The sequence below is a fragment of the Lipophrys pholis genome (assembly GCF_963383615.2).
Source record: "Lipophrys pholis genome assembly, chromosome: 1".
NCBI classification, from domain to species: Eukaryota; Metazoa; Chordata; class Actinopteri; order Blenniiformes; family Blenniidae; genus Lipophrys; species Lipophrys pholis.
The window spans coordinates 30,037,119-30,108,663 of record NC_137635.1 but is presented as its reverse complement, the minus strand read 5'-3'; the positions used below and the strand labels follow the sequence as shown (position 1 = coordinate 30,108,663).

At 42.8% G+C, this 71,545-nt stretch overlaps 4 protein-coding genes across 6 annotated transcripts in view; 3 read left to right on the top strand and 1 right to left on the bottom strand.

The window, feature by feature from the left end:
• The window catches only part of tyw3 (tRNA-yW synthesizing protein 3 homolog), a 9,394-nt gene extending 1,785 nt beyond the window's left edge, over positions 1–7,609 (top strand). Inside the window, exons 2-6 of one of the 3 annotated variants that reach the window (XM_080479931.1) lie at positions 1–66; positions 143–241; positions 2,537–2,608; positions 6,310–6,443; positions 6,523–7,609. The exon at positions 1–66 is cut by the window's left edge and continues 15 nt beyond it. In XM_080479931.1, coding sequence (XP_080336057.1) covers positions 1–66; positions 143–241; positions 2,537–2,608; positions 6,310–6,443; positions 6,523–6,679 — 528 coding nt within the window. In that variant the 3' untranslated portion in view covers positions 6,680–7,609. Of the gene's footprint in view, positions 67–142; positions 242–2,467; positions 2,609–6,309; positions 6,444–6,522 lie in introns of all 3 variants that reach the window. The other 2 variants (XM_080479930.1, XM_080479932.1) reach the window with 2 other exon arrangements.
• LOC308119752 (phospholipid phosphatase-related protein type 5-like) lies at positions 7,573–12,595 on the top strand. The gene is made up of 5 exons (XM_080479918.1): positions 7,573–8,013; positions 8,908–9,040; positions 9,958–10,208; positions 10,282–10,458; positions 12,117–12,595. The coding sequence occupies exons 1-5, from the start codon at positions 7,810–7,812 to the stop codon at positions 12,405–12,407; spliced, it is 1,056 nt and encodes a 351-aa protein (XP_080336044.1). The 5' UTR covers positions 7,573–7,809; the 3' UTR covers positions 12,408–12,595.
• Positions 12,596–21,845: 9,250 nt separating this feature from the next.
• LOC308109923 (E3 ubiquitin-protein ligase RNF31-like) lies at positions 21,846–45,568 on the bottom strand (the record flags this gene model as incomplete). Its single annotated transcript, XM_080463794.1, has 23 exons — positions 45,335–45,568; positions 44,021–44,167; positions 42,563–42,718; positions 41,578–41,634; positions 39,466–39,667; positions 37,606–37,789; positions 35,514–35,647; positions 35,252–35,424; positions 33,288–33,521; positions 32,775–32,960; positions 32,535–32,690; positions 31,683–31,868; positions 31,371–31,577; positions 31,116–31,289; positions 29,220–29,318; positions 29,054–29,143; positions 28,625–28,739; positions 26,775–26,887; positions 25,644–25,754; positions 24,942–24,990; positions 23,862–23,958; positions 22,890–23,055; positions 21,846–21,896 (listed from the first exon to the last, which is right to left on the bottom strand). Exons 1-23 carry the CDS (start codon positions 45,530–45,532, stop codon positions 21,846–21,848), a joined length of 3,285 nt encoding a protein of 1,094 aa, XP_080319920.1. The 5' UTR covers positions 45,533–45,568.
• A 3,817-nt stretch (positions 45,569–49,385) lies between these two features.
• LOC308116255 (palmdelphin-like) lies at positions 49,386–61,304 on the top strand. The gene is made up of 9 exons (XM_080474330.1): positions 49,386–49,414; positions 53,884–53,954; positions 55,106–55,186; positions 55,263–55,390; positions 55,479–55,593; positions 56,866–56,890; positions 56,981–57,067; positions 59,094–59,254; positions 59,392–61,304. The coding sequence occupies exons 2-9, from the start codon at positions 53,910–53,912 to the stop codon at positions 60,379–60,381; spliced, it is 1,632 nt and encodes a 543-aa protein (XP_080330456.1). The 5' UTR covers positions 49,386–49,414; positions 53,884–53,909; the 3' UTR covers positions 60,382–61,304.
• Positions 61,305–71,545: the final 10,241 nt, after the last annotated feature.

Genomic DNA, 71,545 nt, shown 5'->3' with positions numbered 1-71,545 from the left:
GATGTGCAGAAGCAGAACTGTTCGTGGCTCTTCGTCTCACACCAGAAGTGCACGGCGGACGAGCTGGTGAGACGCCGTCCTCCTTCTGCTGCTGGATGCTGACCGTGGGACCCGCCGCTTCACTCTCCTCTGTGTGTTTTAGACGTCCAGTCTGGCCCGGTCCGAGGGCGACGCGCTCCTGAAGTTCGAGCCGTTTGTTCTGCATGTGCAGTGCAGGAAGCTGGAAGACGCGCAGCTGGTGGTGAGTGTGACACTCAAACCCACAATAAACTACAGAGAACAGCGTTCTTCACGTGTGTGACAGAATCATGAAGAAATCAACGTTTGATGAATTGTTATTGTACAAAACTTTAGAAAAACTTCCAAACCCCTTTTTAACGCACCGTGCATTGAAATATACAAAAACCATGTCATCTACGTACATATACATTTCTTCTTTTGTTTGTACACAACAAATGATAAACCTGCAGCTTTAATGCTGCTTTGCTTGTAGTAATGTAACTAGTTTTCACAACTTCTGGGCTTTTTTAAAACAGTGTAAACCTCAGTGAAAGAATAGACTATATATAAGATAACGTTACGGAATTCCGCCGCGGCGCATTATGGGATACCCTGTGGTACACGCCGCCATGCATGTGTGTATAAATACCATCTCACAAAAGTGACATGCGACTCCTATAGATATAGATATATAGGAGTCGTCGCTCCTCATAACTGGTGTCTTTTATCACAGCAAAACCTCAGTTAGTCTCGGTGTTGTGGCAATGTGTGCTCCCATCTCAAGCAACACCTGATTCCACAAAGGTTCCTACCTACATTTGTTCCCATTCAGTGCAATTATTCCCCCTTGTGGATCAGTCAGTGCATTACACCCACACAGGCACATAAACTCACCGAAATGGCCATTACATTCGGTTTATGAGAAAACTGCCCCACAAATCAGCATATTTTGTTTCTAATAATTGGAAAAGCCGTCTTGTTTCCTCTACGATAAATACATTGAATTTGGACAATTTTTGAGTGCGGATCTGTGCGAGTTGTTTGCACACCCAGCTGGCTGAGGGTTGTTAGTGTGAATGGATGACAGTTACAACAGTAAGCTGTGAAAAACTCAAGAGTCTGAGTCAAAGAAACTGGCTGCAAGTGTGAATCGGTGACATTTCGATACGGACACAAAAGAGCACCGACCATCCAAACAGGAGTCTCCTGAGTCTTCAGTCAGTTTCTCCTCAGCAGTGTAAATGTTAACATGTCCACTGCATCCTGGTTAATGCTGCCCTATTCCTGGAACTTGTGGTTCTGTGTATCTTTGCTCTTTTAATGACGCCCCTCCTAACTTATCGACATTTCGTCTGCGCTGCTCGATCGTTAAGGTTAACACGCTAATGCTTCCATTCAGTTTCAAACTTCCCACTTTGATGTAACGTGAGCTTCACTTCATAAAATGTAAAACACACTGGCTTCTCTCAACAGCTACAACGAGCCTCAGAATGATTTTGAAGAAACACAAAGGGATCACAGGGCACGAAACGGAAACACAGGGTTATAAAACAACTACAAAGAGTTTCAGAACAACTATATGATGAGACAAAACACCCTTAAAGGTTTCTGAAACAACCTCACAGATATGCAAAACATCCACAAGGAGACAGAAAACAAGTATGAAGAGACTGTAAACAACCACAAAAGACAAAAAACAACCACAAAGAGATGCAAAACAACCGCAAAGAAACTGAAAACAACCACAAAGAGACGCAAAACAACCGCAAAGAAACTGAAAACAACCACAAAGAGACGCAAAACAACCACAAAGAGACGCAAAACAACTGCAAAGAAACTGAAAACAACCACAAAGAGACGCAAAACAACCACAAAGAGACGCAAAACAACTGCAAAGAAACTGAAAACAACCACAAAGAGACGCAAAACAACCACAAAGAGACGCAAAACAACTGCAAAGAAACTGAAAACAACCACAAAGAGACGCAAAACAACCACAAAGAGACGCAAAACAACTGCAAAGAAACTGAAAACAACCACAAAGAGACACAAAACAGCAATAAAAACACACAAAACAACCACAAGGAGACACGCAGAAAGCAAAGACACTCAAAAAAAATTGAAGTGAAACAATGAAAGAGAAGTAAAACGTCCACAACTGAAGTAAACCACCCTCCCAACCTGCAGGATACACAACAAACATGTACTTTGAGCATTTCACTTCACATTATACTATGGATAATTGTTTTGTGGGATAAATAAAGGACTTCACTTGAACAGGAGACAGGAAACTAGGAAGGAGGTTTGCAAATAGTCTGAAAATTGAGCAGAAAGATTTTTGAAACAGTTATTAGGTGCTTGATGGTCACTTGCCCGTCGTCAGCAGCCGGTCTGACGTAGTTTAATGTTGGTGTTGGTAAATCTGTCAGTCGTTTTCTAGTAACCACAAATTGTCCAAAATGATCAGACAAAGAAACTCCTGATGTCCTCGGTCACGACTCTGCCGCGTCTCCAACACGTCTCTTCTGACCTGCAGCACTCGGCGGCTGTTAACTCGGGATTCAGGAACTCGGGCCTCACCGTGGGAAAGACGGGAAAGATCATCGCGGTGAGTCTCAAAGCGTTCGGGAAGTAGTCTTGATAATGCGGCGCTGTCGTGAGACATGAATCAGCTGCAGGTGTGAGATCAGACCTAAGCTTTCTCTCCTTCACTGCTGCGTCTCCTCGGCTTCATTCTCTGATGAAGAGTATAAACGGCGTCAGTTAAAGGTTCCTTAAAGGCTCGTCTGCAGGGTGAAGCTCGCCGAGTGAGACGATCGGATGTTCTGCTGGGATCCCCTATTTTATTTTTTTTGTGATCTTTTCAAACGTGACCTGCCGTGTAAACGTGATCAGACCGGATGTTTTCGGGCCCCAGAGCGCAGAAGACGACGCGAAGGCACGTTATTTACACATGGCACACCAGTCAGCGCCAGGGTTGCCAGATGTGACTCACTGTTTTCAGCCAAAACAACGTAAAACCCAAACACCTCAATAGAAATAATCTCAGCCTGTGTAGGAATCATGTTGAGACCGTAAAACTATTGTATATGTAATAATGAACTCTCCATAAATGTACAAAATAAAATTTGGCTTCCCAACTGGGGGATACCAGCCTTATCTGGCAACACGGGTCAGCCTGTGTAGATTCATTTTCTAGTGGTTGTTAAATACGAGCCGACAAAATCTAGACGACATGAGGAGGGAAAGAAGAAGAAGAAAGAGGAAAGAAGGAGAGCACAGCTTCTAACATTCTGGTGGAGCCGCTTCCTCCGGCGTTTATCCATAACGTCAGTCACACGTCAAAGACAAAACATTTGCATGTAGAAAAAAATCTGAATTGGTACCACATGTGATGGAGGCCTGGGTCTGGGTCTGGGTCTGGGGTGAAAAAATCTGAATGAAGTTTTCCCACGACCACAAAACAGGTTGGATCTGAGTCACTGTGAGATAAACATCAGAATTGGGTCTCATTTCCCTGCCGTGTGAACGAAGCCTCAGAATCCACATTACATATGAAGCCTTTGTGACTCACTGGTAAAATCTCATTCGTGTCAACAAACCTTTCAAAATAGGTTCAGTTCCTTATAAAGACACAGTTTTGTTTATTATTTCTTTTTGTATTTAGCCAGTTACCCAACAATGTGCTGTAGTGTTTTTAACTTCTTTCTTTTATTTATTTTTAATGAATTCATTTAAGACATGTCAAAACATGTGTGCAAGCACACACTGATACACACACACATATATATATATATATATATATATATATACAGCTATGTTCAAAAGGATAGCAGTGTTTTTAAAAAAGTGAATAAAGCTCAAAATCCTTATAATATTTTTTATTTTCTTTCATTAGGAACGCTGCACATGGTATTGCACAACAAAAAAGTATCAATATTTAATTACTTTACAGAATATGAAGGAAAAGGTGATATTTCTGTGTTCAAAAAAATAGCATTTCTCATTACAAACTCAAATATTTACTAAATAAACTGAAAAAATATTAACATTTAGCAATCCTGACAATTACTTAACTAATATTTCGTTGAATAACCCCTGTTTTTGATAACTGCTACACATCTGTGCTGCATGGAGTCAACCAACCTCTGACACCTCTGAACAGGTATGCCAGCCCAGGAAGATTGGACAACCTTCCACAATTCCTCTGCATTTTTGGGTTTTGCCTCAGAAACAGCAAATTTTATGTCACACCACAAGTGCTCTATTGGATTAAGGTCCGGGGATTGGGCTGGCCACTCCATAACCTCGATTTTGTTGGTCTGGAACCAAGATTTGGCTCGCTTAGTGGTATGTTTGGGGTCATTGTCCTGTTGAAACACTCATTTCAGGGGCATTTCCCATTCGGCATAAGGCAGCATGACCTCCTCAAGTATTGTGATGTATCCAAATTAATCCATGATCCCTGGTATGCGATATAAAGGCCCGACACCATGGTAAGAGAAACAGCCCCATATCATGATGCTTGCACCACCATGCTTCACGGTCTTCAGAGTGTGCTCTGGCTTGTATTCAGTGTTTGGGGGTCGTCTGACAAACTGTCTGCGGCCCTTGGATCCAAAAAGAACAATCTTACTTTCATCAGTCCACAAAATGTTTCTCCATTTCTCTAGAGGCCAGTCGACATGATGTTTGGCAAATGCAATCCTCTTCAGCACATGTCTTTTTTGCAACAGTGGGACTTTGCGGGGGCTTCTTGCTGGTAGATTAGCCTCACATAAGCGTCTTCTAATTGTCACAGCACTCACAGGTACCTTCAGACCGTCTCTGATCTCCCTGGAGCAGACCCTTGGCTTAGTCTTTGCCATTCTGACTATCCTTCGGTCCATTCCAATGGTAGTCTTCCGTTTTCTTCCACGTCTCTCTGGTTTGTCTTTCCATTTTAAAGCATTGGAGATCATTTTAGCTGAGCAGCCGATAATTTCCTGCACTTTTTTATACGTTTTCCCCTCTCCAATCAACGTTTTAATCAAAGCACGCTTTTCTTCTGAACAATGTTTGGCACGACCCATCTTTCATCAGTTTTCACAGAGAATTGCATGCTCAACATGTGCTGGCTTCATCCTTAAATAAGGGCAACCTGATTGACACCTGTTTCTTTCACATAATGAATGATCTCACTGATTGAACTCCACACTGCTATTTTTTTGAACACGCCCCTTTTACTTAATTAGTCAATTACACAGACCGAGGAGTATTCATATCATCAAAGTTGGGTCTGTTGGTTCCTCTGACTTTGCTACACCTGCTGGTAAATTATTTTCCATTTATTATTATGTTTTATACCAAAAACAGTGATTTATCTGGTTAGTCGTGTTGGACTGCTATTATTCTGAACATAGCTGTATATATAAAGTCTTTTGATGATCTATAGAAATAAACAAGAACATCACTCGATAAAGCGCAGACCTTCGCCAACGCCACATTCGTTAGCCGTTAGCTCATATCAATGCTAACTAGGTGGGTCAGGAATCTACATCGCTGAGCAGGGAGCGTCTCCATGGCAACAGACGCTGAGCTCCTCCGTGAGGTCCTCTCTCTTCATATGGGAAATGTATTTGCAGTATTTGGGGGGATTTATTCGGAAACGTTTAACTGTTAACGTCCCAAAGTCTAATCGAATGGTCCGCGGATGATGACAAATCATCCCTGACAATTTCGTGCAGTTCTGGTGAGTCGTTTATGCGAAAAGTTGGTCAAATAAATAAATAAAACAATAAATACACGCAGATGAAAACATAACCTCAGCCAATTCTTGTTGTCGAAGTTAATTAAATTAGTATTTTATGAAAATATATTTACACAAAATATCTCATCTATATCCAAGTATACTCACGCTGATACGTACTGATATTTCTAGTTGAACATGCCTGGAAAGGGAAACAAAGAAGTGGAGGAGCTGGTGGAGACTCTGCTGGTCTCCTGCTTCCTACTTCATCTCCCACTTGGTCTCCCTCCAACTCATCTCGGACCTTAGTTCAGGACCGTCGTTCCAGGAAGCTCCGGCCCTCAGTCCACTGCCGCGTTTATTCTGCATCCATTGTAAATGTAAAGGAATGAGTGAAAGATGGCAGCTTTCCAGCGGTCTGGATGACTCCGCCCCCTGCCTATAATGTTTCCTCGGTGCTCGCTCAGCACCAGTCTGGAGAAGCTGGAGTCGGCCTGAGGCACCAGAGCTTCAACAAACAAATGGCATGTCTTTGTTGTCCACTCTGTCAAAGGTCACCCCGGTGTGTTTTGTGCCTGCAGGCGGTCCGCAGCACGCACGGCCTGGAGGTTCCTCTGAGCCACAAAGGAAAGCTTCTGGTTGACCACGACTACGTCCGCTTCCTGGTACAGATAGCCAATCAGAAGATGGAGGAGAACCTGAGGCGGATTGACAGGTCAGTCCGACGCTCTCTGAAACCGATCGCTCCCTGAAACCTTCTCACAAGAGGCTCACCTTAGCGTCGTTCTCTGCAGGTTCTACCAGAGCCTCCAGATGGCGCTGCCGGCAGAACAACTCCAGAGGCTGCAGATCGCAGCTCCCCCCAGCTCACAGGAACTACCGCCTCCACCTCCCACACCGCAGACTGTCGAGGGGCGAGAAGGAGGGGACGCATTGAGAATATGCTTATGAACACTGAGAACCTCGTCTCAGACTGACTGTTGCCATGGTGACAGGACTGCAGCATGCTGGTGCTGCAGGCCTCTCTGGACCTGTGTGTACACACACACAGAACTATTAATATAAACCTGCTGCCCTACCTGGATCCATTCAATTCTCCACAGGTACGACTCTACATGCAGCCGTTATTTTTTGGTCAAGACTCTGGATGCTGGATTTGAAGACAATACATTATAAATGTATTAATTTAAGACCAAATTCTTGATTTTGCTGCTGCATTTCACACCGTTGACTGGATTATTGTGAAGGTTTCTCAAGCACTGCAGTACCTGGTTTATAAAAAACAAAAAACAAAAAAAACAGTTTCCTTCAGGTCGCTTCAAGCTTGTAGTAGTAATTCACAAGGGGAGTTCCTCAAGGCTCCATCCTAGGCCCACTGCTGTTTATCAGATTCTGGACTGTGCAGATTTCACATCCAGTGCAAACACATATGGACATTTCCAGAACTTTCAGGCCCAGTTCAGGCCGGGACTTCCTGCTGCTCAGAGAAATAACGCAAAAACACTGCGACTGGCCTTTCGCTGGTTGATGCTCCAAATATTGGAACTAACTCCCTGGAAACGGCACGATTGCTCAAACAATGCTTGTTTTTATAATCTTCCTATTCCCCATTACTTGTAATTGTCAAATTGTTTGTTGTCAAAGTCTCTGAATGGCCTTTTTGCTGAAGTGTTTTGTTGATTTTCTAGTATCTGCTGTTCTACTTCAATCAATAAATCTGAGTTTTTCCAGCTGTGCCTCGAGGTTAAAAACAGGTACGTTCTAGCTGCTTTCAATAGATAGAAAAGGTGGAGTCGAGTTCCTTCCAGAAGCTTTGCCGTCTCGCCTCTTCCCCTGTGCTGAGTGTTTCTTTCGAGTTCAGTCAGACAGAATGATGATTCAATAAAGTCACAGCAGCGGAAGGACGAGGTTTCTCCGTCAGCTCGTCTCCCTCCATCGTGGAGTTTGGTGGTTTCTGGACCAACGCTGTACGTGACCGCACAACCGACGCAGATCTGAAAGCGTCATTAGACTGGATCGCTGAAGAACATCTGGACTAGGTTCCTTTGCTTCCTCTGGCGGCGCCGCAGACTGTCGGGACCATGCTGTACTTCCAGGTGGTGATCCTCGCCGCCACGCTGATGCTGGTTTACTACTGCGAGTTCACCGACACGTTCAGCCCGGCGCAGCAGGGCTTCATGTGCAGAGACCCCGCTCTGACCAGACCCGACCCGGGACCGGAGCAGGACAGCCGGATCCAGCCGGTCATACTGTACTCTGTGGTGGGAGGACTGCCGGTCGTACTGGTGAGCCTGCGCTGCTCCTTCTAATAGCGTTTTAAAATCTATTAGATCATTTTTAAACTGTGTAAAGATGTGCGAGCACACGATGTACCTACATGCTGTTTTTTCTACATACAATATAAGCATATTTAAAGGAATGTACAAAAATATTTGTTTTGTCTATTCTGATAGAATAAATGTGTCTATTTTGTCATATTTTTAATAAAGTCCTTCCATAATCATGATTATTCTTTATTATATAGCACTACATTATTTTAACAAAATATATGTAATTTATATATTTTCAACAGTCTCACTATAATAGTTCTAACATGTTTAAATGAGGTGTTACTGATTCATGTTCATTGTAAAAATAAAACGAGTTGATTGTTCTAATATAAAGGCCTATAACTATCATACCTTTTTATTTCTTTTCCTTTTTAATTATTTTTTAATGTTTTTCTATTTTTCCTTTTTTTTGGCCCATTTTTTGGTTCTTTCTTTTCTTTTCCACAAATCTCTGGCTGACTTAGCAGTTTTACGTAATTTAGCTATTTTTATCCTGGAGATTTGACCATTTTTGAAAATCACTGTGGAATGCAAGTAAAGTAAAAATGACAACAAAATGTTTATTCACTTTATATATTCTGAAAACTTCAGGGAGCCGCTACACACTTGATTGTGCAAAGATAAATTCAGTTGAGGATTGAATACGTCACGCCAGCCTCTCTATCAGCTCACTCTGAGTGTCTTAAGTTACAAGCTACACAAACTCTACAATCTTTTTTTATTTATTTTTTTTTAATGAATAATTTTGCTTGGAATCGGATCTCATTTCTTTGGAGATCTTTGTTTCGGACCTGAAGAAGCAAATTACTGGATATTTTGTACTTTTTTTTTTTTTTTTTTACTCTACAGATCTCTGGCGTTGAGCTTGTTATCTTCCTCCTCCAGTACAACTCCAACCACCTGTATGACCAGGAGAAGGTGGTGGTATTGGGGGACTGCTGCTACGTGAACCCCATGATGCGCAGGACGTTTCGTTTCCTCGGTATTCTAAATAAGTGAGGTGGAATAGGTAGACTGCTGAAAATCTGTACTTAAAAGTGCCCCAGTCCATTTAGCCATGTGATACAAGTTTTTACCACAAGGTGGTGTATTGAGTTACTCAAAGAAGACTTGGCTGGAAGGTATTTAATCAACAGATAAACACAATCGACCCAATTTTAAACAAAGTACGAATAATAAGCAATGGAATGAATATTATTAATATTGAAATTCACCCACAGAGCTCAGCTGGAAGGTGTTTTTATTAGTTCGAGTACTTGGGGTTGCTGTATACAAAAAAAGGTCAATATTGATTAACATCAATGTTATCTGCCGTGACGGTGTTTTCATGACGACGCATCACAACTTCCATCTCTCAAGAAATGAATAGACAAAAACACATAAATAACACTTGTTTGTTCTCAAATGTCCAGATGTGACATTTATCAGTCAAAAACAGTCGTAATGGATGTTTTTCTTGCGACTGTAGCAAGTTTCTGTTTGTCATCCAGTGACACCTAGTGGCCACAGTGAATACTGCTATATTTTGAAATACAGGTCACTTGTTAATACAGGTCGCATGAGCAGGAAACACACTAAAACTAGTGAAAAAATGGTAACGGTCATATTACTAAATAACTTGACATGCACAAATCTATTTGTTCAAAATGAACCACGGACAATATTAAGGAAAAATCATTTGACAGCATACGGTTTTTTTATTGTTACATCCTTAACACGCACAGGCACATTCACACCTCGGGGCAATTTCGGGTCACCAATTAACCCGACATATTTTTGAACTGTCTGAGGAAACCAACACACACACATGGATAACATGCAAACTCCACACAGAAAGGCCCCGCCCAGTATTTAAACCAACGACCTCTAACCTTAAGTTTCTGATGGGTTTGGTTCCAGGCGTCTACGCCTTCGGTCTGTTCACAACAGATATCTTTGTCAATGCGGGGCAGCTGGTGACAGGAAGTCTCACTCCTTACTTCCTGTCAGTCTGCCGGCCCAACTATACGGCTCTGGGCTGCCGGGACACGGCGCAGTTCATCGTCCAATCGGACGCGTGCACCGGCGACCCCGACGACGTGGCGAGAGCCAGGAAGACCTTTCCCTCCAAAGAGGCGACCCTGAGCCTGTACCTGGCCGTTTACCTGGCAGTGAGTTCAAACCGTCGTGACTTCAACCCAAAGCGTGGCGAGGACATCCAGTGATGGTGTGGTCTCTCCTCAGATGTACATCATGACCTGCGTGGGCTCCAGAGGCGGCCGTCTGGCTGGACCCCTGGTCAGCCTCTCGCTGGTCAGCGTGGCCGTGCTGACCGGCATCAACAGAGTGACCGAGTACAGAAACCACTGGAGGGACGTCCTGGCGGGTCAGGTCATCGGCGCTGCCATCGCTGTCTTCCTGGTCAGTCTGGTTCTTTTAACCTTTGGTCAAACACGTCGTCTCCTGCTGTCGGTTCAACGGTCCTGTGTGGCCGAGTGATCCACATGTTTTCAACAGCCCAGGCCTCGGTCTGACGGTCTGAATTCTATCTGCTGTGTGAAAGAGTCCAGATGGAGTTTAGATTCTCCCTCAACAATCTTCAGTCTGTCTTATAGTGAAGAACCTTTGACCTTTAAGAGTTCTGCTCAGGGTTAAATAACTCAGGAGAACTTTGAAGACTTCAGTCTGCTTCTTTAGAAAGTCCAGGTCTGGTTTTAAGAAATAACAACCTTGGCCAACAAACGTTGGCCAAGAAAGTTATGTCTTCGTCTGCGTGTATTTATTTATTGGTTTGTATGTTCGAATTTTACCAACTTTTCACAAAAGCAACACAAAAACTGCCCAATACAAAGCGGATGAGAGAGGCACCTCATGGAGGAGAACAAAAGAGATCTGCATCTGTTGCCATGGAGACGCTTCCTGCTCAGTGATGTTGCTACCTGACCTACCTACTTAGCGTCGATATGAGCTATCATGCTAGTGATGCTAACTCGGTTCTGCAAACAAATGTGGCGATGGCGAAGGTCTGCGCTCTCCCGAGTGACGTTCTACTGAATGCCCGTTAAGGTCACACTTCGGATCTGCTGTGATTTGTTGTTTTCAAACCATCGACGAAAGGAAAAAGAAGGACAAAATCTAACATGAGCAATCTGAAATGTCTTAAAAAAAAAACTAGGGTAGTCATAATTAAGCTATATGTTAATGTAATATTCCAGCGGCTCGTTTTCACTCCTGACACCTGCAGTTTGTCCTCTGTGTCGCTCGTGACCCATATTCTGACCAGAACGCTGACTCATCAGGAAACACTTTTATGAAGAAAAAATGACTCTGCTCATTTTTCAGCTGTTGAAGGAATCCTGTTGAAGGCCGATTTTAACTGGAGCCACGCGTTTCAGTTCAGTCTACTTTCCCCACAAGGGACAATTCATCTGGAGCTTCTCAGTGGACATTTCCATTCATGCATTCAGTCAATGAATAAATAGTCGATAACGGAATCATCGATCTGTCAAGACGACAATTAAGCTTCGGACATAAAGGAATGTCAGAACAGCAAAATAAAAACCAGATGAGATAAAAGACAAAGCACATAAGTTAAAAAACCCATAAAAACAGTAATAAAATAAGACTAGAAATCAATAATGTCTTCTAAATAAAGTAGTTTAAAATGGGTGTGGTCTGTGTTTAGGAGCTTAATAGCAGAGGGAATGGAGGATTTTAAGTAGCGGTAGCAGCACCTGCTACTTCCTAATGACGGGGTTAATATTGTCATTGGTCAAAATACTGTGACTGATCTTCGTGACACTCTAAAGCAGTTCTTCAGTCCGTCGGTCCTGCACATCACGACGGTGCTGGCTCTCATGGATTGAGGCTCTCTGCTCAATAGAGACTCTGCCTTAATGGATTAAAACGCTGCAGGACAAACACGCAGGAACACCACTTGTTTCTGCTCCAGCGCACAAGAATTAGTGTTTGATGTGCTGAATGCTGCAGGGCAGCCTCCGACCGACCGAGAGCGGTGGAGTGCTTTGTCTTTCCTCCACATCCTCACGGACCCTGATGATGTCTTTGTGTCGTCGCAGGTCGTGTTTGTGGCCCAGCGCTTTAAGAAGAGACCGTCCATTCCCCGAAGTCCGTCCGACGAGGACACGGCGAACACCGACGAGGCCTCGACTCACCTCAACCACACGGACGAAAGCAGCCACAAATACGTGGTTTCACAGGTGAAACATCCAGAGAGTCGCACTGCGGCTGAGAACTGTGAAACGCTCAGGTCCACAGAATCTGAGGCGATTCTTCACAAAGGTCCACTTCTACCCAGACGGATCCGTGCGTCCGGGAACGGAACGTTCACCTCTCAGGTTTTCTGCTGATGGAAGGTTTTGTTCACCAGTTCAGATATTTTAGAGTTGGTTATTTTTATATAAGATCTGTAAACTGGACCAAAGCTACACTTATTGCAGAACCCACTTCCGACTCGTACATTAGTTTTGGTGCGTGCAATCAAGTTTCTTGTATTGAAGCGTTTCCATGTTTGAATTAAAGCAACGGGATGAAACTCAACGATATTCGTCTGATTATGAGAAGTTAAAGCACAACTTTACCCGAGCTTTTCCTCTTTCAATGTGAAGCACAAGGATCTGCAACCTTTATGACCAAAAGAGACATTTTTTAAAAAAAAATTCCACCAAATCAAATGTAACTGGAGCCACTAAACATCTTTAACCTTTAAAACGAGGCTGACGGCTTCTAAAGGTTCATATATTACAGACATTTTGAAACAAACTGTGTCTCGTGTTGCATTCATGAAGTTTTAATTCCATTTCAGGATGGTAAACATTAGTAAACATTTCATTATTACCGCTGCTAGGAGGTTATAAAACCATCCTGTCTGTTAAGAAGATACCTCCAAAGCTAATCAGCCGATCTTCATGAAAATGAGTAAAAAGTTACATTTTGATCAAAGGAAGAATCCGTTACATTTGGTGGTGATCAGGATCAAAGTGATTGTTACTATAGAAAATTTCCATTTTGCAATTTATTGTCTGATCTTGGTTTTTTTTCAAATTATGAAATAAAATCACGTGATCACCGAACTAAATAAATGAATAAAGTCAGTTGGTCTGGACATTTCCTGTGTCCATGTCGGGTCTTGGCGGAGGTCAGAACCTCTGATTGGTCTTTCAGCTGTTTTTGTTCATTATTTCAGTGATTTCTCAACCCCCCCCCCCCCCCCCCCCCCCCCCCCCCCCCCCCACATTTTTGACATTTAAAAATATTACAGAATCCTTTTCAAAAAGTGACAAAAGGTCAAAGTTGAAATTACAAAAACAAAAAGACTTGACAAGCAGCAAACGACTGACTGAACATTTTCCTCTCCTGTTCCTCCAGAGCACCGGATCCTTCACTGAAGTCACATGACTGTGACCCCACCCACCCCCTCCACCTCAGGACCGGACAACACCGCCAAGCAAGGGTCGGGCCAGAAGATATCTCACAGGGGGGAGGGTGGGGGCGGGGCACAGGGCTGGGGTGGGACACCACAAACTGAAGACATTACAGGCTGACGCTCTGATTTCAACACTTTATTCAGTGTTTTGGAGGACGTGTGGTCAGACTGAATGAAGGACAGGATATTAGTCTGGAGACGCTTCACGCTGGTCTCGTCTGGCGGTTAGAAGTCATTTAGCTGACGACGGTTCAACACCGGCGCTGCCGACGGCGCCAACATGAAGCTGCAATTCCAGGTTTAAAAACGCAGAAAAGTTTTGTGAAATCTTCTGGAAGACAAAAGAAGATTCTGTCGTCACTTCAGTAAAGTCTGCAGCTCCAATGTCTCCGTGAGCAGACAGACGGTCCTCGTCCATAACGTCTCATTAACTCTTTGTGGGACGTCTTGGTTGTTAATTTCCCTTCTTATATAAAGCAGCTGGAATTCAGTCACTTCAGAGATCTAAGTTCATAATAATTACTTTTTATTTCTATTTGTACTTTTACTGATAATGTTCTGTAAGGATGGGACTTTATCTCCAGGAGCTTTTGGAAGACATTGAAGTGTTTTATTTATAATAATATTAATATTCCGAGTGTTGCACTTCTCCAGGTGCTTCATCCTGAAAAGGCAGAAGACGTCTTGTGGAGCAGCGTCTCACTACGTCTGCTTCACCTCACGGTTTTGAAATCTCAATGTGTGTGAGCAGCGAATGTACTGGAGGGTTTGGAGGCGGGGAGGACCACAGCAGATCATCCACAGCAGATCCACCACAGCAGATCCACCACAGCAGATCCACCACAGCAGATCATCCACAGCAGATCCACCACAGCAGATCCACCACAGCAGATCCACCACAGCAGATCCACCACAGCAGATCCACCACAGCAGGTCCACCACAGCAGGTCCACCACAGCAGATCCACCACAGCAGATCCACCACAGCAGGTCCACCACAGCAGGTCCACCACAGCAGATCCACCACAGCAGATCCACCACAGCAGATCCACCACAGCAGATCCACCACAGCAGGTCCACCACAGCAGATCCACCACAGCAGATCCACCACAGCAGATCCACCACAGCAGATCCATTTCTTTCTGCTCCTTCTCGCCCTCCTTCTCTTCCTGGTCTTTTATCTCCACTTCTGCATGAGCTGCTCCGTTTGCTTCCTGCTGGACAGCCTCCACACTGTTCTGCTCTTCCTGGATGTCTGAGGAGGCGGTGGTGTTCTTCATCCTCTCCTCCTCCAACAGTCTGCTCCTCCTCTTCCTCTCCTCCTCCAATAGTCTGCTCCTCCTCTTCCTCTCCTCCTCCAACAGTCTGCTCCTCCTCTTCCTCTCCTCCTCCAACAGCCTGCTCCTCCTCTTCCTCTCCTCCTCCAACAGTCTGCCCCTCCTCTTCCTCTCCTCCTCCTACAGTCTGCTCATCCTCTTCCTCTCCTCCAACAGTCTGCTCCTCCTCCAACAGTCTGCTCCTCTTCTTCCTCTCCTCCTCCAACAGTCTGCTCCTCTTCGTCCTCCCCCTCCAACAGTCTGCTCCTCCTCTTCCTCTCCTCCTCCAACAGTCTGCTCCTCTTCTTCCTCTCCTCCTCCAACAGTCTGCTCCTCCTCTTCCTCTCCTCCTCCAACAGTCTGCTCCTCTTCTTCCTCTCCTCCTCCAACAGTCTGCTCCTCCTCTTCCTCTCCTCCTCCTCTTCCTCTCCTCCTCCTCTTCCTCTCCTCCTCCTCTTCCCCTCCTCCTCCAACAGTCTGCTCCTCCTCTTCAGTGAGTTCAGGTCCTTCACACTCCTCTTGGTGAACGGTGCAGTGATTTCCTGGTCACGATGGAGACGTTAAAAAGGTGTTCCTTTGAGTTTCCCTCCTTCACTACTGAAGAGGTTCAATAAGACAATAGACACGTTTCTATGGCAAAAGACCTTTTTTTAACAGAACTAAATGATGTGCCACTAAAGAAGATGGAGGTCTGAGTCTGCCAAGGGTGGACTGGTCCCACTATACCTTCTCTCTCAATCAGCAATCCAAAATAAATATTACAGAGGATAAAGCTCCAGGATGGGTTTTAATTGAAAGGGACTCACTAATCTCCTACCAGTTCACACTTTTATTTCACAAACTGGGGCTGAAATCCCATTTAGGAATCCGCTGTTGGAGTTTGCGAGGGGAACTTGGAGAACATCACACCAGATTGTAAAAGAAAAATCCTCCTTCACTAAGAAGTTTTCTCTGTGGCAGAACAAGTTATTGAAAGTGGGTAAAAAAAACTCTTTACTGGAAGACATGGGTCGAGGCGGGGATAATATATATTGAGGATGTTTTTGAGCTTAATAATTTTATGTCTTTTGAGGAGGTGATGGCCAAACAAGACTTTTGGAAATATCTACAACTAAGAAGCTGGATTCTATCCTTACTAAAGAAACTCCCAATAATATCATGCACAGCAATACAGGGGCTTTTTCTGGGCAGTCAGCTGGTGAGGGGAAGAGCATGAGAAGGCGATCTTGGAGGCGAGATAACTGAAGACAAGTGGAAGGAAGTTGCAGGTCCTGGTGTAAGACATCACGGGAGGCCCAGACTAGACTGATAAGCTACAAGATTATTCATAGAAGCTATTGGACTCGCTGTAAGATGGCTCAACTCAAACTGAGGGAATCGGATACGTGTTGGAGATGTGAAAACAACAGAGGTACATTTATACATATGTTATATGAATGCCAACTGACACAGATGTTATGGGGAAACAATTGTGCTTCTAACTGAACAATAGACAAGAAGTATTTTGGAAGATACGAGTACTCAATGGTTAACAGGAAGTGGATATGGTTACCGTAACGTGTGTGTATACGTGCGTGTCTGTCTGTGCGTATGTATATTTGTATGTATTTATATGTGAATGAGTATGTATTGTATGCAACTCAAGATGACTATGATAAAAATTCTGAAGCCAAATGTGATAGGAGGTTAGGATGAAAGTAAATGTGGAGGACACTGCCGATGTGTGAACAGCTGAGATACGATGGACACTGCCAATGCTTACCCTGTTTGTACTGATTAACCTTTTTTTTTTTTTTTTTTTTAACTCTCTAGTCTTGTTGTTGGAACGCTGTCCAGGGCCAGATGCGACGTCGGAAGACTACACGAACATTTATTACTAATTGTTCTAACTATACTGGTACTCAGCTCGTTTGCTAATATAAAACAGACTGGGAGAGAGGAACTGGATGCAAAGTAGAGTTGTATTGCTAAAACCCGGTGCTCAGATCGATCCTCAGACAGACACAAACGATCAGACACATTGCTAGGCACGATCGAACACAAAAATAAGTAGCTGAAGGTCCTCCTTCCTTCACAGGTGCTGCCCATTTTTCTTTTTACCTTACAACACTTGTGCGGAAATAGCCGTGTCTTATTTGGGCATGTCTGGAAAGCCCCTCCTATCATTATTTCATTCCTTAGGCGATCCTAATGGTGTCCTCTCTTTGGTCTATTTTGGGCTTCTTCCAGCGTCTTCCAGCGTCTACAGCGGACACAGTTATAATCGCCCATGGTTGCATTCCAAGTTTTAAAAAACATTTAAGAGTTTAATACATTGCTTTGGTATAACTCGCATGCATAGTATGTTTGCTTACACAGGTTTTCTTAATACAGTCCACGAGATAATAAAGATAATTTTTCAACAATATATATGTTAATATATTGAATTTTTGCTCTTTATTTATATGTTTTGTATGGTTGTTAATGTTCAAAAAAGCAATAAAAACTGAATTACAAAAATTACGGTGCCGCTGGAGCCTTGTAATATACTATACTGGACCATCTGAACCACTGGACTCTGACTGTCCGGCCAAGCAGCCCAGTGAGGTCCGGGACGTCCGTCTCCTGCTGCCGGATCCTTCGTCTCCATATTCCTTCACTCTGCAGGTCAAACCCAGTGACTTTTGCTTCACGAGCTTGCAGCGTGCGCCCAGCGGACAACGTGTTTGTGTTGACGTAAAGTCCCAACAACCTGGGCCGTTAATAAAACGTGTGTGAAATATTCTCACTTTTCTTTTTTTTTTTAAACCTGAGGTAATTGATTAGTCGTGTCTTTCATCTTTCATCCCTCGGTCTTTTTCTTTTTGTGTGTGTGATGGGAATGGTATGGACTAACTGGAACCAGCAGGTGGCGGTAATGCAACTTTATGGATGTAAACTGCTGTTAAATCCAAAAGAAGAAGATTGGTGGCGTCGACTTGTTTTTTTGGAACACGTTTTGTTTTTATGCACAAATAAAATATAAAAACACAAAAACAAAGCCTCCCAACTCCAACCCACCAGACAGCACGTTATCCATTCAAACAAGAAAGGCAAAATCTAGTCCAATTAACCAAAACAGTAATAACAAAATAAATAATTAAAATAGTACTAACACAATAATGTTAACAGAGTTAGAAAAAAAAAATAAAAATAAAAACTAGATTAATAAAACACGATTTAGCAAAGTAAAACTGAAAAGGATTTAAAAAAAAAACAGTTGTAGTTTGTCTCCAATCATGAGTAAAGGGAGACCAGCCATCTAAAGGCCGTTATCCTCGGCGTCTGTCGACAGTCACAGGGGGAGATTTAGTTCCATTCAGAAATGTCAGGGTTGTGTAGGGTGGACCCAAACGCAGACTCAGCCAGCTCCAGAAAAAACTGACTTATTGTCACAAAGTCCAGGGAACACGAGGAAAACACAGGGACGAGAGGGGACGATCGGGACGACGAGGCGAGACATGATGAGGAGATGATCCGACAACAGCGGGAGAGGAGTTTAAATACACAAGGAAGGGGTAGACACAAGCGGAACATTGGTTAATTGGAAACACGAGGTGAGACACACAGAGACCTGACAAGAAAACTGACCTCTCCAACAGCAGAGTTCTCAGCTCTGCAGGTATATAATTGAGGAAAAGGTGTCCAAACTGTTAAAAGTAATGTATCTTTACTCTTTACCGCAGCTTGGAAATAAAACCAGACTCACAACTTATTCAGTTTATTATATCTGAAAAGTAAAGCTGACACACAGGAAACCATTATTCAGTATAGCCGAACCCGAATCCAAAGTTGGTTTTTTTTTCAGCTTTAATTGTTCGCTTTGCTTCTGCATTTAACTGTCCAACTATAAAATGTTAGATTTTTCTTTAAAAAGTCACAATATGGGACATTTCTGCAAATCAGAGAGACAATATTTAACCGTCGTAGCTCAAAATCAGAAAGTTATCCAACTTGGCCCAGAAAGTTTAGTCCTGCAATACAAGTGTTCACCACAAGTTGGTGCATTGAGTCACAGAGAGGAAGAGGAGCAGGAGGAATAGAAAAGACAACAATGGATGAAGCTGTGGGCATTTCCCTATATACAGCTCCTCAATACCCTTCATTGGATAAAATAGCTCTGTAAGATGGACTTCTGGAGAGATCGTCCATCATCCTGAGACTATGAGCACAAAAGATTTGCTTTTGTTTGTGTTGTAGGACGATCGCCAGATCAGCGTAACCGGCCCGAGCTAAACCTTTTTTTAACTGTTTAAAGGCTCTGTGCATGCGCTGTGGAGGGGGTGAAAATAGTTACAAAAGTAAAAATTTTATTTTGTTCGTTCTTTTATTTCCAGTTGCGTTTATTGACGCAGTTCAGTTCCAGTTGAATTGCTGTTGATGTTCCTGTTGCCCGTGTTGTTTGGAGTTCGTCTCTTCACTCAGGAACAAAGTAAGTTTTGACTTTATTATGACGTGAAATAAACTGTTGTCATGCCTCCTACAAATCCATCGGACCTGTCGCATGCATTGAAATAGGTGCTGGCACAATTACTTTTATGTTTCAGGGACCTTTTTCTGGATATTCCCTGGTAATAAGTTAATCTTTGCTTTGTGTATTATTTGATTAGTTTTGAACTAGATTTTAAAGTTTTTGCTTGTAAAAAACATGGATTGGTGCATGTAACAAATCGTCTGTTGGATTTTTGTTTCAGGTTCCCGACGATGTCGACCGAATCGAGCAAAGGACGGCTGGACAGACCTCCAACCTGGAAGGGTGGCGTCAACACAAGGGGAGGATCGCCGGGTCTGTATTTAAGGACTGCACTGGAAAGGGAAACCCGGAGCGACTCGTCAAGAAGGTCCTGAATGTTGGACGACGCCCAAAACCAGCATCCAGAGCCATGGCTGTACATATCCAGTACGGAATAGATAGAGGACCCTGCTTGTGACATGTTTCTGAAAGAGATAATTAAGCACCTTTCACATATTTAACATTCAATAAGACGAGGCCAAAACAGGATCAAATGGGCGCACACTTTCTAAATGTCATTCAGGGCATGCCACTCTGTCAGAGTGAGTTTACTCGTCAGAATGTTGAACTGTTTGATCCGACCGACGCAGAGCTCAGCGTGGATCCGGACTCTTGCCACTGCCACAGTCTCAACGAGTTCTGGGAGGTCAAACTGTTCTTTCTACTTCAGGAAGTGGGGCGTGATCAATTCCACACCGTGCTGCGCGAGGGCCTTCTTGTTGGTCCAACCAGAGACATAATAAAGAGTAGACGCCTCATCGACTGCTGCCGCCCACTACAGCGGAGCGTTTACAGGGCGGCCATCTTGGACAGGTAGCAATCGCTCCTGCAGTGCAATACAGATATAGAGGAATGATGTGCTTACACTATTAAAGTTGTCATAAATCACACAATTCTCTCTCATATATATATATATATATATATATATATATATATAGACACACACACATATATATATATATATATATATACTGTATATATATATACAGTGTTGTGCCTGAACGAGTTCAATGAACGTTCGTTCATGAACTCGTTCATATTTTGGGCGAACGTGAACTGAACGTATCATTTATCTGCCTGATGAACGTCACTGTGAGCGGCGCTCGTTCTGGTGTTAGTGAACGGCGCTCTCACAGCCACATTTACGAGCCTTCCAGTTGATAACCCGGCTAAAGCTCACCGTAGGGAAACAGCCAATCTGGCAACAGCAGCCACCAAAGAGTGGCACCGCCGCAAGCATCATCAATATGCGAAGCATCGCGGCAAAAACAAACGGAAGACATCAGCACTACATCCGACTCTGCCTCCACGATTAATACTTCATCTTCGTATGGTTACCGTACTTTCCGCATGCTTTGCACTCTGCAGTGGACGACTCGGCTTTTTAAGGGTTCCCGGGCTTCATGCTGCTGATGCGTTCAGTTTTTTTTTTTATCCTTTTCAAATTTGGTGGCTGCAGCTTATATTCCTGTGCACTCAGTACTCCGGAAATCCTGGTATTTATAAGGATTTTATGAAAAAGTCAGTGATAAGATTTCTATTAAATTGACTATGAATTGAAACAGGTGTGATTTTATGTTACATCTTTATATGCTTTGTTTATATTGAATAAATAAAAAGTTAAAAAAAAAAGACAACCACAACATATTTATTGTATATATATATTTTCTATTTACATTTATTCAGACATGGTACAGAACAAGTCTTCAGGTACCAAAAGGAAACTCATGTTGATGAACTCTCCCAAACTGTCCAGCAAACGTGGCAAAGCAGAAACGTTCCATTGAAAAACACAGCTCAGGTCAAAGGTCAAGACATCCTGATACAATACTCATGTGACATGTGAACATGCACAGTAGTTTATTTTACATGCTGCAAATAATGGAATGTTTGAAAAACAATGAGGGCGGTGCAGGAAAGTCAGGATTCAGAACTCTGAAGCCAAATCTGCCAATTAGAACACGGAGAAGGAAATATGTGGTCAGAAGCTCAAATCTGTGAGCGAATGTGTAAAGAATCACACAGGTCACATGATGAGGTCGTATCAGAGACGTGGGAACAGAAACAATGTTTTGTGTGTTGATCTGCTGGGAAACAGGATTCATTCAATCTGCAGAGAGAGACGTTTACACAAGTCCAGGAATAAATAAAATCCAAACAGTAAACACTTCTGTCGCCTCGTTCCAGTTGTGGAGAGAACGTAGAAGATGCTCCTTCAGGTTCTGGGTTCCTGCTGCATGGATCAGAACCAGAACCAGAACCAGAGTAGGTTCCCCTCAGAGAATTCCACCGAAACAGTCGGCCCTTTGAGGAACACGTCCTTCAGACAGGAGAAGAGCACAAGACCAAGTAAAAGAAAGAAATGAATGTTTCTATGGCCACAGACTTCAAATCTGTGATTGAGAAATGTTTTGCTCGTGTCACTCCAGTCCATCGACGCTCCCTGATCAAAGTCCAGGTCTAGATTTAGTTCCAGCTGCTTCTCTTCTTCTGCAGTTTGCAGGAGCTGCGACGCATCACTTCTTCCGCGGTACTTTGTCTCCCAGAGGAACTTCGTCCCTCAGTTTCTTCAGAGGACACACAGAGGACATGTCATTGGATTAGAATCAATCAATCTGTTGTTTTAGACCACAAGTGTTCAACCTGCGGCTCTGCAGCCGCTCTGCAGCCGCTCTGGAGCCGCTCCACGACGCCTCCACAAACCGTTGCCTGAACAAACCGTAGGTTTTCATTCTACTTTTATTGTTGACGGTTATAACGGCTAAAAGAGCCAGAAAAGATGGGATTATGAATGAATGATGAATTTAACCAAAACACAGAAAACAGTTTGAATTAATGGTTTTTTGTGGGTTATTTTTCTTGATATATATATATATATATATATATATATATCAAGACTCATGTTTTTGGGCTTAGTGTGCAGTTGCACTACAAAATAAAATGTAAAGTGAAAAAACAAAAACTACAGCAAAAACATTATTATCATTATTCATTTTATCATATGCTCTGTGGGATTTCTCTTCTTCTACTCTTATAACTAAAATTGTTGTTTCGGTGTGGAACAAGGACTGACAACATTTCACAGCGTGTGTCGTTATTTTGAATAATTGAGTATAATTGTTTGTGGCAAATAAAAAACTCATTTGCCATGAAAAACAGCTAAAAGGACATTTTAGCAATTTTACCTCTTTTCTAAGCAGATTTTCTATTTTTTTCTTTCATTTTAAAGCTTTTTTTTTTTTTTTTGAAATCCTAGTCATTTTAGAATTTTTCCAATTTTGTGCCTTTTTTCCCTCCAAAAAAGTATTTTTATCTAAGAGATAAAAGTCATTTTGAAAATCATGTATTTTTCTACTTTCTCCATGTACTTGTACTGTATGTCCTTGCTTTATATGGTTGTGTGTCGGCAATCAAGATGAAATAAAAATAACATCAAATGTTTATATAGGTATAATTTTCGGAAAGCTTCATGGAGCCGCCACACACACACACACACACACACACACACACACACACACACACACACACACACACACACACACCCCCCCCCCCCCCCCTACCTGCAGCAGCCTGCTGTAGTAGGTGAAGGCGTCCTCTCCCTCCCTGCGGGCTTCGTCCACCTTGTACCTCCGGCAGGCCAGCAGCAGCTCGTTGGAGCTGTAGAGGGGGGCCGGGTCCACCGAGTGGCTGTTGATCAGGCTGACCAGGTACTCCCGGTAATGTTTCCTGAAACAAGCCAGAGGACAGAGGGTTGCTCACATGTCGGGAGGAGAATCAGGGGTCTTTAGCATCGGGATAGTCCGGGATCGCTTCACTAGGGAGGGAGGGGAGCTGAGAATTTCCACCCCTTCATTTGGTTCAGGAGGCGTTCACGTTCACTTTAGAGAGCGGACCAAACCACCTGGAAAAGGTCACGCAATTACAACAGCTGCTGGTTTGGGGGCGCTGTCACCTGAAACAAACACTGACCAGAGAGGAAGTAAAGAAGAAACACGGCTCATTGATTGGTCCGGACCGAAGTCCTGCCGCTTTAACCCATGGTTGCTAGGCTAGTTAGCTCGTGGCTAATGGGTCGTCACAAACAACTGTGATATATATTCTTCAGACCAGACATCAATGAGAGTCTTCCTCTTTACTTCTTCCTCACTACTCCACGTCTGCCCGCCAGATATTTTCCAACTTTTTCTTTCTGCATCTAATTCTTCTGATTCGCGAGGTTAGCTTTGATTGTTTGCTACCCAGAATGCATTGCGCACTACGTCACCTCCTCTCACCCCGCCCACTAGAAAGATCGTTTCAAAAGGAACCCAGACCGAGGTTTTGAAGAGAACCAGAGATCTCTTGTTTGCTCCGGTTCAGAGTTCCTGGGTGTTTTTACGTCGCTCAAATGAAACAGTTTGTCCCCGAAGAGACTCTGGTCCAGAACAAACAGGGACGTGAACACGCCCTTAGTTTCACCATCAGCACGAGGCGTGTTTGTTTGTTTGTTTGTTTGATCAAAGAAAGAAAGATTCGGAGTAAAGTCAACGTACTCGCATAGTCCAGCGTGTCCAGGCTGAGTCTGAGCTCCGCAGGCGGAATCCGGCTGCTGGCCGCCCTCGTCCTTCTGCTCGATCACTCCACACAGTCCTAAGAGGAGGAAGAGGAGGAGGAGGAGGAAGAGGAGGAGGAGGAGGAAGAGGAGGAGGAGGAGGAGGAGGAAGGACTCAAACACTGAGGAAACAACTGAAACCTGCTCCAGGTCCGACAAGAAGCAGCTTCGTTCACACTGCAGGGAAATGAGACCCAATTCTGATGTTTTGCTCACAGCGACTCGGATCGACCAGTTTTGTGGTCGTGGGAACGCTCCAATCTGATGGTTCTCACCAGACCCAGACCTCCATCATACCTGCTACCAATTCAGATACTTTTCTACATGTGACTGCGCCGGAGGAAACGGCTCCGTCAGAATGTCAGAAGCTGTGCTCTCTTCTTTCCTCTTTCTCTTTCTTCAGAAATCTGAAAACTTTATTGTCATTGCTATAAAACAATGAAACTTTGTCAGTGAAGTCAGACTTCTTCTTCAAGCAGCAGATGAACAGGAAGAAGATCCAATTTGTACAAAACAAATCTTGGATAAATAAATAAAAACAGGTACATTAAACTCCTCGTGTCGTCTAGATTTTGTCGGCTCGTATTTAACAACCACTAGAAAATGAATCTACACGCTGACCTGTGTTGCCAGATATGGCTGGAATCCCCCAAGTGGGCAGCCAAACTCTCTCACCTTTTAACTGTTAATTTTGGGCGTTTATGACGAGTTCTTTATTACACATTTAATAGTTTTATGGTTTTAACATGATTCCTACACAGGCTGAGATTATTTTTATTGCGGTGTTTGGGTTTTACTTTGTTTTGGCTGAAAACAGTGAGTCACATCTGGCAACCCTGGCGCTGAGCGGCGTGTCATGTGTGAATAACGTGCTCGGCGTGAGCTCTCAGCTTTCAACGTAACTTTAATCTCCAAAACAAACTTTTACATTTCACAAAAAACAATCCCTGCTTGTTGACCGACAAGGTCTTTTGCAGGGTAATAATGTGTGTTTGTCAGAATACGGAGGCGTTAGTTCTACCTGTCTGTGTTCCTGGAGGAGGTTCTGTGTTGAAGGCCACACCGTTATTCTGGGAAAAGAGAAGAAGAGGAGAACCCTTCATCAGGGTGACCATGTGACAGGACCACGACGTATTAGAGAGATAAAATAAGCTTTCTCCTTCACGTCACCAGATTCTAACCATTAAATGTTTGGTGACAGAACCTGGAGGTCCAGCGTGCAGATGTATTTAAAAACATTTATTTCCAGTCATTTCCAGGATAATTACTTGCTTAAAGTCGGATTTATACTCTATACGAAAACCATATGTGAAGGCGATGTGGTGGAGGGCAGAGCTCATCTCCTTCTGGGAGGGGAACGTGAGTCTCACTACCAGAGGGAGTGGTTATTTCCCCAGATGATGTCATGAAGGGAAAATCTCTGAATCGCCTTTATGAGCAAACATCGACTCCAAAGTGGAGCAAATGAGGAGGAGAGGACAGACGTTCTTCACTTCTGGGGCTACAGGGACACATTACTGTTAGGAAACCTTTAGAAAGAGAATTTTGCATAATATGGGACCTTTAAGTAGTTTTGAAGTTTTACAGTTGAGTAAAAAGCTTCAGTTGATAATTTAACTACAAGTCTTTTCAAACCCGGCTCCCGATACTTTAACGTCTCTCCCAGTTGGTTTGTTCGATGAGACGTGAGACTAATGGCGACGATGAAGCGCTTGATTTGTACCTGGAGCAAAGCCTGCAGTCTGGACGGCTCCCAGTCCCTCAGGTAGAACAGGCAGTCCCGGGGATGATGGGCGTGCAGTCCCGACACGCTGCACTTGTCCACCGCACACGTCTGGGAGGACAAGGACAGAAAGAAGTATTTAACCCTCCGGACTGAGAGGAGACGCTCACCTGGACGTCCAGGGCCACAGTGGGACCAACGACTGCTTTTATTTTAGTATCAGTTTATCAGCGGCGGCTGGAGGTAAATATCTTAACAGGAGCTCTTCATTATTATTGGATTCCAGCCAATGTTAACTTAATTTAAATACAGCGTGTTAATAAACCACATTACAACAGTCTTGTCTTTTTTAGATTGAGAGAGGCCCTCAGTGATAAAACATTCTAGTTCTTTTAAATAGCTTGTGAATAGAGACACTTATTAAGACTCTTTTATTAACATACTTGTAAACAAATACAAGTAGATGCTTCATTTGTCTCTTCTAGAAAATTAATGTGTTTTGGGGCTGATTTACTTGAAATGACAGTTGGTCTGAATTTAGGAAAAACAAAAGATATATCAGGTATATTTTCAAACAATACATCAATTCATCTTTCAAAACATTTTAGAATGCTTTGAAAAAGACTTAAACAAAGAAGTGCAGAATCAACTGTGTTTTCTTAAACTCTTAGATTTTCAGTCATTAATAAATATGATCATATCTAAATATTTATGAACATTAACAAACCGGGACACTTTTGATAAATTCTGAACACATTTCTGTTTGTGTGCATTTAAAAATAAATATAGTGGAGAAAGTTGAACCTGACCTGCAGCTTTTCAGCCAAATTTCTTCTTTTAAACAGTAAATTAGAAGAGACGTGACAGAGTTAATAATCAGAGACTCACTGCTTGTTGTCTTCATCTACATCTCATAGAAACAAGCAAGAAACAAACCAGAACTGACTTTCAGCCAATCACTGAGCAGCTCTGGACATTTAAAAGCCCAAAGTCTCAACATGAGAATTTCACTGGAATCTTCCACCGGTTCGAACCCCTTTGTGCTGCTGGGCTCATCATCAATCAATCACTCAATCTTAAAGAAAACGTCTCTCATCCTGATGCGGCAGCAGGACGACACGGCGAACTCACGGTGTGGAAGGGGTTGTTGCAGCCGCTGCAGAACTGGTAGCGACACTGCGAGCAGCAGAAGTGCATGCAGCCTCCTTTAGACAGTGCGTACTGGAAGCGACAGTTGGGACAGGCTGGAGGACAGACAGCAGAGCAGAGGAGCAACTGGACATGTACTCAAAACACAGCTTGACCTTTATTAGAGCTGGAAAACAAAAAACCAACCAGATTATCAGATTAGAGATTATTTAAGGACCAGTTTCTGTGTTGACAATGACTGAGCTCAAGTCCTTTTCACAGGAAATGTGACTTGATACTGGACTGAAGTTGAGCCGTCGTTCTGTTCTGTGTTCGATCCTCAGTTGCCCTGATGTGTGGAGACTTTTAACTTTTGTTACATTGAGCCGGAGGAGTGATATAAAGTTGTTTCCCCTCCAGTAGAAAAAGCTTCATTTAGTCTTGGATAGATTCAAAACGAAAGGAAAAAAGAAATGGATTGATGCAAACTTTGTGATTCGAGTCTTGATTTATGAACTTTGCATATACTTTAACGAAACTATCCTTATTTTCATGAAGAGTCGCCGTCTAACAATAATAACAATATTATTTTTCTCCTTTGTGGTCTTCCTCCCTCCTTTTCCCTCGCTTTGTTTAAGTAAGAAACGCTCAGGTTAAATCAGTGACTGATGCTTGATTATGTCGTTGTACCATTCTCTAATGCAGAATAAATAAATGAAATAAAAAATAATTTTCTGTATCGATCTGAATATAACAAGAGTCGATCTTTCACAACGATATCAGAGTGAAAGTGAGACCGCAGATATAAAACATCCAAACGTTCTCACACTTTTTCCATTTAAAAAAACGATTCAGGATTCAGAACACCTGAAACAAAGAAATTCACTTCCTGTTGGATCCTGAGCCGGACAGAGTTCATGTTTTCCTGCTGAACACCATCATTGGTTTAGACTAACGTGCAACACTTTACTTTGAAAAGCTCTGAAGAGAGCATGTTGTCAGGTTTGAGCTGTGTCTGTGAGTATTGACTGTGTATCAGGTGCGTGTCAACTGTGTATCGGGTGTGTACTGAGTGTGTATCGAGTGCGTATCGAGTGTCTATCGAGTGCGTATCGAGTTCGTATCGGGTGTGTGTCAAGTGTGCATTGACTGTGTATCGGGTGTGTATCAAGGGTGTTTCGGGTGTGTACTGAGTGAGTGTCGAGTGTGTATCAAGTGTGTATTGACTGTGTACAGAGTGTAAATCGAGTGTGTATTGACTGTGTATTGGGTGTGTATTGAGTGTGTATCGGGGATGTATTGAGTGTGTATCGGGTGTGTATCGAGTGTGTATTGACTGTGTATCGAGTGTGCATTGACTGTGTATCGAGTGTGTAATGACTGCATATCGAGTGTGTATTCACTGTGTATCGGGTCCTTATCTAGTGTGCATCGAGTGTGTATTGACTGCATATCGAGTGTGTATTCTCTGTGTATCGGGTGTGTATCGAGTGTGTATTGACTGTTTATCGGGTGTGTATCGAGTGTGTAATGACTGCATATCGAGTGTGTATTGACTGTGTATCGGGTCCTTATCTAGTGTGCATCGAGTGTGTATTGACTGCATATCGAGTGTGTATTGACTGTGTATCGGGTGTGTATCGAGTGTGTATTGACTGTTTATCGGGTCCTTATCTAGTGTGCATCGAGTGTGTATTGACTGCATATCGAGTGTGTATTCACTGTGTATCGGGTGCATATCGAGTGTGTATTCACTGTGTATCGGGTGTGTATCGAGTGTGTACTGACTGTTTATCGGGTGCATATCGAGTGTGTATTCACTGTGTATCGGGTGTGTATTGAGTTGTGCTCACTGATGCCGTTGTCTCTCAGGTATCCCGCCAGGCCCTGCCTCTGGTACTCCGGATCGTTCTCTCTCTTCCAGGACTGGTACTGCTCACAGGACAGACCCGCATGCTGCGACTCCCACTGTCGACATTTTATACAGTCACTGTTTTTATCCATATGACTGAAGGTAAATACAGAACTGATAGTAAATACCACTCAAGTTCTCCCTAATTTACTGAACACAGCAGATTTACCTCATCTGCCGACAGTTTCCTGTTTCTGGGTGTTTTTTCCTCTGATTCAGAGGGTCTGGGTGTTTTTTTTTTCTCTGATTCCGGTGGTCTGAGTGTTTTTCTCTCTGATTCATGGAGCTTGGGTTGTTTTTCCTCTGATTCAGAGAATTTGGGTGTCTTTTGAATAGTAGAAAATACCACAGCAGGATTTGAAATACTTACAGGTTTTTTACACTGAGCACAGAAACTGTTTCGACACTGGAAGCAAGTGACCTTCAGCTGATCTCCATCGTAGATGAACCCATATGAGCACTGAAAACAGAGATAAGTCGGACTATCAAACATAAAATATATTTAAAAAAATATATATCATTAACAGTGTACTCACGTGGCAGCACCACAGGAACTTGGGGTCCTTGATCAGAGCCTGCTCCGTCAGCTTCTTGTGGAACAGTTCGTACACTTCAGGCTCCAGACACTCTCGCAGCTGAAGCACAGGAAGCAAAGTGACCGTCACCGTTTCACACCCTCCCTCTGCTTCCTGTGGCCACAATGGCAGTTTGGAGGAAATATAGTCCAATATAACCAAAGTGCCTTTTTCTTTAAAGGTCCCATATTAGGTAAAATTCACTTTCTAATGGTTTATATTAACAGTAATATGTTTCCCCATAGCCTGTACAAAGTCCCAGAAGTGAAGTAAGTTAATGTGTGCTCATATAGGCAGTTCTGATATTTTCTCTTTATGACATCATCTGGGGAAATAACCACTCTGGTAGTGATACTCGCTTTGACCTTCCCACAGGGAGATGAAAACTTACAAACTGTAACAGTTAGCAGGAGCTAGCGTTAGCTATGTGGTAGTAACCGTAACAACACAAACAACCAAACTAAATAAATCTATTCAGAGACAATATTTTTCAATAGACAACTCATTGTCTTCAGGAGCCTTCTTCTCCTTCTGAGTCACATTCTGGTTCAAACTGGTTGAACGACGGCGTTTAAATGAGTCTGGTTCGGTCAGACCTCTTTAAACGAGAGAAACTCAGTGAACCAAATAGTGAAGTGGTCCAGTCGTCTCAGTGGTGAGTCACAGTCTTTTCCGGCCTCCCTGTTCACTGAACAGGTACAGAGGAGCTTCATCCATCCTTAATAGTGACTCCCGTCCTCTATGAGGCGAATTCCAGCTCCTCCCCTCTGGACGAAGGTTCCTGGTCCCACGGCGCAGCACAAAGCGTTTTGAGAACAGCTTTGTTCTTGTCGCCATCCCTGAACTGAATAAGACCCAGTGACACTGCACTTTGTCATTTTTATTCTATGTGTACATTTTTAGTTCTACTAATTATCGTGACTCTTCATTGAATGTTCTTATCCTGGTTTATGTTAGTGACTGTTTTTTTTATCTCTGTAAGGTTTTATTGTGTTTTCTTGTCATCTATTTTTGATCTTCTCTTCATTATTTATTGGTGAATAGTGGAACATTGAGCACTTGTCTTGTTTTCACTGGACCAATTATCTGCTTGTCTGGTTCATCGTGTCTTTATTTGTTATGACGTGCCAAATGATCACAAAATCTATAAAACAAGTCTACCTACGGGTACTAATAAAGTAACCCCGAACCTGAACCTTGAAGCACATTGTACCGGTGTTTCAAATTAACTGGTTTCCCTGTTAAAATGTGACCAACTTCCTTTCGCGTCCGTTGTTGCTGCAAGTAACAGTATATATTAAAATAAGACTCATAAAAGGTATAACACTTGGAAACTTATTTGTAAAAGTTGTTAAACGGCATTTGTCAGGACTGCTACAGATTTCTGTCGGGTTTTTAACGTCTGTTATTAGCAACAACGAGGGACACTAGAAGGGTCACCAGTGAACATGGAAACCACTTAATCTAAAACACTAGAAAGCTCTTCTCCTGAGACGGGCTTGGAGTCGGCGTGGACAGACAGAGACACAGAAACATCCTGTTCTCAGTAGAGCCACTGGAGGGACTTTTAGACTGGAGGAAATTCAGGACCAAGACTGGATTTGTAGAAATTCACTTTGAATAAAACGTTGTTGGATCTCTGACGCCGATAAGAAATTGTTGAAAAACTGTATAATATGGGACCTTTAACATTAAACTGCCCGTTAGATGTGGAGGTTTGAGACCCGTTTTAATCATCGACCACATGACTGAGACCGCTTTCCAAAACCTGGAGTCTATTTCCCATCCCACCGATTGGTGAAACCTTGACTCCTCCTCCTCACCTCAGCAGCCTCCTCTTCGGCGGCTGCAGCTCACCTGGATGTCCAGCGTGGAGAAGTAGCTGTTGAGGTGTTCGGGGTCGTTGATGTCGGGCTCCCAGCAGACCGGACACACCATGTCTCTGATGTGCTTGTCCCTCACGGCGATGGTGAAGTGTTGCTGGAAACACCCGCAGCACACGGAGCACTGGCAGGAGGTCAGAGACTGCATCTGTCCGGGAGCAGAGGGGGACGGAGACAATCAGGAGTTTGTCCTCGCAGTGAATCTGTTGGTATCAACGTGGCTGCACACCTTGCTGTGGGGGAACACGGAGAGGCAGATGGGGCACTCTTTGGCCAGCACTCTCTTGATGAACTCCCTGTCGTGGGACTCTCGCACGGCCTGCACTACGTCCTCCAGGGAGTAGGGGGCGCTGTGCTCCAGCAGCAGCGACAGTGCCAGCTCGCAGCGACCCCAGCTCGGGAGGTCGTACACGGCCAGCAATCGACGACAGATACGCTGAAACAGAAGAAAGAGATGGAGTGACAGACCAACACAAGCAACCCCCCCCCCCACACACACACACCCTACTTAAAGCCACAGTGTTTAACATCAGTGTCTCACCTGCTTGTCGGGGTGATGGATGTCGACAGGAGGCTCAGGCTTCTCGCTCCAGATGCGCTTATGGAAAGGCTCCAGAAGGGGGCGCTGCAGCAAGGCCAGAGCCCCTCTCACCTCACCGCTACTCTGCCTCAAAGCCTCATGAGAGCGAGCGGCATCACTGAAGCCCAGCACACACAGTTCTTTAACCTGAGAGAAGCGGTGAACAAAAGGCATGAATTCTTTCCTCCAAAACATTACGGCTGCATTATACAGACGAGTCACACTTGTTCTTAGTTTTCCGTTTGGTTCATATGAAGACATACCGCAAGTTTACAGACTTGAGTGCACCTGAATATATGCTGCAACCACCAAATTGAAAAAGAACCCAGAATTTTTACATATATCTAAACGAGTTTTAAACACTGCTTCCGTGGTAGAGCCGCACACGGGAGAGAATACACAAACACTGAGTTTTTATCTCTGTTGATTAAGTATTTTATTGGTTAATTCCTGATTGTGATTGTGAGGTGGAAGATTTTCCACGGAGGAGGACGATTGGTCGACCTGAACGCATCACCCATGTACCGGTGGCATGAAGCTCGTTAACCCGTAAAAATACATAAATTAGCTGCGTCATTGTTTGTCCTGAAAATGTTACTTGAGTTTCATTAATAATAATAAAAAATAATAATAACTGATCCAGAAGTGGACCAGCCGTGAATCTGTTCAATCCAGTAACTCGACGCTCCTTTTGAACTGGAGTCTTCTGGTGAGATGTGATGTAAATGTGTGTGTCGTCTGCGTACGCAGGTAACAGATCTCGTTATATCTCCATATAGCACAGGAAGGCATCATCTGCGTTCTATCCGTCACCTTGGCCAGTCTGTCTCTCAGAGCTTGTTTGGCGGCTCGCTCAGTGTCGCCCCCTGCTGTCAGCCAGGCTTGCTTGGCCTCTGCTCGCGACAGCTGCACCACGACCTCCGTTTCTGGAAGCTCTTTTTCCTGGTTTGGAGCATCACATGGCTTGTTCTGTGTCAGAGGACAATCGATCACAATTAGACAAACCTTTGGCTGGATTTCAAACCTGACTTTGGAGCAGAGAGTCGCACTGACCGTGTGAGCTCTCGTGGTCACGTCAGAAACGGTCAGAAGGGAAGTCGTGGCCACCGACATTCGGATCTGGTCCAACAGCAGAGGAAGCTCCGTCTTTAGCCACTTGCAGGGCTGGATGCTGTCGTCCCCCGTCACTCTCATGCTGGTGTACACCTCCTCCGGACTGACGCCTTTCTTCTCCCCATCCTGACACATACGCACTCATATGAGATGACGTGTCGGCGTTGAGCAGCGGCTTTCAAACATTTCACGGTGTGAGAAAATACAGAGCTCCCCACCCCTATAGCTGAGCTGAACCTGATCCTTTTAGATATGGACTTATCACTTATATACTTATTTTAATTAGGAATTCTGAATATATACATTTTCTTTCATTTTATCTAAAAAAAAAGAAAATATTTAGAACTTGCCCCCGTGTACCACTAGAGGGAGCTCATGTAGAACTGCTGGTTTGCACGCCACAGTTTGAGAATCACAGATGTGGAGGTAATACCAGAAGAAAAGGAAACTTGCTCTGATTAGTTGAATCAGCTTCAAGCCTTCCTCCTTCATCATCTTCTGCCTCCAGGAGTCCAGGTCTTTGGGGGCCGGCTCCTTGGATTTGATCGGCAGGGCCGGGACCCGTCTGACGGGCGAGGGTGGGCGGAGCTTGGCGGGAAGAGGGGCGGGTTCTGGACGAGCTAAATCGCACATCTCGCACACCGTGGCAGGAGAGTAGTTCAGGTAGGTGCAGAACTGACACACCCACTGTGAGGAAGACAGGAAACCACAGAGGAGGGAGGAAGAGTTCAGCCGTAGCGTTAAAAAGTAAAAAAAAACCTGGTTCAGAGACAAACTTTTCTCCAAAGTGACGTTCGTGCTCTGATCACAAGTCACGCAGACGACCCGTTTGCTCCAATATATGAAATCAAATTGGTTAGAGACTAAATGTGTCTCACACTACTGGCCCTTTGGCGTTTGTTTGTCTTATTTTAACATCAACTGCTGCTAACGGCTTGTGGCAGAAGTCACTAGTTAACAGGGGCACCAGTTAAACCGAAACACCAGACAGTGAAGTGATTGTATTGATAAACACATATAAATATATACTATTTAATTTATTATTTGAGCTGATATCTACTGCATGTTCGCTCCACATCAGGAGATGCAGATTCTATCGGGGGCGATTACTTGTGCGACGGAGAAAAGCTCGGATGACTCCGCCCACCCTGCAGTGGTACTATTGTAATAGAAAACCAATGAAACTGAGTGGAGCAGAGGCAAGTCCAGTAGGGCTGAGTAGGTACTAGAGGCAAAGCGCCATAAGAAGGCCTGACTCCATCACGTCACATGAAAAATTAAAGGATCTTTTTCTTCTTTCAGGGAGATTTCTGTCAAAGCATCAAAGCATGATGTCTGATTCCAACCGATATCAACGAATATGAGGACAAGAGAGGATAAGTGAGAAAGCTGGAAAGACGTTGACAGGCAGAGTTTAATTAGAGTTGGAACCCCGAGGGATGAACTAGTGCTGCCGATTAATCACTGTTGTTGCGTTGATCACTCACAGCACCCAGCTGGAAACATTTCACCACTTTTGATAGATACTGAGTGCTGCAGGACAGGATCACCTGAAAAGCTGCAGTTATGGAGATAATCTGATCATCCATCATAAAAGTCATGAGCAGGAATATGAAATACCAGTTGCATTGCTAAACGGCACCAGAAACATTAGTTGTTGATTCATGATTGCTGCTCCCCACCACAGTATTGCGACGCAGGATAAAAGGTTGCGACTGTCCGTGGCTCCTCGGCTCTGAATCATATAATTTAGGTCAAAATTGTGCTCCGCAGTCAGGAATTGAAATTCAAGTTATTCTTGACTTGTCGTCGTTCTGTGTAAATGCACCTTTAGTGATTAAAAAATTCTAGTAATAATGTGTTTTATTCTCTATTCAACAGTCGTACCTGTTAGACTTCATTAGAATAATGATTCCTCTCATATATTGACTATAAATTCTTTCTAAAAAATGGAATACTTCATAGCTTTACCCTCCACTACACTCTTTCTGCAGTACTTTGCAAATACTTCCGTTCGCTGCTCCCAGACTTGGTTGTACATATTTAAATTTTAATATTTTACCTCTGCTGTATTACATTTTCTACCATTGAGTGTTTGTCTGTTTTTTTCTGCTGTCACTGAGGTTGCTGTCACAACATTTCACTGCTGCTCACACTGTTTTAACATTCCTACACAGTGACAATAAAAGACTATTCTATTCTATTCTAATGTATTCTATTCTATTCTATTCACTCTTCTCTTTTTGTCACATTTTCTTCTTAACAGATGAAAAGAGGAAATATATGCGAGAAAAAGTGATTCCCAAGACACCCCTAAGTTTCCCAGTTGCTTCCTGCTGCTCTGAATCCCCTTCATGTATTCCTGCGTACCGTGACCTGAACCCAATAGTGACCTTTACTCGTGCAAGCTCACCGACCTGGCTGTCAGGGTCTCCGGGCATGCCCAGTACGGGTGCTGGCGGTCTGGGCGGCGTGATGGGAGGGTGTGACGGGGTGACTGGAGGTCGTGTGGCCAGACGGGGTCTCTCACACACCTCACAGAGGACGCTGCTGGCGGCGTTCACCATGGTGCAGCTCTTACACTGCCACTCTGAGGGAAGAGTCGGTCTCTTCACGTTTGGACCCGATTTATATATTTAAAAACAACAACAAAAAAAAGCAGCATTATGTATTACAGACCTGTGATGGTCGTAGGCTGACTCTCCTCTGTCTTGGAGCCGATGGATTCGAATCGCGGACGCTCGCAGTCTTCACACAACACGTCCTGGATGGGGTTGACTTTAGTGCACTGAAGGCAACGCCACGACGAAGCACTGACACAGAGGAGCCAGAAGAAGGAAGAATAAAGCTCAAATTCTACAATAAATCCTCAAACCAATTACAAATCTGTAAAGAACCAACTCCGCGTGAACTGGATTCCACGTAGGACATAAGTAGAGTTCTCATTATTGAGATTATTGATCTGTGCAGAAGTTATTCCATCATTTCAACCACATCGGTTAGTTATTCATGTGAAACCTTTACGAGATCAAAATAATACAAAGAAAAAGAAAACTGTACCCGACAGAAATATTATGTAACAACAAATAAGTACAAACAAAACATGAACTGTTCTAAAATAAAACTATTGAAATATATTATATGAAAGTCAACAATTCCTCCTCATTTTACTTTAAAATGTCTTTCTATAGTAACCAGTTTACTGCATTTTATTGGACTGATCAGAATTGAAAGAAATAAAGTTGTAAATTAGGATATTTTCAGAAACGCAAATGCCGATTGTGACTGAAAAAGATGATTTTAGTGTCGCTCCACTTCAAATTCAGCAGTTGAAATGTAATCGTTTTTCACTTGATGTGAAAAATACAGTCCAATGCTGTGTGACGTCAAAATATAAATCAGTTTCCTGACTTTTTTCTTTGATGTTTTCTCCTCACAAACATGTGAACCATTTTCGGTTTATTACAATCATGAATATAATTTCTCTAAATGGCAAACTAAAACCAAGCAGCAGCAGAAAATTTTTTATTTTTAGAATAAGAGGCAGATGGTTTTTAAAAAAAATAGCAGTCAAACTAATATTGACTTTAATTTATTTAGTAGAATATGAATTAAAGTTGAGCCTAATTGCTGTTGTGTGTTCACGGAAATGTTTCCAACTAAATGTCCCATATTATACAGCTTTTCAAAAATGTCTTATCTGCATCATTTGTCCAACAACATTTTATTCAAAGTGAATTTCCACAAATCCAGTCTTGGTCCTGAATTCCCCTCTCGTGGCTCCACTGAGAACAGGATGCTTCTGTGTCTGTGTCTGTCCACGCCGACTCCAGGCCCGTCTCAGGAGAAGAGCGTTCCGGTGTTTCAGATTAAGTGGTTTCCCAGTTAACTGGCGGCCCTTTAGCGTCCCTTGTTGCTGCTAATAAGACGTTAAAAACCCGACAGAAATCTATAGCCGTCCTGACCAATGGCGTTTAACAACATTTACAATGAAGTGTCGTAGCTTTTGTGAGTCTCTTTTTAATATCTGCAGTTACTCGCGGCAACGAAGGACGCTAAAGGAAGTTGGTCACCATTTAGCAGGGAAACCACTTAATTTGAAACACCGGCACAATGCTCTAATATTTACAGGGAACTTATCGCTATGACTCATATAAAGGCAGTCGTTGAACCAGTTTGAACCAGAGTGTGACCCAGAAGGAGAAGAAGGCTCCTGAAGATAATGAGTTAAAAATATTGTGTCTGAATAAGTTACTTACTTCGGTCGTTTGTGTTGTTATAGTTACTACCATGTAGCTAATGCTAATTCCTTCCAACTGTTACGGTTTTTCATATTATACTGAATTTATTCAGTATATTGGTAAAGCAGAGCTCCACTACCAGAGGGAGTGGTCATTTCCCTGCATGACATCATGAAGGGAAATTCTCAGATTGTCCTCTATGAGCACACCTTCACTGAAAAGTGGAACAAGCAAGTGAGAGAGACTTTCTTCATCCTGGGGCCTCGTACAAAGGCTATGGGGATGTTACTGTTATTAACCCTTTATGCAGTGAATTTTGCATCACAAGGGACCTTTTAAAAGGAACGACATAATATGTACTCACTGTTAAGACAGAATCATTTTTTAACCAATGAGACGACAGTTTCAGCTCAGCTTGAGTTTAAGACCCCCATTCATGGAGGGATTTTTCTTTGTTTCTTGCTTGATCAAAGTTTCTTTCTTACAACAATAGCATCTTGAACAATATCACACATGCTGCAGGTCCCGACCTGTGGCTGCTCTTGCTTTTAGCTGATGAAGATGATGAGGATGAGGATGAGGAGACGGCGGTCCGGCGATGCTCGGCCCTCTCGGGGGACGAGTGGAACAGTCGGTCACACTCTGAGCAGAAGCCCTGCAGGCAGGTGAGGCAGTGAGCCGAGATACGGAAGATCCCACAGATACTGCAGTTCTCTGAAACAAAGAAAACAACAACAACAACAACAATAAGCTCAGCTCAGTCTTTAAACACAACCTGTGAAACACTGCCGCAATGTGCCGAATACTGTTCTCACATTATCATGCATTTTTATGTTTGTTAATCTCTACATCAATGAAGGGAAGATCAAGTAGCACCATTAATTTGCACAAGGCAAATTACAGCGCTTTACAAAGAAATAAAAGAAATGTAGTAAAACTGGGGTTCTCAAAGTTTTCATAGCTGAAGGCCAATATAGGAACCCAACATTGGACTGAGGGCCGGCAAAGAAAAATTCATGGAAAAATCTGACAAAAATCTCATTTGTAAACATTTGAATGACCAGGTTCCATCTCTATTTACAGTTATTGGTGTGCCCTCAGTAATGTGCAATAAATTCCTTTTAATTATTAAATGAGGCCAAACCTGGAAAAACTTGGGTTTTCTGTTCTCGACAGTAAAATTTAGGATATAACAGTCCTTGTGCTTGTTTGTTGTGCTGCAAGCATTTTACGCTTTTTTTTTTGTTTATTTCAGACGTGAACCAGTGTGCAAGTGAATACACAGTGATACAGATACAGCACAAATATATACATGCACATACATATGAACTTTTTGTTGATAATCTATATGAATAATCAAATTTGGATTTTATGAAAATATATTTCATACACGAGTCGTATTTCTGGTTGAACGTGGCTGAAAAACAGGTAGAAGGTAGTTAAAGTTATTTAATCTTTCTTGGAATATCTTATGGTCACATCAGCATTTACTTATATGGTCTTTGATTTTCCAACAAAACACACGACATGTAAAGGAAACAAACAGGCCGCAGCAGCAGCCACCACCCTAAATATTCAACACCGTCTGAATTCTATCGAAGGTTGTCTTTGGTCAGAAGACCATGACATCAGCAGTCCTTGAACCGGTCTCACTGTGCGACGTAGGATCACCCATTTACAGCCAAAGACCAAAGATTCTCCCACGACTGCTCTTTCGTCCGCGACGGCCCAAAATCACAGTGTGTAGCGGCTTTTAAGTGATTAATAGATGCTTTTAAACATCTCACACACTGGCTCAACTTCATTTTACGCTTTTCCCATGTTGGTATTTGTCGTCTCAAATCACTGAGAAACTTTCCGTCCTCTGGTCAGAGAGTCACACGCCGCGCTGAACCAGGGCTGAACGGACCCGCTCTGCGCTTCCAACATAGAAATAATACATTTCTACATGAGCGGAGGAAGAACTTCACTGCATCACTTAAACATGGAATTAGTACAAGCAGGAAAAAAAGAAAGAAATCGAGCCAACAAGTACTTTCTATTGGTCCTACCAAATGAGAGATATTCTCAAAAAAAAAAAAAAAAAAATCCCATTTTATGATTTTCACTTTAAATTCTGATGTGTAGAGTTTAGAGACATTTTTCTTGCTCCGTCTCCAGAGGTTTTTCTGTTGTACTGTAGCAGCTTTCTGTTGTCATACATTGCCATCTAGTGGTCACAGATGTATGTGCGTCTATATTTTCATTCCAGTCGTTTCTTAATATTAATTGCATGACCAGCCAAACAGTTCAGCACATCTTTCTTCAGTATCTATTTGAAAAGCGTCTTGATCTGAGGGGAACGGAACAACAAATCTGCCCTCGGGCCCTGGAAGAGGCCATGACCTCACCTGACTGTTTCTTTGAGGAGGTGGAGAAGACCTGGATGGAGCGGGGGCTCCGCTGGTGGGCGGCCAGAGAGTGGCCGTGGCCGCCCTCCCTGGACGAGCGGTGGTGGACGGGGAAGGCCAGAGACTTGGTCTGACCGTCCTGATGACACCAGGAGGAGGACGAGGAGAGGAAGAAGGCCGCGTCAGTGTTCAGACCGACGTCCTGGGAGGGGACGGCAACAAACAGCGGGACTCAAGACTGGAGCTCTTCAGAATAAAACGTGAAGGACGGTTCATTCAATCTAAAACACAGCACGCCAGTTGTCTTCTGACAGAAAACTTTGTTCGCCAACGAAGGGTAGGCGACTAACGAAGTTGGCTGAGAAGGTTGTTTTCGTCTGCATGTATTTGTTTTTTGGTTTGTTTGTATGTATGTATTTGACCAACTTTTCGCAAAAACTCCTCACCCGATTTGCATGAAATTTTAAGGGATGATTTGTCATCATCAAAGGACCAACCCATTAGATTTTGAGACGTTAACGGCAAACTGTTTCCGAATAAATCCCCAAAAACTGCAACAAAAAAAAGTTCCATATGAAGAGGATGGGAGAGGCACCTCATGGAGACGCTGTTGCCATGGAGACGCTCTCCGCTCAGTGTTTCACACACAATGATGTTGCTACCTGACAGGCTAGTTAGCATCGATACGAGCTAACGGCTAACATGCTAGTGATGTTAACTCGGTTCAGCAAACAAATCTGGCGTTGGCGAAAGTCTGCGTTCTACCGAGTGTAGCTCTAGTTTTGTAATGCTTTACATGTTATAAGTTATTAGCGTTTCTTTTTTAACACATGTTGATTGATTTTTAGTTTACAGTTAGAATACTTTTGGTAAATCAATCCACAAAATAGATATATAACCTGAATAACACCCTGACAAGTTCTCACATGACACCCAAAACACCCAACAGACAGACAATAAGAATAGAATAAAAAAAGAGAAAGTAGTGCCCATAATGGGCAATACAAAACTAAAAATTACAAACCGAAAAACAAAACAAGACAAAAGTGTGCATCTCCATCGCAGCCCACAGGCTGATACTATGACTTCCTCTTATCGAGGTAACTTCGGGATTAACCCTGGGTTTTCCGTACTACGACGCTGGTTCACTTCTCACCGGGATCAATTTACCGTGGTAACTTACTCTGAACGTCTATCCTGCTCCGGAGCAGGTTATGTTCTGGATAAGATCACAGTGAGCTCCGCCTCCTGACCAATCAGATCTCTTGGAAGATGAGCCGCCCATTCGTTAAGTATTTTTATTATTGAATTACATAAAATAAAGGACTCACTGAAAATATGTCATAACCCACAGCCGACACAGCGACCTGTCTGGGTAGAACCAGCCAATCAGTGTGATCCTGTGCAAGTCTGTGATTGGTTGGTTTAGTGGCACATTTGCAGTTTTTTTTTTGTTTCTTTCTGTGCTCAAAATTTCCCACTGCGCCACAAATATTATTCCCTCCTTCTCTGCAACGGGGCGTTTGTCACCCCCCTCTGGCTGTGTAGGATATTAAAAATCCTGATTGCTCCTGCTCCTTCGCCCTCGACAAGGCGTCTGCTGCTCTAAATGCGCCTCACTTGAGGACAGTGGGGCAAATAAGTAGTGTTTTCTTACCTCTTAATGAGAAATGTCGGGCCAAAGCGGTCAAAACATGGAGAAATAACACATTTTCATCTTATTCACGACTTTCCAGGAGCCAATTTTCTCACATCAGACTTGCATTATTTCTTATTTTTTATGATTGTGGGTTGTAACAGTTTGAAAATGATATCTTATGCAGTAACACTTCTTATCAAAACACTTTCTATTGTGTTGAATTCTATTATTCTTAGACTAAAAGTTAAAACTTACTCAATGACAGATTGTTTTGACGAAAAAAAGCAACATGAGCATCTTTTGTTTTAGTCTAATTTTAGTCTCTGCAGGACGTTGTGAGTACTGCAGAGCGGTAAGCTTGTTGTTTAGGTTTCGACCTGAACGCCACAGAACGCCCAGCTTTACCTTTCAGTTACTCTGCTTGGACCAAACACGTGAGGACGGGGACGTGGCGGCAGGGGGAAGGACTGTACCTTGTGTCTCAGCGTGGGGATGATTCTCTCGTAGAACTCCGGGTGGGAGTGGGCCTCCTGCCGTCAAACAAACAATATACTATCAAGACTTTATATTTCATCACAAAGCAGATATGTTGCTCTTGTTTTGATGACCAAAAGGTTCAATTCAAGATTTCTTCTTTTAAATTCAGAGGCAAAATCTTAAAGTAAGTTTCTTTTGTCCTCTTAGTCTTCAGGCTGATTGATTCATCCTCCATAACAAGAAGAAAGTTCAGCACTTCGGGGTCCTGCTCAACAAAAATTACGTCATTTTCTTCATCCAGCTCCTTCTGGACGAAGAAATATGGTTTGGCTGTTCCAACCGTCCTGGTAGAACTATGTGGGTACTGCACTGCTGAAACTTCTGCACGGGCAGGAGAGTTCATACTCCGGGAAGAAGCTGTGGAACTCGTAGGCCACGCCCCCTCATGGCAGCCACACGTCTGTGAAGCGGCGTTTTAAGAGGTTATTTCTCACCTCCAATATTTTCAGAAATACATTTCGCTGAACTGTTTCACTAATAAAAGAGAAAGTTTTCGTCTGAGCCGCCATGTTGGTCTGGTTTTACCTGTAGGAGGTGACAGCTTTGAGTGATGCGTTCAGGTGCATCACGTAAAGCCGCCTTCCGACAGGCTAACGAGCAGCATGGGTCTTACCGTAGCGAGGTTACAAGCTAAACATGATTAAAATATGACTAATAGGCATTAGTGAGCTGGAACACGCATACGCAGCACACAGCAGTGGAGCTCCTACATAGTTCTACCAGGACGGTTGGAACAGCCGAACCAAATTTCTTCGGCCAGAAGGAGCTGGATGAAGAAAATTACGTCATTTTGTTGAGCAGGACCCTGAAGTGCCGAACTTTCTTCTTGTTCTTATGGAGGATGAATCGGCCTGAAGAAGAAGCAGAAGAAGAAGAAGAAGAAGAAGAACAACAACTCCTCTCAGTCCGGCATTTAATCACCTTAATCAGCATTTCCAGCTCCATTCTCAGGCTCATCACCTCCAGCGTCACGGCCGCCACTTTGCCCACGTCGGGGTCGGTGACGTCGTCGGGGAAACTGAGGCCGTCCTGCTGCTGGTTGGAGTAACCATAGAGACACAGCACCGCCCGGCCGCCCTGCACCCGACAACAACCCCACCTTCATGTCACTTCGTATAATTCAAACACACACACACACACACCCACACACACACACACACACACACACGCACACGCACACACACACGGCCGTGTTTCCTGAACAGGCAGCAGGATACCTGTATGGCGTATTTTATCTAGACTGTGTATTTTACCTGGATGGTGTATTTTACCTGGACTGTGTATTTTACCTGGTTGGTGTATTTTACCTGGACTGTGTATTTTACCTGGTTGGTGTATTTTACCTAGACTGTGTATTTTACCTGGACGGCGTATTTTACCTGGACTGTGTATTTTACCTGGATGGTGTATTTTACCTGGATGGCGTATTATACCTGGATGGCATATTTTACCTGGATGGTGTATTTTACCTAGACTGTGTATTTTATCTAGACTGTGTATTTTACCTGGACTGTGTATTTTACCTAGACTGTGTATTTTACCTGGACGGCGTATTTTACCTAGACTGCATTTTACCTGGACTGTGTATTTTACCTGGACGGCGTATTTTACCTAGACTGTGTATTTTATCTAGACTGTGTATTTTACCTGGACTGTGTATTTTACCTAGACTGTGTATTTTATCTAGACTGTGTATTTTACCTGGACTGTGTATTTTACCTGGACGGCGTATTTTACCTGGACGGCGTATTTTACCTAGACTGCATTTTACCTGGACTGTGTATTTTACCTGGATGGCGTATTTTACCTGGATGGTGTATTTTACCTGGACTGTGTATTTTACCTGGATGGCGTATTTTACCTGGACGGCGTATTTTAACTGGATGGCATATTTTACCTGGACGGCGTATTTTACCTGGACTGTGTATTTTACCTGGACTGTGTATTTTACCTGGACGGCGTATTTTACCTAGACTGCATTTTACCTGGATGGCGTATTTTACCTGGATGGTGTGTTTTACCTGGACTGTGTATTTTACCTGGATGGCGTATTTTACCTGGACTGTGTATTTTACCTGGATGGCATATTTTACCTAGACTGTGTATTTTACCTGGACGGCGTATTTTACCTGGACTGTGTATTTTACCTGGACTGTCTATTTTACCTGGACGGCGTATTTTACCTAGACTGCATTTTACCTGGATGGCGTATTTTACCTGGATGGTGTGTTTTACCTATACTGTGTATTTTACCTGGATGGCGTATTTTACCTGGACGGTGTATTTTACCTGGACGGTGTATTTTACCCAGACTGTGTACTTTACCTGGATGGTGTATTTTACCTGGACGGTGTATTTTACCTGGACGGTGTATTGTACCTGGATGGCATCCACCGTGGCCCGGAACACCGGGTTGTTGTGCTTCACCGTCCTCCAGTACTTGGGCCTGTTGGGATTAGTGAGGTTGCAGCCGTACTTCTCCAGGATGTTCAGCGCCGTGGACAAGCGCTGGAGGGACGCCAGCGTCTGCAGCAGAACCACAAGGGAGGAAGACTTGGCTTTCAGCCACCAGCTCCAGCTGAGCCACAAGGAAACTCATCTTATCTAATAGTCGATGAGTTCAACTGTTACAGGTTTTATTAGGACGTTTGTCTCCAGCTGAGCCACAGATTCAGGTTTTATTAACGCAAAACGTGGACTGGACTTCCTGTGGGTGGAACAGGAGCAGGAGAAAAACATACCCGGTGGGTCAGAACTCTCAATTAAAGCCTAATGAAAAAAAACTATCTAAAAAAGAATAATAAAAATAAATAAATAAAATACACAAACTACTCAAATGACTATAAGTTATAATAACAAGTCAAAGGGTTTTTATTGGAATTGATAAAAACTACTAAATTATTTCCATATACCTTATAATTAAATTGTGATGCACAGTTTATATTTCTCATTTCATTTTGTTCTATTCTTTTTTATGATTAATCGGTCTGTGATAACTTATATTGGGATCTATATATACATTTGTGATAAATTATTTTGTGCAATAGATTTATATAAGTAGAACTTGTATTTATATATTTATTCAAAATTTATATTGTAGTTTTGTTTTTAATTGTTCACTATAATGTCACTATTTCATATTTTTTATACTTATTTTTAATTTTTTTATGAGGACCACAATGGAAATAAGTCCTATTTATGACTTTTTTGTGGCATCCTCAGGTTTTTACACGTCATCAAACATATATTTGTATGTTTTATTTTGTATGCATATGTAGACAATCTAAATAAATTCAGTCATACATTCAATAATAAAAAAAAACAACTGCGAAAATAGTTAAATTCAAACATAGTTGCTGGGTTAGGGAAGGAAATTAGGTAAAGAAAAAAAGAAAAGATAAAAAATGAAAAAATAAGAAAACAAATTGTGAAAATAAGAAAAAATGAAAAAAGAAAAGAAGTAAAAAAAAAGAAAAAGAAGGGAAAAGGAGGAACAAAGATGTAGCAGGATAAATCCGCCTTAATAACTGCTCAGTCGTCTTGTTCCAACTTTGAGATGCTCGAACTTTGTGACTCTGTTACAGTAAAATCGGCCTCGACTACGTGATATTTCAGATATTTCAGAGTTACTTCATCGGAGTGTGAACGTGGTAAAAACATCTTCCATACTTCCCGCCCTGGTTTTCCTCTCACCTCCTTCCTGTTGCTCCCGTAGCTGTTCTCCATGACCATGGTCTCCGCGGCGATGTGGCAGTACTTGGAGCAAGGCGGCAGCGGCAGGTTGGCCATGGCCATCACCCCGGCTCGCACCTCCACCACTCTCCCACCGGAGTACAGGCACACCTCCGCCCGGCTGCGCACATCCTGCAGCTGCTCCGACAGAGACGGCATCGCCTCCACCCACAACGCTCCGCCAGCAGCAACGCCAGGCCCCTGGAGGGAGGCCAAGGACGTAAACATCAACATAGTTTACGTTTTGGTTTGTTGTGATGGGGGAGGGGTTCTCAAGATCAAACAAACACGTCAGAGACACCGCCTGGTTTACTTCACTCGGGTTCAACACGACCAGGCAGCGTCAGCCACAGCATTAGGACTACCCACAGGTGGAATCATTTCCCCACGTGATGTCATGAAGGGAAAAATCTCTCATTCTCCTGTACGAGCACACGTTCACTAAAAAGTGCAGGAAGTGAGGGAGAGGACAGAGTCTCTTCACTTCTGGGTCCTCATAACTATGTCACCGGCAGAAAACCATTAGAAGGTGAATTCTGCATCAGATGGGACCTTTAAGAGGAGGAAACCTGCAGAACCAGACTCAGTGAGCATCAGAACTGGACCTGGTGGTCTGGTGAACCCTGTTTTTCATCACAGGGTGTGTATTCGGTTCATCAATGGTACTTTGAAAAGTCCCACAAGAAGAAGCCTTCGTTTTAGACACAAGAGCAGCTGATGTCCGTGACATTCAGGAGGATTCTACCACAAAGACAAAGTACTGAGGGAACAGTTTGAGAAAAAAAACAAGTTGGTCTCCAAAGTCCTCAGATCTCATTCGATATGGAGCAGCAGGTAGAAGTGATGAAGGAAAACAGCTTCCAGGACTATAAAGACCTGCTGTCAACATGCCAGAGGTGCTGGTAGGTGTGTGGTGGAGCATGCAGGTCGGTGTGGTGGAGCCTGCAGGTTGGTGTGTGATGGAGCCTGCAGGTTGGTGTGTGATGGAGCCTGCAGGTTGGTGTGTGATGGAGCCTGCACTTCGGTGTGTGATGGAGCCTGCAGGTTGGTGTGTGGTGGAGCCTGCAGGTTGGTGTGATGGAGCCTGCAGGTTGGTGTGATGGAGCCTGCAGGTTGGTGTGTGTTGGAGCCTGCAGGTTGGTGTGATGGAGCCTGCAGGTTGGTGTGATGGAGCCTGCAGGTTGGTGTGTGTTGGAGCCTGCAGGTTGGTGTGATGGAGCCTGCAGGTTGGTGTGATGGAGCCTGCAGGTTGGTGTGTGTTGGAGCCTGCAGGTTGGTGTGTGGTGGAGCCTGCAGGTTGGTGTGTGGTGAAGCCTGCAGGTTGGTGTGTGGTGGAGCCTGCAAGTTGGTGTGATGGAGCCTTCAGGTTGGTGTGATGGAGCCTGCAGCATCGGTGCAACGCTTCCGCAGAAACGTGCAGCGCACGCCAAAGGTGTGAGCAAGCAGGTCGGTGTGAGTTGTTGTGAGGTGTGTTGTTGTGAGGTGTGTTGTTGTGAGGTGTGTGTTGTTGTGAGGTGCGGGTGACAGCTTCCTACCTCAGCAGTCTTCAGTCGGCGGCTCCGATTCAGACGGTCAGTAAATGATGGGTGTTACACCTTTAACGCTCCGCCGCTGCAGTCAGTCCTCCTGTGAGCTCATGATGCTGCGGTGCGGCGCGACACACACACACACACACACACACACACACACACACACACACACACACACACACACACACACACACACACACACACACACACACACACACACACACACACACACACACACACACACACACACACACACGCAACCTGACTGGAGCAAAACATGGACGCAGTGCGCGTCACGTCACTCGCGTCTTCCAAAGCGCCGCGCGCTGATTGGCTTGTAGGTGTTATAGAAAGAAATGACCTCCGAGTAATTGACGGCCGTTTCCGGTTTGTAAAGCTCAGCAGAGGGGAGTCAAATAACCAAAGAATTGTTCTACCGAACGACACTCATGGCTCATATTTAAAAAAATAAATAATATAAAGCCAAATACTGTTTGGAATATAAACATTCACTGTGTGCCTTAACAGTAACACGAAATAACCTTTAGCTGCTCGGCTTGCTATTGTTTAATTGATTAAAAAAAAAGTATTAAAACAAAAAAACTTCCTTCATTAGTTTCTTCAACTATTGCAGAGATCACCAACAAATAAATGATATTTGATATTTGAGTTACACTGTTGATATGAAGCCAGTTCATTCTTCACCTACTTACGAGAAATGTCAATGAAAAAGCTAAATAATCTTATCTGACAGGCGTTTTAGTGTCATTACGTGTGGGTCACGTGATTTGATGAGGAGGATTTAAAAAATAAATTGACAACAGAGTCAACACTGGCAAAGTGTGTTATTTCCCAAATGAAATAAAGATGTAATGAAAAACATCTTATCTGTCAAAATCATCTTCATAACTGTAAAAGCAGCACATCAAATTGTAGTTCAGTCACTTGTATTCAATATTCTGATAACAGGTCCGTTATTATCCTAAATGGACAGAGTCCAAATATTAGTTATACCAATGAATAGATATTTTAGAATTAATTGTTGCTGATTCTATGATAAAGTGTGATTTTTTCTGTGAAAACATAAATGTCAACATTAAAACTAGTTTCTAAAATACATGCAACGCATACGTATATTATGGACATAAGACATCTCAAGGATCATGTATTTTACCAACATTTGACCTACCAGTGCACAGAACCAGATCACAAGAGGAACACAGCCTCATGCAGTGTTTATTTTTTTTAAATTGAATTAAAGGCCTGGACATTAAGAGACAAGCCATTCTGTAAGAACTTTTCATTTTAATATTTAAAGTCAATTTAAAAGTAAGTATTTATTCACTTTTACTCAAGTAGGATTGTAGATGTAATACTCCTACTTTGACTTAAGTATAGTGTACTTGAAACTTGAGTACCTCCACCAAAACACATTTGTACACGAGCTCAGACTTTCTCTTGAACATGTTAAACAAAGCGGAACACGAGGGAGCGTGATAAACAGTACGACAGCAAAAATATAGCTGACGTAAGTCCAAACATGACCTCTTGTCTCCACACAGCAGGAGACAAAGTGCTGGTACAACCACAAAACATCATTTCCCTTCTTCTTCTTCTTCTTCTTCTTCTTCTTCTTCTTCTTCTTCTTCTTCTTCTTCTTCTTCTTCTTCTTCTTCTTCTTCTTCTTCTTCTTCTTCTTCTTCTTCAGGCTCTGAGCTTGAGCAGAGACGGGCGAGACCTAATTGGAATGCAAGGAATTATTATTATGGGTGGTTTTCTTGTTTTCTCTCATTTGCATGTATCAGTGTTTTGTGGGTAGACGTGTCTGAAATAAATACATTTAAAGCAAACGAGAACAATATATGAGCAGCCAACAAACAGGCCAGTGACTCCAGATGGATTCAGCAACATAGAGAAAGATGCAGGGAGGGGTTTTCAGGTTGGGGGAGGCTCCAGAGCAGTAGTGCCCTGCTGCCCTCTGCTGGGACCCCGCCTTGCCCAACTACACCCAAGTTTAATGCACCACACATCACCTTAGACAACAACAAGTCACAGGGTTGGGAATAGTTGCTCCTTAGGGATCGGGAAACATTTTAAAAGGGAGGGATGGTGACCAGCACTTAAAAAATACCCCAAAAACTAAATGATTCCACAAGGTAAATAGGAGAGGTAAAGAAGAAATTCACAAATACAAGAAAAATATAACAATACAATCAATGTAAAAACGTAAAAAAAGAAAGAAGATGCTATAAGGATAAATAAAGTGTATCTGATAAACGAAGAGGAAAGCAGAGAAATAAAGAAATAAAGTCAACCAGACTCGCGCTTTAGTTATTTGTCTTCAATCAGGTCGAAGTGAAGCTGGACTCTTCATTGGCGGTCGTTTTTGATCTGTGATTGGCTGGCAGGAGGGGCGCTTGCTGTCAATCAACACTAAGCCCCGCCCCCTCCCCCACCTACAACTGGACGTCCGAAGCGCACGCGGCAGCGCAGAGGGAGGAACACGCGCCAGGTAACTCAACGCTATTTAATCCATCTTTATAAAAGTGAGGCTTTTATTGTGTCAACGTGGTTCTGTTGTACATTAAAGTTTTAATGTGAAGCGCCCGAGTCCACAACACTTGGAAAGTAACTGTAACGTACCGTTACTGACAGTGTGGAGACTCAGCAGTATTTCTTGATGGAGTACTCTCTGAAAGTATAAAACAGACTCAGACATGCCATCTAACCGGAGAGCTGGAGATAATTCTGTCATTTATTAGAAATAATCAGAAGATTTACATATTTTAAAGGTGGATTCTCTTTTCTCCATCTGTAAGTATCGCTGTCTTATGCAAAACTGTCCCTTTTAATCTGTATTATAGCTCAGTAAGCAATAAACACAGATTATTTACAACTTTACCGTTGGAATGGACACGTGACAACATTATGACATTGATCGAGGTTGTTGTAATTCAATGCAAACTCCTGAGTTTCTGCTCAAACTGATTATTATCTGTTAGATTGTGTTTCACACTGAAACACAATCTGTTCTGGTGAAATAAATGAAAACCGACTGACATCATTGTGTTGTCAGGAAATGCATTTACTTCTTTTAATACAAACCGTGTTCACAGCTTAACGTCCTGCTGTGGCTCATCCGCCTGAAATGAGTAAAACATTAGAATGTTACCAGAGTATTGTGCCTCTTGGTGTCTGTTGTTCATTCTGAGTGCACAGACAGCTCAGTCTGATCCGACATGGAAAATATCAGTGAAATTATTGCTTAAAAATTTCTAAGTACTGAAAATTCTGAAATTTTCCATTATAGTTGATGCATACAGACTTTATATAATTTCCCACATTTAATTCTGTTTCATCGCTTTTGTGGAGCCTGCAGATCACGATGCTAAAAACAAGAAGTTAAAGCCCAAATATTTAAAATATATCACACAAATTTTATGTTTTTTTTAGAATGTATGTGAATTTTCAGGACACTTTCTACAAATGAAAAAAACCTCACCACCCGGGGGCTCGCTGTGTTTTTTGGTCATTTTTGACTACGTCACACAAAACACTTCAAGTTAGATGGAGAAAGTTAGATTTAGTTTTTTTCACTTTGAAAACCACAAACATATTTGAGAAGCAGGTTTGTGACGGAGGAGGAGCTGCTTTGCAACGTGCTGAACAGCATTCAGATCTTCTGCTGGCAACCTGCTCTGCATTTCTCCAGCAGATGGTTTTACACAGATTAACAGCCTGACCAGGAGATTAGCTGACTTCATCCTCCGCGGTGCAGACCGCTCACTGCAGGCCGGTCACTGCAGGCTGCTCACTGCAGGCCGCTCACTGCTGGCCGCTCACTGCTGGCCGCTCACTGCAGGCCGCTCACTGCTGGCCGGTCACTGCTGGCCGCTCACTGCTGGCCGCTCACTGCAGGCCGCTCACTGCTGGCCGGTCACTGCTGGCCGGTCACTGCAGGCCGGTCACTGCAGGCCGCTCACTGCTGGCCGGTCACTGCAGGCCGCTCACTGCAGGCCGCTCACTGCAGGCCGCTCACTGCAGGCCGCTCACTGCAGGCCGGTCACTGCTGGCCGGTCACTGCTGGCCGGTCACTGCAGGCCGGTCACTGCAGGCTGCTCACTGCAGGCCGGTCACTGCAGGCCGCTCACTGCTGGCCGGTCACTGCTGGCTGCTCACTGCTGGCCGCTCATTGCTGGCCGGTCACTGCAGGCCGGTCACTGCAGGCCGGTCACTGCAGACTCCAACAGGCCGGTTGAAACTGAGCTTCACCCTGCCTCTGCAGAGGCGACACCAAACTAATCAACTCACTTTAACCATCACAGTCACGAGTTCCTCCGCCACCCCTCGTAAAAGTTCATGTTGCCCATGATGTCATTTAAACTCACATATGTTTTAGATTTATTCTTATTCATATTCTACTCTGAAATACGTTTCTGAGGGCGTAGACGTACTCGAAAAGTTGCGAAAGATTTGATAATTAGGGAGAAATACACACGTGACTGGCAAAATGGCTCCACAGCGCCACCTGTAAACTTTTGAAAATCAAGTCTTCTCGTTTCAACTCCAGCTATGAAATGCACGACACTTATGTAACACACCAAGATGCACAAAACAGCCTCCTCCACGCATACTGAAAACTCAACAGGAAGTCGGCCATTTTCAAGAATATTTGGGATTTTGGCCCAAATGTCCAGAGTTTATTATGAGCGAACTGAACCAGGGGGTCATTTTGTTGTTTTCTGTTTAAGTTTAGAACATTAGTCATGAAAATAAGTGTGATGGAGCCTAATTGGTTTTATAAGATAAGGTTGAGTTATTGGACCCTTTCAGATTAAAGTGCTTTTTTCCCTCATATCAACATTTGAAATATTGAGCTGCGATAATTGTCGTTACTCTGCTTCGTGTTTTCACATCCTGCATGTGGGCTTTATGTCAACGTGACATCATCACTGGGAGAAACAGTCCGGAGCAGAAAAATCAAGAAAGAAAACGAGAAATCACGAAGGGAGGAGCAGCTGGTGTAACTTAGTGCCGAGAGAAAGAGCACTGTGATTCAATAAATAACATTAACAGCATCTTCAAATGAAGCTTTTTATTCCTGATTGATTCCAGTGGAGAAGAGTTCCGGTGGCGGCTGAGAGAGGAACCCTAAACCTGCATCAGTTCTGAGTCTGAGCCTTTATTTCATTAGAACATTGTCGCAGTGGAGCTGCTGGGCGGTTTGCAGAGCTGCAGGTCAGACCTGAGCCTCGGGCCAGCAGACGGCCTCATGCCAGGGAGTTGGGGCAGAATAATTTTCTGACCCTGGACTTTGTAAAGACGAGCTCGCAGCCGCCCGGCGGTGTCACTATGTCAATGCTCTTGATTTGGTTTGAGGCGCTGTCTCATTTCTGCATTAATACCTATTTGATCATTTATTCTCTATGAAATTCTGACCTCAAGTTTCAGTCGAAGATTTTTTTATTCAGATAACAAGTATTATAATCTTCACTACACTTAGTTTTCATAATGATTTCTGTTAAAAACAAAAAAACAAACAGCCCTCTAATCTAAGACTCTGCAACTTAAATGGCCAAAAAAGCCTTTTTCAAAATATTCAACTAAATATAATTTGTCTGGAGCCTCAAAAAATATTGCTTATTACCTGACATTAAAATAAAAAAACCTGAAAATGAATATCCATACGTACAGAAAAACTGAGGCTGCATTCATAAAGTGTCATAGGTAAAATGTATTTTAGTACATTTTTAGCTTTTGTGGCCATTTTTAGAGATTTTTCCTTTTCTTATTTTCATTCATTTCCCTGCTTCCTATTGAACAGCATTGTTTTGGTTTTCCACCCTTTTTTTAAGATAATTTCTTTCATTTTTTAATCATGCTTATATTTTTTCCCCTTTTCATTTTTTGAATTTAAAATCAATTTTCTGTTTTCTTTTGTTATTTTTTCCCACTATTTTTTTTCTCTTTTTGTCTTTTCTTGACAAAAATGGAACAACCAGAAATCTAAATGATTTTAATTTGACTATTGTTCTTGTACATTTTTTTATTTTCATATTTATATTTTTTGTTGTTATGCATATTATTCCCCATTTTTAGCAAATCCATCTTTTCTGGCTGTTGTAGCAGTTTCCCCTTCTGTCGCTGTTGTTAGTCTGGCGATGGGAGCAGTTTTTAAAACGAGTGTGGAATACTAATGAGACCAAAATGGAAAGAGAACGTTGAAGCCTTCAGTTTCAGATCAGAGTCTATTTTAGAGTTGTGTAATAGATCAAGGATCAAGCTCAGGCAAGTCTTTAATATTTTCAGTGTGTTTTACAATCATTTCAACTGAAGCTGAGTTTATGTGAATTTAGCTTTTACATTGAAACATCTTACAGTTGAACTGTTCAGTGGTCATTTTGTAAATCATGAAAAATGTGATTAAAATATGGAATTGTAAGCATCAGTTCGGGAAAGAGTCAGATCTGCAGATGCTTAAAAAGTGGATTTGGATCAATGTTTTCTTTAAAAACCACTGGACCATAAAAAGAATTTCTACAAACTCCATGCAGGAGGCTGATGGCAGATCGCTTTGATAATGAGGCGTTTCTGTAAAACTGATCAGAATTATTGTAGAAGTTCACATCCTGTCATATGTTAGATGTCGTATATGTGTTGGTTCCTTTCTAAAAATATCATTTTCAGCCATACGATCCTGGCGAACATGTCCCCCCCCCCGACTTCACGCTCTGCTGACCCGTTTCTATATGAGACACGCAGCCTCTCTGACTGATCATATCGTCATATAGAAAAACACGGTGATGTCGAAGGTGGAAGTTAAAAGTCTGATCGTATTAAAAACGGTTCTGTCCACGATCGATTCAGAATGAACTGTTGTGTAAAAGTGAATGAAAACATTGATACGCAGATCTTCCAAACCCTAAATCCATCAGCGCAGTGCGTGTTTGTTTATACGATACGGTATATGTTCACATGTAGGAGCTCTCGCTGCGTCCTGAAGCGTCATGGAGGAGAGCAACCTGCTGAAGGAGAGGCTCCAGGCCATCACGGTGAGGCTCCACTCGGATCACCAGCCACTTTTAAAATAGCATGGCTCTGTTTACTTTAACTCACTTTTCACTGTGGGGGGGTGGTATGCGGTGGTATGCGGTGGTATGCGGTGGTATGCGGTGCTACGGGGCTGCGACAGCAGCAAAATGACTTGTGCATGCGTCTGGAGAGTTGGCTGTCTGCGTTTACATTTGTGTGTCTGCTATTTATGTGTTTATGGTTCAAATTGTCCCTATCTATTCGCAGCCAGTTTAGTCGCTTAAGGTCCTTCTGATCCCAGCCATCGTCCCTCTCCTCCAGTGTCCCCCAGGGCTCTGTCCTGGGACCCATCCTCTTCATCATTTCTCATAACATAATATTCAATTACACTGCTATATGGAGGTCATCTAGCGCTACCTTTCCACCAGAGAGAGTTGTAGTGGATACTAGGACCTGTAAATGTGTCGGACCTCAGCTTTGAGGATTTTGCTCAGAATTATCTGTAACTCTGGGTCATGCCAGAGAGATTTCTATAAAGTTATGTTTGAAATCAATACGCGCCAGTACAGTGTTTCTTAGAGTTATGAAGGCTATGAGGTTGTGCGATATGGGCAAAAATAAAATCTTGTTCGTTTTTTAAACTATGCCAATAACGATAATCTGACAGTATCCTATAGAATATGATTTCATTACAAAAAAAAGGGAAACTTCTGTTCTCGTTAGGACAGTCATGGTCTTGTAGCTTCATGTAGACGGACTCAATTGCCGTCAATGTGACTTTTGTTTTCCTTTTTGAGATAGTATAAATACTCGATACTGTAAAATTACAAATTGTCAAAACATTATTAACAACAATATTCTAGACGATATATATTGTGCACCTCTACTGTATAGCTTAAGAAAAAAGGTGGAAAAAGGCTTTTGGGCTGACATAGAGTATTCCTGCCAGTCGACATTGGGGGCAAATTAACCCAAAGTAATGCACACACGAGCGGCTTGAGGCGGAGACATTTACAGGTTCTTGCATTGCAACAACTCACACACGAGTTTGAATACATTTTCACAACACAAACGCAGACTCACAACTCTCCACATGCGTCCACTGGTTAGTTTGCTGCTGCAGCAGCTCCACGCTAAGAGTCACTTTACACTATTTGTCCTCTTGTGACAGGAGAAACACCGAATTCAAGCGAGCATCCGACAGAAGAAGCTTGAACTGGACCACGAGAAGCTGGAATTACAGCGTCTAAAGGTCCGTCACGCTACGTACGTATGTTTGGATTTATATGAGCCACGCTGTTGAATTTCTGTCTTTTCAAATTTGGCAGAAAAAAGTTCTGAAAGAGCGGTGGCTGCTGCAGGACTCCGCTTCCCACAGCGCCTCCAACGCCGCGCAGATCCAGAGCGTCCATTGTGACCAGCAGCAGACCAGAGCGCTGCAGCTCAGCATCCACAAGTACACAACCTCAGCAGCCGCCGGTCCAGACAAAGTACCTGCAGTACACGTCTTCACTTGTCATGCTCAGCGCTCTTTGTCCCAACAGGATAGAAATGGAGGTGGACTATCTGGAGAGAGAAGAGTCTATGGTCTCTGTCAACGAGAGCTTCATCCTCAACAGACTGAAGACGGTAGAGAAAAGTCCAGAAGACATTATAAAGGTACACGTCACATTTGTAACTGATCTGAAGTCAAACCACAAGAGATTAAAACTTCTTCTGACGAGGCTCCTTCAATAGGAGGCAAAAAGGTTCTGGAATAAAAGTGATAACCAACAAAAAATGATTCCATCATGGATGAATTCAGATTCCACTTGAAGGAACTTTGAGTTTTATCTTTGTGCACTTGTGGAAAATCAAAGTTACTATGTGCGGTTAAATGCTCTTTCTACTCTCTTTTGTGCACAACGCTCACATTCTTATGTAGATGTGACTGCTAACTTTGTTTTGGTGTTAAGTTATGACATCCTCTAATCTGACTGGTCACTGCACTTCATGTTTACCTAGTTTGTATTTTAATGAAAAGAATTTGATGAAAATCTGAAAGTCATGAATACAAAAACCTAGAAATCAATTCCAAAACGAGAGGGATATTAGAGTAATGTATGAAGAGAAACTTGCAGAGAATGTGCATCCCTGAATCCCTCATTTCAGTTGGCCTTTAGTTAAACCATGAGAGTCATTGAGATAATCTCAATTCCTAATCTTAATCAGATTGAAACCTTCACCCTAAAATTCCATCTTAGATTACACAAACTGTTTTGAGGGCCTTTTTGCTCCACAAGAGACAAACACAATTCAATTCAATTCTATTTCTGTCGCTCGCCAAATACAACACAGTCATTCCTATTACAGAGAAAAAAACAACAATTTCTCATAAACAAGTGGAAGGAAAGTAAAAAACTTGCTTTTACCATGAAGAAATAATTTTGTTGGGATTGGATCTAACAGGCAAGTTGTTGGTTTATGAAGACACAATTGAGGATAACTCAGAAATCTGGATGGACGCTGGACGCTGGATAACAGAATCAGATTGAATTGATAAATCTGAACATCTGGTTGATAGGTCTGTGACAGTTCTGGGGGGTGTATCTTTAATTGTATTCCTCATAGTTAGAATGTTGTCATTAAAGTGGTTTACAAAGTCATTACTGCTCAAAGTTAAAGGGATATGAGGTTCAACAGGGCTGTGACTTTTGTCAGCCTGGCCACAGTGCTGAAGAGAAACCGAGGATTGTTCTTGTTTTCTTCTATTAAGGAGGAATAGTTGAAAGTTCGAGTTTTGCAGATTAACTTTCTCTCCAGGCTGTTTGAAATACTTTTGAGTTAGGTGCCATTTCTGCACCAATTTTTAATACCATTTTTCTTTAATGTCAAATACAAGATTAGCCACGCACTCTGTTGATTTCGCTGTTGCTCATCTGTGTCTTACAGGAGGCGCAGGACAGCTTTCTTCCTGGTAGGTCATGGCAGCGTGTTCAATGTTCCCAATGTTATAGATTACATTAACGATGCAGCTATGATAAGAGTTTTGATTTCTGTGCCAAAGATCCGTTTCAGGTCACCACAGTCGTCCCTGAGGAGGCCTTCTCTCCGCCCAGCAGCAGGCAGTATGAACCCAACCTGGCAACAAAAAGTGAGCTTCTGTCACGTCGTTCACAGGGTACTTTGAGGAGTGGAAATGTACTTGCTTGTAGCCTTGCAGTCCTGTATTCTTCAATGTAAATTGTCATGAGTGTCAAACACAATCCGTGTGTGGTCCCACTCATAAACGTGGACACACTTAACCTTGTTTTATCAAATTTTAGAAAAAACTTTAACTCGTAGCTCTGTGATACAGTTTTCTGTGATCGTAAACTGTCCTCTTTGAAGTTCTTGCATGTAACACATTTAAACATTATACTAAGTTTCGACACTGTCGTACCATAAACCCTTCCACTGCGAATCAGTTCTCTGCAGCATTCAGCCCAGTCAGTGTGATTCCGGGGTCCTCAGCTAAACCAAATTTGATCCTTGGTTGAATGATGTCACTCGGCCGCCAGGCGCAAGTCGTCGGGCTGAACGCAGATAGAAAAAGGACAGACTGCTGTTATCAGACCACTGTGAGGGATGACTAAAGGACATATTTTATACATATCATTCTCTGAAATTGTCACAAGCACCGTCGACCATTGATTCCTTCTTTAATGCTCCACGGAGCGAAAGTCTTGAACCCTCATGAGCTGTTTGTTGGAACTCCCTTATGTTCTTTGCGGAAAAAGTTGGTGTCACTCTTAATCATGGTAATTAATACCAATCTGTCTTCAGTGTTTTCCCTAAAGGCTTTAAACATGTTCCAGAGCAGCCTCTGATTATAAAAACCCGTTAATTTTAGACCTACCTCTAAATTACCCTTTCTCTCAAAAATACTTGAAAAGCTAGTCCACAATAAACTGATGGCTTTTCTGGAGGAACATAATATCCTTGAAGTTTTTGAATCTGGGTTTGAATCTCTGCATAGCATGGAATCAGCACTTTAAAGTTTTTAATGACGTCCCTTTAGCCACCGATTCTGGTGCTTTTAGATCTAACTGCTGCATTCAACACGGTGGACCACAACATTTTAATCTCACGTTTGGCCCAGTGGGCATCAGGGGCGTAGCACTGGACTGGTTCGGGTCCTACCTGGCAGACTGAACTTTTTGTGTCAGCATTGGTGACTCTGCATTCTCCTCTGTGTCCCTCTCCTGAGGTGTCCCACAAGGCTCAGTGTTGGGCCCACTGCTTTTCTCATTGTACTTGCTCCCACTTGGCTCCACACACCCCAAACATGGGATTTCATTCCATTGCTTTGCAAATGCTTGTCAGATTGATGTGCTGTTCACAAAGAAAGAGCCGTGATCAGCAAGACTATTGACCATTATTTAAGTGTTTTGATGAAATAAAGGTCTGGAAGGGAATAAACTTTTTTAACTTCAATGAAAACAAAAAAGACGTGATGGCTTTTGGTGGCACGCTATAGATCTGCATTATTTGAGACAATTTTCAAAACCTATCATCGCAGTTATGGGGTTAAAATGGATCCGGACCTAATACTTGACATGCAGATCAGCTTGTTCCACCTGAGGCAGACGGCTAAAAACAAGCATCTGCTTTCAAGTGCATAATGTGCAATGAGCACTGAACCCCTAATAGAGAACACTGATTGATTTTTGATTATGCTCTTCAACTTTAAACACTGTAGCTTTTAAGGATTCAGTACTTAATTCTGTCAGTTAACTTTCTGTAATGAGGGATAAGGGTGAATGGATGAGTGGGGTGAGGGGAGATTAGAGGTGAGGATGAATGAATGGGGGTGCACAGAGAGCTGGACGGGTTGATTGGAGACTGAGACGATTAGGTGGAGGCGTGGCCTGACCCCTGACCTTTTAGTCAGGAAGATTACTTCATATGTTTCTGCCACATTTGTACACATTTGGCTTTATAGTTTGGAAATAAAAACAGCTATTTTGCAACACAGATTAATTGACATTCGGTAATTTCCCCCTTCCCTCGTTTCTGTGAAGCAAAAGCTGAAAGTACAGTTGTGATTCTTTTTCTCTGAACTTCTGTTATTACCCAGAATAACTATGTGTGTTGTTTATCATCCTACATGAAGTCGCTATGTCTTTCCTGTTTCTCAGCGCTGTTTGCCATGGAGATCAATGTGGCTAAGAACATGCTGACAGGAGAGAGCAACATCCTTTCTACTGCAGACGTCGCTCCCGAGGACCTCGGGCAACTCGCCGGGCTCAAGGTTTTTGACGACGGGACAAAGTGCATTTATGCTTTCAGTCCTCGTGAGGTGCGGGAACTGCTGCCCTGACGCCAACATAAGTTCTTTATAAACCAACAGCCACAAGTTGACAAAAGCTTCAGAAAGTTTCTTGTTTGCTGCTTGTGTCACCAACTTGTCCCTGACGTGTCTTGTTTCTTCTTAAGGGTCCCGGTGATCCGAGCAGTGCTCAGGAACTGTCTGCCAGTGAAGTCGACCACCTGCTGAGAAGCGCCTCAGAGCATCGCCTCCTCAATCAACCAAACCAGAGAAGCCTCATCAGAGGAGAGGAGCGTTGCTTTTACAACCAGCGAGGTGAGCGAGGCGGAGCCAGGGGCCGCGAGCTCAGCAGCCATTTCGGTGACCACGCCCTCAGGAACAACATGGCGGAGAGACCGCGAGCTGAACGTTGTCCTCACCAGGAAATCTCTCACAGCAGCCTGGAGGACAGGAACAACCAGAGCAATCAACGCCAACAGCATGGAAACCACAAGGGACAAGCTCGTCACCATGGCAACCGTAGAGACAGTCATTACAGTTCGTTCCACGTGGCGACACTTCCCAGCGTGCAGAGCCACGGAGCTGCTGGTCAGCACGCCGCCCCGAGCAGGATGAATGGCAGCAGAGCTGCAGGCTTCCCGCCTCCCAGGTCACATGATCAGGAAGTGGTGACGGCCAATCAGCCGCAGCTCTGCTACACTCCAGCCCACCACATCCCCCTCACCGACTACATCAGTGTGGACGACGAGCAACTTTATTGCCCCAGTACAGCATACCACCCACCCCACAGAGGCTCCGCCCACTCTCACCGGCCACACTCCCCGTTCTACGGCGACGACCCCCCGTACACCATCCTCAACGCCATGGACACCACCGAGCCCATCACCGCCATTTTCATGGGCTTCCAGACTGCGATGGACGACAGCAGACAGATGCACGGGTGTGACGGCGCCCTGAAAGCTGAGCTGGTCGTCATCGGAGACGAGCAGGAGAGCTGCGATGGCGTCGGTGTGCAGGAGAAGAAGAGCCACGGCCAGCCGCCGCCAGCAGTCTCAGCCAATGGGAAGGGAAGGGGCGGGGCTTGGACGCAGCACCATGGAGGAGCAGGTATAAGTAAGATCCAGAAAAAACACAAAGCGTGCTGCAGTGTCTGCTAAAGACTTACTGATGCTCTGTGCTGCCCTCCTGTGGCTGTCTGCTGGTACTAACGTCTTCCTGCATGATGGGGCGACTGGATAAAACACTGAATGAGCATGAGGAACGATATGGTCATTGTCAGCATGAGTAATGTTTCCTCCTGCAGATTTAAAGGGGTCATATTATGCAGAATCCCCTTTCTAATAGTTTTCCAACCGTAATAATCGTACCCAAACCTGGAATGACGCCCCAGAGGTGAAGACAGTCTGTCCTCTCTCTCCCTGGCTTGTTTCAGTTTTAAATGAACTCAAACCCTACATAGTGTCATCGGGGGTTTAGCCAATCCCAATCAAGGTAGGCCCTCCCTTTGACTCCTCCCGCAATTAGGCGGCTCTGCTCTGGCACATGGCACCACCAGAGGAAGTACTTCCTCCTCTTCCCAAGATGGGCTTGTGTGGGCGGAGCCAGTCCAGCTCACACAGACACAGCAGATTCTGAATGTAGCTCCTATGATCCAACATTCAAATGGAGGAAAATCAAGGAAAAGCTGGATTTGGGTCAATAAACGTTTTATACAAAGTTTCTGGACCAACTAAAAAAAACAAGTGAAATTGTTGAAAAGCTGGATAATATGACCCCTGTAAAGTCCTCCTGCCGTCTGTGAACTTTGTATTGTTGAGTCATTAAATCCACTTCACCAGGACACTTCTATGACAGATTCTGTGAGTGAAGACACAGTCACACCAAACAAAGTTTTCTTTGGTTGAATACCAGACGTACTGTATTTTCCAAATAAAGGATAATGTTGTACACTCATACATCTGCTCCTGAGAGGCTTTAATTTTGAAAACATGTCTTCTTGTTACCACCGTAGCTTATTATTTAGTTTAATTAATCGTGACTGCTTTTACAGTATATAAAGATAAAGTGATGTTCCACTTTCTACCTTTTTTTTTTTATGACACCTTCTCAAGATACACATTCTAGGAAGTGGAGTTGTGTCTGATTTCTGGAAACAGTTCTGTTTAATCTTTCAAAATGAAAGCCGCTTACTTCTGATTAAGATCCGACTGATGTGGATTTTTTTTAGGCTGATTTGGGAATAACATTTTTTGATATATCAGCCGACCAAAGTTTTTCATGCTGGGGAGACACGTCGGCGTGAATACGCTGATTAGTAATGACGTGTCGACGTGTCACATCAAAGATGGCGACGGCTGGTCAATGTGGCAGTAGCAGTTAAAGTCTGACGGAGAACGAGCAAACACATCAGTCAAGTGTGAACAACACAACCAGGCCGTCGTGGGAAACAGGAAACCTTTTGAGTTGTTTACTTCACAAACTAGTTAACTAACTGAGGTAAATTGCGAGCCTTAGGAAATGCACCGTCAGCTTTTCGTTCTTCACTGTTGTGGGGGGACTGTGGAGCGTGGCATGAAAGGAGGTGGAGCACCCTCTACTGGATACTTGCAGTATCAATTGCATTGAATTCATGAAAAATATGTGTTAATATCGGCATCAATCTGCTCACTCTATGTAGAATACCGATTACTGTCTAATTGAATCCATCAGTCGGGCTCTTCTTCTGGTAAAATATCATTTAGCAAATAATTCTTGTTGAGCAGCTGCTGTGACTCTTGATGCTTTGTTTTCCTAGTTTCTCTTTTCTACCACTAGATTATGTGTAAATTTTGCTTATATATTCCATAGAGATCTGTGCTCACACACTGATAATACACAGAATCTTAACGTGCTGCTCTGCGCAATGGCTCCCCCTGCTGGTCCAACTGATCATCTCCAAGAGAATGAAGGTTAAACCAGGACATTACTGGACAGTTAAAGGAGGACACTACTTCTGTTCACCCTCTGGGAACGACTACTGCTATTCTATAACTTACTTCTGAGGAGATATTTATCAACCAAAACCTCAGTGTATGTCTGCAGCACGAGATGAAGAGCATGTGTCTGCAGTACGAGATGAAGAGTGTGTCTGCAGTACGAGATGAAGAGCGTGTGTCTCCTGTACGAGATGAAGAGTGTGTGTCTGCAGTATGAGATGAAGAGCATGTGTCTGCAGTACAAGATGAAGAGCGTGTGTCTGCAGTATGAGATGAAGAGCATGTGTCTGCAGTACGAGATGAAGAGTGTGTGCCTGCAGTACGAGATGAAGAGCATGTGTCTGCAGTACGAGATGAAGAGCATGTGTCTGCAGTACGAGATGAAGAGTGTGTGTCTGCAGTACGAGATGAAGAGCGTGTGTCTGCAGTACGAGATGAAGAGTGTTTGTCTGCAGTACGAGATGAAGAGTGTGTGTCTGCAGTACGAGATGAAGAGCGTGTGTCTGCAGTACGAGATGAAGAGTGTGTGTCTGCAGTACGAGATGAAGAGTGTGTGTCTGCAGTACGAGATGAAGAGTGTGTGTCTGCAGTACGAGATGAAGAGCGTGTGTCTGCAGTATGAGATGAAGAGCGTGTGTCTGCAGTACTAGATGAAGAGTGTGTGTCTGCAGTACTAGATGAAGAGCATGGGGGATGTGATGCGGCGCTTCATCTATGAGTGACATGAATTGTTTCTAACAACCACAGCGTGTGAGCCACATTAAGGACATGTGATTCATCAGAGACGTCACACTGTCCATCAGTCTGTCCCCTCAGCTTGATGCTGTGACACCTTTCATTTGTCACTGAGCATCAGGGGTCGGTGCAGGACGCTCACAGCCCAGAGGAAGACAGAGCAGCAGGCACTGTGTTTGGTTCGTGATGTTTTTCCGACAGGAACAGGAGGACCCAGAACATGAAGGCAGAGTTCGATGTCTTTCCTCAAAATACAGTTGATCTAAATGTTTCAGGAATTCAACTGGCGTTTCTAGTTCTTGGTTGTTGTTTGCCCTCGGTATTGACTGGCAGGCTTTCTTCCAGCACCTTTTGGTCAGCAGAGTGTCTTGTAAGTGTTTCAGCCTTCGCATCACTCAGTAAACCTGCTCTGTGATCACAACCGTTACAGAACCGTGACGGGCGCCTGCAAGTCAAGACTGAGGGTAATAAATATAAGCAGGCTTTAGAGATGAAAGTTCACTGGTTAAACCTGAGAGGTTGTCTGAAGAGGGTAAGACATGTCCATATCCACAAAACATTAGAACCTGTGCTCAAGGCTCAGACTTTTGTCACTGATTCTTTTGTTTTCACACTTTCGTAAAGTTTTATTATTCTGGATTAACTGAAACATAACAACTGGCTGGAGTTGTCACCCATTAAAAAAACAGGACACAAAACATCTGTTTCAACATCTGTATACCAACAGGTTGTCACTTTCAGAATAGATTTTGAAACAAGTTTCATTAGAACTCATTTAATAGGCCGGCACCGTCGCCGACTGTCTGACAGAAAACAAAGTTTAGTGAAGATTTATGAAATATTCCCATGAAGAGACAAAGAAAGACGGCGGAGCTGCTTCTGTTATCATGAAAATAATTTATTTATTCATTCATCAGTTCATTTTTAATAGTGATTCATTATTGTGATACATGTTGGTCTTGTCTGTTTTATAATTTCATCTCATTCTACCGTAAAAGCTTTTTTTCTGTTTTAATATTGAACTGATATTAAATTGAAATGTAATGTGCCGAAAGTTAACAACACACTCTGAAACAATACTGATAAAAACAAACACACAAAAAACACACTTACTGCACAATTTTGCCCAAAAGCAACAAATAGAAAAATGACAAACTAAATTTAACCCACCGTTTGAATAATCTTAAATTGTCCAAATAATCTCAGACGTGTCAGAAAGGAGTGTCCCGCCTTGAAACTGCAGCAACGCCCACATCTGATTGGATTATTCTGTCTGAGTTCATTGGTTTTCATCAATTAAAGACACGTTTATTAAAAATCTACCGTAAAAGACAGTAAAAGTTCTGACCGTTGAGTCAGAACATTGAGGAGTGAATCAGGGAGCCGTGACTGATGAACTGAATCAAGACAATCAAAGTCATTTAACGGTGAACATGATTGATTCTAATGCTGGAAGACGCTGCAGCAGCACAGCCTTCGTCATGGCGGTCAACTGTGGTCAGCCTGAAGCTCAAACCCTGCGAGGACACAGAGTGACCAGCAGAGTGACCAGCAGTATGGCCAACAGAGTGACCAGCAGTATGACCAGCAGAGTGACCAGCAGAGTGACCAGCAGTATGACCAGCAGAGTGACCAGGAGTATGACCAGCAGAGTGACCAGGAGTATGACCAGTAGAGTGACCAGCAGAGTGACCAGCAGAGTGACCAGGAGTATGACCAGTAGAGTGACCAGCAGAGTGACCAGCAGTATGGCCAACAGAGTGACCAGCAGTATGACCAGCAGAGTGACCAGCAGAGTGACCAGCAGAGTGAACTGTAGAGTGACCAGTAGTGTGACCTGTAGAGTGACCAGCAGTATGACCAGCAGAGTGACCAGCAGAGTGACCTGTAGAGTGACCAGTAGTGTGACCTGTAGAGTGACCAGCAGAGTGACCAGCAGTATGACTAGTAGAGTGACCAGCAGTATGACCAGCAGAGTGACCAGCAGAGTGACCTGTGGAGTGACCAGTAGTGTGACCAGGACTATGAGCAGCAGAGTGACAGGAGTATGACCAGCAGAGTGACCAGCAGTATGGCCAGCAGAGTGACCAGCAGAGTGACCAGGAGTATGACCAGCAGAGTGACCAGTACTGTGACCTGTAGAGTGACCAGGAGTATAACCAGTAGAGTGACCAGCAGAGTGACCAGTAGAGTAACCAGTACAGTAATTTCCACACATTAAATGTTTCCTGTTAGAACAGGTTCTATGTCGTCCTCATGGTTACATTTTTCTCTTCCACATTTACAGTTTCAGTTCAGAAACGATTCAACAATTTGACCACTGGAATCAAATCCTTGGTAAAACCTGCTGAATCTCCTGCTGGACAGACTGAAGCTTCACTTTACTGTGATTAACAACATTAACGACAGGCGGCAACTTTAACAGCAGGTTGTGTGTTTATTAGAGAATCTGCTGTAAATAATAACAATAATAATAATAATAATAATAATGCTGACGATGATGATGATGATGATGATGATGATGATGATGATGATGATGATGATGATGATGATGATGATGATGATGATGATGATGATGGCCAATCAGATTCCTCTGAGGTCAGGGGAGCAGCTCCAATATTAACCCCGTTCAAGACCTACACTTTTACATTTGGGACTTTTTGGAGTATCTTAGAAACACTACTACAGTTTAATTAGATCTAATAAAAAAGATCTTCCAAGAAGAATTAGTATTTTAAAAAAATTCATTAAAAATAACTTCAATAGGCTAAAATTCTCATTCGATAACTTTGAAAGATTTTCACAATTGGTGGGCAGAATGAAATCTTCTTCTACAACTTAAATAACACTGGATTAGATTTCTTAGAAGTATCACTACGATGCCAAATAGAAAAAAAGACAAACACTTTATAATAGATTTTGTTTTTATTTCACAAATTGTCATTTAATTTACACCTTAATTAAGTAACTTTATCATTAAAAAAAAAAAGATTTGTTTCGTTTTTTTCATGTTATATTCTAACCTTTTATTTGTTCTTGTAGATTTCTGAAGTGAGCAAAGAGTCTGAAGTCAGGCTCGTCTGCTGCAAAAACATGTTTTGTTTAATTTTAAATTAGTTTTTTTTTAAGTGACCTGTTTTGGAATTATGACTTTAAAATGTTTATTTATAAGAAAAGATCATGTGGTTACTTGCTCAATAAATTTTAATCATAATGTTATGGCTGATATATGAATCTAAGATTTTTATGTCCCCCCCCCCCCCCCCCCCCCCCCCCCCACACACACCCCCCCTGTAGGTGTCTGACATGCCTCACCTGGATCTGGAGGAGGAAAGAGTACTAATATATTCTACTTAAGCACAGTTGCTTTGATAACATTGTACACAAGTACAAGTTAATACAAGTACCAGTCTAAGAATTTATTGAAGTGAAAGTAAAAAGTAGCTCATAGAAAATGTACTCAGAATAAAAGTTACTTAGTTATTTTGCCTTGGATCTAAATCACCCACATCCGACTCATTAGTTTGTTCTCCATCTTTCACTGCAGGATTTCCAAGGCACAATATGTTTTATTTAATAATTCTAATTTGAAAGTTTTTACTCACTAACAGACGATTGAAAATTTAGAAGAGTGCAATACTCTTAGAGTACTTGAGTAAAAACTTGAGTAAAAGTAAAATTAAAATTACAGTTTAAAAAATTACTTGAAAAAGTACAAATACACGATAAAAAAAAAAACTAATTTAATAACGTGAGTAAATGGTATTTGTTATTTTCCACCTCTGCCTGGATCTGCTTTGGTCAGTTTGTGTCAGAAGAAAGAAAGAAAGAAAGAAAGAAAGAAAGAGAGAAAGAGCGAGAGAGAGAGAGAGAGAGAGAAAGAAGTGCACACAGCAGAGCTTCATTGTCACACACTTTTATTGAGGATCACCTTCCATTTGGCAACGTTATATAAGTGAAAGTGAATTCAAACAAACTAATAAAGCGCGGCGGAGTAAATGACGAGTCGACAGTTTGAAGTGAGGACGCTCAGCTTCGGCTCTAAAATGAAACATGAGGCGTGAAATCACTGAGCAGGCAGCAGAAAGTAAAACATGCTACACTACAATCCGTCTATTCCTTTAAATAAAATAACACAGAGAACTGTTAGTGTGCAGCCCAGGAATCCACATCGGAACGACTCCTCTTTACCTAAACGGAGCTCAAGGTGATGAAACGACCAGCTGAAGCTTCACGTTTCACCTCTTTGGCGTCTCGCCGCTTCAGTCTGAACCTCGCCGACGACGAAGAGCGTCTGACGCCTGAAAAAAGAGGAGCTGATCGTTTCCAAACTAAACCAGAGTGAAGAGACACACGAACAGGAAACAGTGATGGTGGAGCTGGGTGGAGGTTTTTAAAGTCTCTTTCTAGAATTAACTGTGTTTTTCCTAAAAGTCCCTGAATACCAGCAGTTGTAGGACTTGTTTTTAAATTCGGCCCTGATTTGGATAAAAAACAATTCCAGCGAATTCAGCAGAGTCGATGGTTCCATTCATAACATGAGGAGGACGTTTGTTTAGAGAGTGCTTTCTTAGTTTTAATGTGGATTTAATATGGAACATTTTCAATCTATTTAGGTTTATTTAGGATTTATTTAGGATTCAGATTATTGGGATTTTGCTCTATTTTATATTTCCTGCAGCCCTTCTTTGAATATCCCAACATTTCAAATTTCAAGTTTCAAATCGTGAAACTAAAAAAAGGAAGATAAGTGTGTTTGAATTTAATTTGCATTGTTTTATTCCGTATTGAATAAAGGCTAAATGTTAAAGACCCTCAACCATGTTGTGGTCATTGTACTTTCACTTTTATTTCATTCATTTCTCTTTTCATTTTGATTAATATATTAATTTAAGAGACAGACATTTGTTTCTAAAATGAGTTTTGGCGATAGAAAGTGAACATCTTCAGCGTTTCATTGGAAACATGTGCTCAGTCTTGATAGTCTGCAGCTGTCACACCAGTTCAACATGGAGTTGCACTAAAACTTATTTTATATTCTCTTTTTGTCTCCATTAAAGAAAATATCTTTTTTGAAATCGTACATTTTAATAAAAATAATCAATAGCTTTTACCATCCCTCCTAAAAAATAGAGAATATGATGCTGTTAAAAGTCATCTCACACGTTTCCTGTTTGCTGCCCCCTGTTGGTGGGGACGTGAGAAAACAACTGCACTTATTGTGGAGGAAAGTTCAATTCTGAATCGATCCAGAAACTCAAATGCAAAACGTTTGCCTCCACTGTGACCAGAGCTTGAAGCAGAAAGACGAAGTAGCTTAAAGTGCGACTGAAATCAAATGATTCTCTTTACAATCATAAATAAACTCCTGCTCCGCCGGGATTTTGGTCGTTATTGCTTTGACAGGACTTTAAATGTGGAGCGGCTGTGGCTGTGGCTGCGGCTGTGGCTGCGGCTGCTGCTGCTGCTACTGCACATTAACTCACTTCTTTGAGGGTTGAGAGGTTTTTTTTCAGCTCATCAGATTTTTATAAAGATATTATCGATCTAAATAGATTCTGAGGTGCAACTTATAGTCTGGAAGTTATGGTAATGTACCGGCGCCACTGTTCGTCTGAGAGCTCGTTCACGCCTGCATGCGTTCAGGGTTTTCAGATCACATGTGGTCGCAGACTGTTCACACTTATTTACACGTGTTTCCGCCTGTTAGGACTGTATTCCTACAACTAAAAGGTCAAAGGGTGCGGTCATTCTGTCCCCAGACAAAGTTTGGTTTTATCTCGGCGAGCTGAGAACATGGGAGATGTTTCCCGAACTACATGAGATCTTTTAAAATGAACACCGCAGGACTGATGACATTTACGTCTTATGTACTTTCCATGGATTAACAACGCAGGCTGCTCACGCTGCAAAGCCTCCGTCATCTGATGGGTCAGTTTATTCATTCATTTTGAGTGCCCCTCCCACCTGTTTAGTGGAAAACACGTCTTATTATGGCTTTATTTTAAAAACATGTGCAAATCTAAGTTTGACAAACTTAAAGCAGACGAAGCCTCATCTGTGGTTTGTGTACCAGACTTTAGATTTCAGACTCATCACTTCAGTCAAATCTTCCAATATCTGATCTGAGCTCACGAGAGAAGCTGGCGATCTGGATTCACACTGCAGAAACCAAAACCAACACAGATCAGCTGAAGTGAGGAAGAGGAGGAGGAGGAGGAGGAGGGAGCAAAACACACTCGCACAAAAGTCGTCTCCTAAAAAAACGGACAGAATTCATTCTCTCGCAACAATATTATAAACCTTCTCTATTATACAGGCTTGTATATTCAACAGCGTCACTCAGTTCATCAATATACGGAGCAAAAATACTTGACAATAAATCTCTTTTTATAGGAATCAAGACATAGAAATGTGTAAAAACCTTCACTTCGGTGTTACAATATCCCAAAATATCAAAATAAAGCAGGGCTGCTAACTATCCTACAGCCTGGTTCATCCTAATAGTGCAGGATGAAACCTGTATAGTAGCGTAGGGGCTCATTCTGTTTTACTTGTTTCAGCCCTTCATTTGAAGTACTTTTAAGCAGTCATGCACTCATTCACATAATCCCGTCTGCCATCACGACATTAGCTTCTCAAATCTTCTCAAAGTCCCATATTGTACAGTTTTGTTTAATTTTTTTTAACAATTTCTCATCTGCGCCAGAGGCCCAACAACATTTTATTCAAAGTGAATTTCCCCATATCCTGAATTTCCTCCAGTCTAAAAGTCCCTCTAGTGGCTCTACTGAGAACAGGATGTTTCTGTGTCTGTGTCTGTCCACGCCGACTCCAGGCCCATCTCAGGAGAAGTGCTTTCTGATGTTTCAGATTAAGTGGTTTCCTTGTTAACTGGTGACCCTTTAGTGTCCCTTGTAGCTGCTAATAACAGAGGTTAAAAATATGGTAAAATTGGAGCGTGTGTCACATGAACTCTGGTTTACTCATTTGCATGTTCATCTTTTTTTTTGGTTGTCTCTCCGGTTCTCTTTTTTTTTGTACATGTTCAGAAATAAAATAGATAAATGGTAATTTAACTTAATTTATATAGTGCTTTTTTCAAATGTGTGAGTGGTCCCAAATAAATAAATAAATAATAAATAAATAAATATATAAATAAATATATAAATAAATAAATAAATAAATAAATAAATAAATAAATAAATAAATAAATAAATAAAACTAGCAGCAACAGATGCAAAAGGAAGTTGGTCACCATCTAACAGGGAAACCAGTTCATTTGAAACACCGGCACAATGTGCTAATGTTTATGGTGGAATTATCACAATGCCTTGTATAAATGCCGTCGTTCAATCAGTTTGAACCAGAATGTGACCCAGAAAGAGAAGAAGGCGCCGAAAGATAATGAGTTAAAAATATTCTGTCTTAATAAGTTACTTAGTCATTTGCATTGTTGTACTTACTACCACGTAACAAATGCTAACTCCTCCTAACTGTTATGGTTTTTCATTTTATACTGAATTTATTCAGTGACATCATGAAGGGAAAATCTCAGATTCTCTTGTCTGAGCACACCTTCAATAAAAAGTGGAGAAAGCGAGGGAGAGGACAGAGTTTCCTCACTTCTGGGGCTTCGGACAGGCTGTGGGGAAACATGTTACCGTTAGAAAACCATTAGAAAGTTCATTTTGTATAATCATGGGACCTTAAAGATTCGATGTGCCTAAACGTTTCACGAGGAATGGCATGTAGGAAGCTATTCAAGCTAATGCTAAGCAGCCTGGAAAAAGTTGCTCCAAGAGGCTTAAAAAAAAAAGAAGAAAAAAGACTCAGCTTTGTTCTGCATGGACGTTCTGAACGCTTTTGATTATTTGCTCAGTGCGACCTCTCCCTCTACCCAGTCATTTTCTAAATCTCAATGGCACCTTTGAAAATGCACGAAACGGCAACAGCTCAAACCGCTAATGCTGTTTTTTATTTCCAAGTTACTCTCAGATTCCCGAGGTCAGAATGGCGGCGATTACGGCCGTCAGTTCGTACAATGTGACTTCATAACTCTTCATAATTCTACCGGTATTCTTCCACTGGGTCTGGGAGCAACTGGAAAGCTGCATCAGCACAAACGCTCACTACAGCAGCGCTAAATCATCAGGGTCTCTTCTCAGGTCACCCTACTGCATAGAAACAGTGTTGTGGGAGCAGGAGGGTCCGTCACAGGACAGACGGAGACACTTCAGGGAAACTTAGCGAGACATTTTGATTCAAGCGTACGACATCAGCCTAAATCAGACGGCGTTAGGGAATCACTGCATCACAAGTCAGTCCTAGAAATCAATAAACAGCACGAACGAGCGGCACAATTCATTAACATGTAGAAATCAAGGTGCTCTAAATATCAAATATAGAAGTGGAAAGCTTTAAATGTGCTCATTGGTCAGAACTGCCGGTTTCTCATCATCAGTTCTTGTGACGTCGCCTCCGTGTGGCCGGCGTGCCAGAGCGGGTCAAAGGTCGCTGTCACCGAGAGAAACAGGAGATTCTTCCTTTCCTGCCGCGTCCGCGGGAAGTCCAGCGGCGACACGGGAACCTTTGACACAATCTGCAGACT

What these genes read in the sequence shown, in the direction of transcription:
- LOC308119752 (XM_080479918.1), top strand. Translation starts at nt 7,810, where the DNA reads ATGCTGTACTTCCAGGTGGTGATCCTCGCCGCCACGCTGATGCTGGTT. An exon ending in GAGGACTGCCGGTCGTACTG is followed by an intron (nt 8,014 to 8,907) that starts GTGAGCCTGCGC and finishes TTTACTCTACAG; the next exon opens with ATCTCTGGCGTTGAGCTTGT. An exon ending in CAGGACGTTTCGTTTCCTCG is followed by an intron (nt 9,041 to 9,957) that starts GTATTCTAAATA and finishes GTTTGGTTCCAG; the next exon opens with GCGTCTACGCCTTCGGTCTG.
- LOC308116255 (XM_080474330.1), top strand. Translation starts at nt 53,910, where the DNA reads ATGGAGGAGAGCAACCTGCTGAAGGAGAGGCTCCAGGCCATCACG. An exon ending in AGAGGCTCCAGGCCATCACG is followed by an intron (nt 53,955 to 55,105) that starts GTGAGGCTCCAC and finishes CTCTTGTGACAG; the next exon opens with GAGAAACACCGAATTCAAGC. An exon ending in CTGCAGCTCAGCATCCACAA is followed by an intron (nt 55,391 to 55,478) that starts GTACACAACCTC and finishes TTGTCCCAACAG; the next exon opens with GATAGAAATGGAGGTGGACT.